The 72089-nt window shown below is 43.0% G+C and overlaps 2 protein-coding genes across 2 annotated transcripts in view; one reads left to right on the plus strand and one right to left on the minus strand.

The window, feature by feature from the left end:
- Positions 1-2813: 2813 nt before the first annotated feature.
- On the plus strand, positions 2814-40990 carry cldn19 (claudin 19). The gene is made up of 5 exons (XM_088309281.1): positions 2814-3505; positions 4696-4860; positions 31774-31858; positions 35231-35377; positions 37851-40990. Exons 1-5 carry the CDS (start codon positions 3283-3285, stop codon positions 37885-37887), a joined length of 657 nt encoding a protein of 218 aa, XP_088165407.1. The 5' UTR covers positions 2814-3282; the 3' UTR covers positions 37888-40990.
- A 28514-nt stretch (positions 40991-69504) lies between these two features.
- Positions 69505-72089, minus strand: part of nucks1a (nuclear casein kinase and cyclin-dependent kinase substrate 1a) — a 44008-nt gene continuing 41423 nt past the window's right edge. Inside the window, exon 10 of the mRNA XM_088309999.1 lies at positions 69505-70721. Coding sequence (XP_088166125.1) covers positions 70474-70721 — 248 coding nt within the window. The 3' untranslated portion in view covers positions 69505-70473. The remainder of the gene's footprint in view (positions 70722-72089) is intronic.

Genomic DNA, 72089 nt, shown 5'->3' on the forward strand with positions numbered 1-72089 from the left:
AAGAGAATTAAATGAAGGAAGAAAGATGGAATAAAACTGGTCGAAAATGTGCAATTAGTTGGTGAGTTGGTGTTTTTTTTTGTATGTGGTAATTTCTCTATCTGTCATTTATCATGCCATTGGGAATCAATATGGAATTTTTGGGTGAAAAATGTCAAATTGTGGAAAAACTGAATTTTTAGATAGATAGATAGATAGATAGATATTTCCACAAATGGCAATACTCCATGCTGTGTACAAGCTGTGTTTAAAAAGAGACATTCTTCTACTTCGCCTCCAGTATTTCAGTCAGAGCATAGAGATACGCCTTAGTGCATGGACATGAAGAGCTGTTTGTGTGTGGGGAGGGGGGGGCGTGCGTGTGTGTGTGGGGGGGGTCGGCGTGTGTGTGTGTGTGTGCGTGCGTGTGCGTGTATGTGTGCATACATACTTGTGTTGAGCTTTCAGTAGTACCATTGTATCTTCAACTCTTGTTAAAAAACAGTGTGGGACACTAACCACTTTGTGTGTGTTTGTGCCTTTTGGATTTGACCATTGTTTCTCAAAAGAGAGTGGGAGAAAGATGTGCACGGCTCTGAGTGGAGTAGACAATAGACACCTATTCTGTTATTGGCACAGCTGTCGTAGATTAAACGGCCAAGACCTGCAACATCATTTGATGTTTGCATCGTGAAGATTGACAATTTCCCATCCCATATTCTAATAGTGAATAGATAGATATATTGTTATACTGCGTGTACTGACTGGCCACAACATTATGGGCTCAAAACATGTCCCAGCAGCATTACACGCAATGAGTTGAACCCCATCACAAATGTCATAGACTAAGCACATTGTAAAGTATTTATTAAACAGAAGCAGCATAACAACCCTGAGCATAATTTAACTAGTATCACTCGGACACACAAGCCCCTCCACCTCGGTAAGATTATGGTTCACGGAGGGGAACTTGAGGATAAAATACAATATATAAAGTAGTTAAGGCTTATCTATTACGATTATTACCCATCCACCCATGATCTGTTCCACTTCTCCTCATGAGGGTGTGCTGTCTTTGGGCAGCAGGCGGGGTACACCCTGAACTGGTGGCCAGCCAATCGCTGGTCACACAAAGAGGAACAACCATCCGCTCTCACACTGACACCTGGGACAATTCAGTGTGTTCAATCAACCAACCATGCATGTTTTTGGAATGTGGGAGGAAACTGGAGTACCCGGAGAAAAACCACAGGGAGAACATGCAAACTCAACACAGGAAGGCAGCTCCCGGAATCGATTCCACGACCTCTGCACTGTGAGGCCATCATGCTAACTAGCCGGCCACTGTGCCGCACTACTATTATTATTTTTATGATTATTATTATTATTTGCACTCTATGGGCTCGGACGCAGTCTTGACAGGTAGACAGTCGTCATAACTGACATAGCTGCTCACTGATTAGATTGTTTCGTGGTCATGCATTATTTTAAAATTATTAATTCTATTTCATGAATACATCCATCCATTATCTGTACCGCTTCTCTTCACAAGGATCGTGGGGGGGTGCTGGAGCCTTCCCAGCTAACGTCGAGGATTAGGCGGGGGACACCCTGAACTGGTTGCCAGCCAATCGCAGGGCGAAAAACCATTCGTGCTCACACTCATACATAGGGCCAATTTAGAGTGTTCCATCGACCTGCCATGCATGTTTTGGGAATGTGGGAGGAAACCGGAGTACCCAGAAGAAACCCACGCAGGCACGGGGTGAACATGCAAACTCCACACAGGAAGGCCGGAGCCGGGATCGAACCCACGACCGCTGTTGTCTCTCACTGTGAGGCCATCGTGCTAACCAGTCGGGCCACCGTGCCGCCCTTCATGAATACAATAAGTTCAGATAACAAATGTGTTTTCATTTGCAGGTATAAGGGGGCAGAAACCATACAATGCAATAAATATTCAATTCTATTTATATAGCGCATTTCTCAACAGCTGGAGCTGGAACAACGCACTTTCCATAATGCGCCATATTAATTAGCAGGTAATTAGACCACAAATTAAAATACATAAACACATTTACAATAGATACCAGAATAATAGGGCAGTCAAGTGCCACCAGTCTTTGCGGGGAAAAATTATGATTATTGTAATTTGTTGAACTTATTTTCAACTTTTCAGCATATTTAATTTTTAATCCTTAATCATTCAATAGATCAACTTTATTTTATTTAATTGCTTTTTCTTTAATCAAAATATACTGAAACACAAGTGCCTTTTAGTCCTCTCCCTAGTGTTGACCAATCAACTCCCTCCAACCCTTTGTGTCTTGTCCAGGTGTTCCTTGTTGTCTCATCACTTTGCATACATTTAGTTCCCTGGTTCCTTTCAATCTTTTCGGTTCAATGGCAATTTCTCTTGTCCTGTGTCTATCGTCCGTTCAACAGCGTGTTTCCGTTTTCATAGTGATAGTTATTTTGTACATTTTAAGTCAAGTCCTTGTGTTTAGTTGATCCCTATCATTTTGTACTTTTGTATTTTGATCATTCCAAGTTCCTTGTTTTCCTGTTTGTTTTCTTTACATTAAATACCCCTTCAATACCCCTGCATTTGGGTCCTCCTCCACCTCAACCTCCTTGCGAAATGTTAATGTTTAATCAAAGTATTGGGACTCAGTTAAGGGAATTTTATTGAAACATTTTCTGCATTATATAAATAAATTTGTATTGTATTGTATTAATGAAGTTGTCATTCCAATTTAGCCCCGCCCCCATCTTCCTCCTCCAACATCTGCCCTCCCTGTAAGCATGACTGTCTCACAACAGACCAACCACAACCCATTTCTTCAATGTAAGACTCATCCGATTGACTTTTTCTGTCTATTTCTATCTTTCATCAACCCCTCACTGAGGCACTTGATCCTGGAGCATACGAAAAGCAGAGCGGGGGACAAAAGCAGTGCACAGCAGAAAGAAAGAGACTTGGACCCATGCGAAGTACAGCATTTCAGACAAGATACTTGATAAACAGCACTATAGATAACTAAACAGACCCAAGTTCTATTTTACCAGCTGGACTCAAGATTATATTGAAGCCCCAACAGAAGAGAAATTATTGTAACTGTTTCAATGTGATTCAACAGGGTTATAACAGCCCCTTGTTTTAACTCAGATACAACAAGAGACAATCAAAAGATATCAAATAGAAAAGAACAACGTGAAAGAGGATTTTCCACTAACTACAGTTTGAAGACAACAGGAGTGGTTGAAACGAGATTAAACCTTGGGAAACGGAGAAACAGAAGGATGGCAAACCTTGGTGTCCAGTTGTTAGGTTATTTCCTCGCCTTGGGTGGCTGGATCGGCATCATCTCCACCACAGCTTTACCTCAATGGAAGCAATCATCATATGTCGGTGATGCAATTATCACCGCTGTGGGTCTGTATGAGGGGCTGTGGATGAGTTGTGCTTCACAGAGCACAGGACAGGTCCAATGCAAGATCTTTGACTCAATGCTTTCTCTTGACAGTGAGTACAGTGTTTGATATTGACTTAAGAACATCCACACTAACATGCAGCTTCCATTTTCATAAATTAAATGCATACAGAATGTGGCAAATATTTAAGTTAACAAATACTGCCATGTACATTGAATAGATTGTGAGATGGTGAAAAAAATCTATCATTTTTATTAAACTGAAATATAAATAAACAAATAAATGCAGTTGATATAGATAGATAGATAGATAGATAGATAGATAGATAGATAAACTTGAAAAAAATACATGCAATTCCTAAATTTAAATGCTATGTGGTAATTTAATTTAAACTTGACTCAGCTTCATTTATACAGCACGGCACAACAATGACTAAGAAAGTGCTGTTTGAAAAAGACAAGACAACAATTAAAATATTAGGAATAATTACAATCCCAAACAACTAAGCAAAATGTTAACTTCTAATTAAAATACATATATATATATATATATATATATATATATATATATATATATATATATAAAATATATGCTATATACTTTTACAGGGCATAAACCACCGTCACACCCACCCCACAAGTCACCACTACTGAATACTCAGTAGAATGTTTTTATTGTCTTTCTGAATGAATATGGTCTGTGTTTAGGCAAACACCAGTGATGATTCACTCCCTTAAATGCAGGCCCACATACATACACTCATAATGACAGACAAACAGGAGCACATGTGCACACACACACATGCACGCACCCCCCCCCCCCCCACACACACACGCACTCATGCACTTTAAACTGGTCAAGAACTTTTCAGCTCTACTAAATGTGCACTGTTGTGAATGAAGCATATCATGAGTCAAAACAGAATTTAATGGTCAATATGTTGCTAATGTTCACCACACAGACACATGAAATACTTATTCACTTTTCGTGGCCGCATGAATGCATGCGTGTGCGGGGGTGGGTGAGTGTGTGTGTGTGTGTGTCTGTAAATTATTTGGAAATATGTTCCCCCACTGAGTTTTGTGTGAGTAGGCCTTTGTGTGATAGACATTCATTTTGAGAATGCAAAACCACCAGTATTTGCCATGCATTGCCTTTCGAATAGTGGTTTACTTGTTGTGGTCCGTTTTCCATGTATTTATCTAAGTGACTTTAAATACACATGTTTTATATTGATGTTTAATATTTTTCATTTTACATTTTAATGCCCCCTCTCTTTAGTCCACATCCAGACATGTCGTGCCCTAATGGTCGTGTCAGTACTGCTTGGCCTAATCGGCATCATCATCAGTGTGGTTGGCATGAAGTGCACAAAGGTGGGAGATAATAACCCTGCAGTCAAGACGCGCATTGCAATGACAGGAGGGACTCTCTTTCTTCTAGCAGGTATGAGTTGTCATTTTTTACATTTTCATAACTTTCAACAACTACATAACTTGATGGGATCAGAAGTCTTTGGGAAAAATAATGGTGGTTATTTCATTATGACATAAAGATAAAAATAAAGATGGCTTTTATTAGTCCTACAATGGCAACATTTTCAGTGTTACAGCAGCAAAGATATAGGTCACACAAAGATGGCGGCGTAATGTATATGTATATATATATATATATATATATATATATATATATATATATATATATACTTATATATATATATATACTTATATATATATATACTTATATATATATATATATACATATATATATATATATATATTAGGGCTGTCAAAATTAAAGCATTAACTCGGGTGATTAATCCCACATTTTTTAACTCACTTAAATATTTTAACTCAATTAACTCAGTTTGATTTACTTCAAAAATAATTTGCATACTTAGCAAATATTGCGCCATATTAGCTGTACATATTTAGCAAGTCTCAGAACAAAACACAGTGTTCAAGTTGCCACTGGTTCTTGCAAACCAACACTGCTGAAGTGTGGCGCTTGTGGGCAGTTTTGAGAAATGTATCGACGAAAAATGCCTGTAACGATGCCTCCATTTAGATTGTATATAAGAATCAAAGAAAGCTATTATAACAGTTTTTGAATGATTCTGATTCTGATTCGAAATGTACCTCATATTTGGTTATTTTGCATCAATTCCAAGATATTATTCAAGTAAATATCTGTTCCAAGCGTCGCAAAAAAATAGTAGTTGAATAATGTAATTAATTGCAATTAATCATGGAATTATTTTGTGCTTAATTAGTTAAAAATATTAATCACTTGACAGCAAACATCCAGAAAAAACCTATGCGAAAATACACAGTATATACGTATACAGTGATCCATCGCTATATCGCACTTCATCTTTCGCGGCTTCGCAGATTTTTTTTTTTTTACAGTGGAATTGTGCTCAATGTGGCAGCCCCTGGGATTTCAAATAAGGATGCTGAGAGTTTCAAACGGGTGTCGATAATTTTTTATCTCTGAACAAGCATGTTCACTGTGTTTCAGCACCGTGAAAACTACAGTACAACAGAAAAACACAAATTGTAATCATAGTTTCACAAATAATTCACGTCAATCATGTATACACAACGCTCCTATCAACTCAATACAAAGGAATAAGATATATATATATATATACAGTAAGTATTCCCACCTACGGACCTCTGTCAAACGGAAATTCCCTCCAAAAAACGTATGCATTAAATTTTCTACTACTATATTACATTAACGATCGATTCCTCCTCCGATATCCGGAACCTGGAAGCCATAGCGAAGCCCGCAACAGTGCAAACGCAAGCAGTTCGCGCTCCATACAACTCCGCCGTGATCGGATCCAAAACGGCGACATGTAAATGACTTCTTTGGCATGAGTTTCATCGTCTGTGGATCATAGCATCCAAACAAAGAAGAACGATAATGACCGTGGAAGAGACCGTAACATGCATCCGATAAAGCGAAGCGGGATACAAAGTAAAAAAACAAGGAATCCATTCTGGCTCAGTACAATTCCGGTAGTTTACTTTCACTCACTCACTCTCTAACTTTACATACCCTCCCTCACCACATAAGATGGCATTGCTCAGCTTTTGAAGCCAGCCGCGGGACGCTTCTAAGTCCTCTATGCCCATCGATAGCGCTATCTAGATAGCCATCTCTCTAATTAGCGGTCCAGTTAGCGGGAAGTTTTTAGCACAACAGTTAAAGCATTCCAGGACATGTTCATTTACCCCATCAAGCCACCAGCAATTTCCTCTGAGCAGGTAAACTGCCGGAATTGTACTAAGCCAGATTCGAGTCCTTGTTTTTTATACTTTGCATTTCACTCTCTTCCACGGTCATTACTGTTCTTCTTCGTTTGGATGCCATGATCTACAGACGTTAAAGTAAATGAATGAATTTGAAATCTCTAGCAATTTCTGTAGAACTCACGCCAAAAAAGTAATTTACATGTCACCGTTTTGAATCCGATCATAGTGGAGCGGTCAAGGTTTTTCCTTTGTATGGAGCTGGAACTGCTTGAGTTTGTGCTACTGTGGGCTTTGCAATGGCTTCTGGGTTCCGGATAACGGAATTGCCTTTTTATATCCATCTATCCATCCATCATCTGTACCGCTTCTCCTCACTAGGGTCGCGGGGGGTGCTGGAGCCTATCCCAGCTATCTTCGGGCAGTAAGCGGGGGACACCCTGAACTGGTTGCCAGCCAATTGCAGGGCACACAGAGACAAACAACCATCTGCGCTCACACTCATACCTAGGGGCAATCGCCCTGCCATGCATGTTTTTAGAATGTGGGAGGAAACCGGAGTACCCGGAGGAAACCCACGCAAGCACGGGGAGAACATGCAAACTCCACACAGGATGGCCGAAGCCGGGATCGAACCCACGCCCGATTGCTGTCTCTCACTGTGAGGCCATCGTGCTAACCAGTCGGCCACTGTGCCACCCTATATATATATATATATATATATATATATATATATATATATATATATATATATATATATATATATATATATATATATATATATATATACACTATATATATATATATATATATATATATATATATATATATATATATATATATATAGTGTGGTGCACTTCACCTGTTAATGGGCCTAGGGCCATGCAGCGCCTTTTGTTTTGTTTTTTCCCAGCCTAGATTTGGCAATGTGATGTTATGAGTACCGTTTATGATTGCGAGACTGTTAGATGGATTCTTGTTGTATGGTACTTGTGGCTCACTCCATGGACACTGCTAAAACATTGTCTGTGCCCAAGCTAGGGACCAAAATGACACGGTGTATCATCTCAACCAATATTAGCTGTGATTGTAACTTTGTTACTGGAGGCATTTAAAGTTGACGAGAGAAGGTTCTTTACATTTTCGTGACTCTGTCTACCCACGCATCGCCATTGCACCGGAAGGTACAAGCACGACAACTGGTGTCAGAAGTGGGATTTTTCACAATATTGAGTGAATAAATTCAGTTTCCTAGTTGACAACTTGAACCTGAGCTACAACTCGTTGCGGCTGTTGTTGCAAGTTGAAAAAAAAGAGATTGTGCCAAAGGAATCAAGACAGGTTGCTTTACCGCAGCCACGCACAACTTCCGGGCCCGCTCCTTCACAATAAAATTTGAAGAGGAGGCACCCGGCGTGACCAAGTAAATTAATAAAAATGACTGAAGAATTACAAGGAGCTAAAGCAGGCCACCCAGAAGGCGGAGACAGCTCCAAAGCGGCTACAAGCTGTGTTGGAAAATTAAAACCAAGAAACAATGATGTTGGCCCCTGTTCTTTCACACATGACAGGACACTGAGCTGCACAACAAACCCCAACACCACTCACTACTGCACAAGGTGGGGAGGATTGTATGTCAATGCAGTCTACCAGAGAAAGGTTTGCTCCTGAGTTAAGCGCACCTTCAATATAACAACTAGGCCAAGGGATCATGCTCCTTTTGCAGCTGAACTGGAAGTGATAAATCAAAATCTCGAAGTTCTGGGCCATCCAGGCGGGCTGCAATTCCCGAATCTGATAGTAGACGCGGAGAGATAAGAGATCCTGAGCATGAAACCCAACACACACATACCTACCAAGATGCAACCAGGCAAAATAATACAGGAGCCTATTTCAACGCATTGCCAGGACACCTAAATTGGCCATATTTGATGGAAATGAGGATCGGGACGCTTTCTTAATGCCATTTGAACGTCAAACTAGTAAATACGGGTGAAACAGGCTCCATGAGTGTTTAAGAGAAGATGCGGTGCGGTACGTCTGCTCACTCCCAGAGCGCACAAGGGAGGATTATGTTCTCCTGGTAGAGCAGCTCACTCAACGTTTTGGAAAAACGGAACCCCCGACCACAATAAGGGGAAACCTTGGAGAACTCAGACAAGGCGGAGAGACATTAGCTGAATTTGTGGAGGAGGTGAGGCCCCTTATCACCCTCGCTTATCTAAGAGTCGATCTCCAGCTGCAGGACCAGCTAGTGACGGATGCTTTCCTCAAGAGCTTACAATCAGAATCAGAAATCCCTTTATTGTCATTGTATTCAAGTGTGCAACGAGATTAGAGAGCTCGCCTCTCCAGTGCAATACAACAATAATTCAGCTAAATATATAATTTAGATAAATAAGAGAATAGTTAGTGCGATGGAAAATAATACTGAATAGGATATATAAAAACACATCACGTCGCTGTTCTGCAAGATAAGGGTGCTCGTGTGTGTGTGTGAGAGCTTAGAATGGAAATGGCTCTTGGAAAGAAACTGTTTCTCAGTCTATTAGTCCTTGATTTGATGCACCTGTAGCGCCTGCCAGAGGGCATCAGGTTGAACAGGTGTGAGTTTGGGTGGGTATTGTCTTTGACGATATTGAGAGCCCTGCTGAGGCACCGGGCGGTGTAGATGTCCGACGGTGAGGGGAGAGGGCAGCCAATAATCCTTTGCGCTGTTTTGACCGTCCTCTGGAACCTCACTCTGTCCGCCTCAGTGCAGCCGCTGTACCAGGTGGAGACACAGTACGTCAGCAGGCTCTCGATGGACAAGTGGTAGAAGGCCAGCAGCAGCTTCCTGTCCAGGTCGAATTTCCTGAGGACTCTCAGGAAGTGCAGACGCTGGTGAACCTTCTTTACCACTGCTGTGGTGTTGTGTGTCCAAGTAAGGTCATCGGAGATCTGTACTCCCAGAAACTTGTACGTGTGGACCCTCTCCACACACACGCCTTCGATACAGAGGGGGAGCGGCACCGTCTTGTTCCTCCTGAAGTCGATGACAATCTCCTTTGTTTTTGCATGCCTTTGCTCAGGTCAGCACGAGCCACCCTGTACAGGGCTTTGTCGCCTGACCTGAAGGCAGCGTCACGGGCCTTGAGGAGAGAGCGGATCTGGCTGGACATCCAGGGCTTTGCATTTGGGAAGGTCCGTATGGTCCTGTTCAGGGACACAGTGTCCATGCAGAACTTGATGTAGTCCAGCACACATTAAGTGTAAACATCAAGGTCCTGATGATCAAAGAGATCCCAGTTGATGTCTTGAAAGCAGTCCTGTAATTCATTCATGGCGTCATCACGCCAGGTTTTCACAGTCTTTGTGGTGGGCCTGAATCTGCGTCTGAGAGGGGTGTACGCAGGTGCGAGCTGCAAGGACAGGTGGTCTGACTGGCCGAGGGGGGCGAGTGGGAAGGCTCTGTATCCGTGCTTGATGTTCGAGTACACATGGTCAAGAGTGTTGTCTCCCCTCGTTGGGCACTTGACATGCTGGTGGAACTCTGGGAGTACAGTCTTTAAACTGGCCTTATTAAAGTCCCCCACTACTATGTGAACGCCATCAGGGTGGGCCCGCTGATGTTTATTGATGACGCACGCGAGTAGCGAGAGTGCCGTGCTCGTGTTAGCGTTGGGAAGGATGTAAATAGCTGTGACGAGCACTACCGTTAGCTCCCTCGGGAGAAAATAAGGCCGGCATTTAACGGACATGTACTCGATGTCGGGGGAAGAGTGCTTCTCAACGATTGTGCTATTGCTGCACCAGTTCTCATGCACGTAAACACAGAGCCCCCCGCCCCTGCTCTTTCCGGTGTCCCTCGTCCGATCCGCGCGATGTAGCGAGCGCCCAGCTAGCTGGATGCTAGCGTCGGGGACGTTGGCGTGCAGCCAGGATTCCGTGATAACGATCACACTGCTGTCTCGCACATAGCGGTTTCCCAGGATTTGTAATCCCAGATCGTCGATTTTATGGACCACGGATCTGGCGTTGGTGAGGTCTATGGATCTGGATCAAGTGGCAGCCCTTGTGAACAAAGTGGAACTTCTACAGCAGGAAGTTGGAAATTATCAGCCTGTAGTCACAGGACCCCAACAGCCCAATCAATCCAAAACCTTTACCATAAGAAAGCAAAACTATCAGAAGTTACAACATAATAGGAGGTTTGGAGAGTTCAGTTCTGGACACAGATCTTCATTTAACAGGCCAACAGATTGGCTCTAAGAAGAGAGGTGAGAGTTTACAAATTCCTATAACCACAAATGGCATGTACGCAAGCTGTGGCGGACACTGGAGGTGTCCTATCACAAAACCAGAGGGGCGAGGAGCCAGTTACAACCTATGGCAGCAGCCACCTTCCGCCACTCAGCAGAGGTACTGTGTCACTCGTTGTGGGCTACTTGCCGTTGTTTGTTTTACTCGTCAGTTCCGCCACTATGTATTGGAAGAAAGTTTCTGATTCAAACTGACCATGGCTGTCTCACCTGGCTTTTCCGGTTCAAGTGCCTTGAATGACAGCAAGCTTGTTGGATAGAAGAGTTAGGCCACTACGACTTCTGCATTGAACATCAAGCTGGTAAACTACATGCTAACGTGGATGCCATGTCAAGGTTTCCAGGAGGAAAAGTGGACGGATGTGATTGTTACCAAACTGGGATCAGCATGTCAGACCTGCCTTGTAAGGGGTGCACGTACTGCCGGAGAATTTACAAACAGTGGGCCAAGTTAAAAAATTATGTTGTGCCACTAGCAGTAAGATGTGTTGAACACCAAAGTGACACAAATGGTCATGGCACTATTTCGACAGATCATCCATCTGGTGAGAGCTCAGAAGTCAATTGGCTCGAGTTCCCTGGGCCGGAGCAACTGGCAACACTTCAGAAAGCAGATGCTGTCCTTGCCACTCTGCACACATGGAAGGAAACTGCTCCACTCCCTGTCAAAGATGAAGTGACGGTTGAGAGCCCTGCACTGAGGAAGTTCTGGCTCTGTTGGCGCCAATTCAAACTTAGAGAAGGAGTCCTCTATTACTCTTGGGAGAGAACTGGGGACCAACACCCAACCTTGCTACTACTAGTCCCCACATCCATGCGAAAAGAAGCCCTATAGTCATGCCATGACTCGCCATACTCTGGTCACCTGGGAGAAGCCAAAATCCTTGAGCGTGTGCATCAAAATTACCAATGGTATGGCATGGGTGGAGATGTTCACCGGTTTGTCAAGAGATACCCGCAGTGCAGTGCATGCAAGACTGTTGGAACAACACAAATTGCAAAGATGAAATGTTACCAAGTTAGCACCTTTGGACTGTTTGCACCTTGACATTCTTGCGCCATTCCCTGTGTCAAACTCTGATAACAAGTACATTCTCGTCATAATTGATCAGTTCACCAGCTGGGTCGAAACATTCCCTGTCCCTGAGCAAGGTGGTGAGGCAACTGCAAGGAAGCTGGTCTATGACTTAATCACCAGATTTTGAGCCCCCCTTGAGTTACACACAGAACAAGGTTGCAATTTTGAGAGTGCACTGTTTCGCAATGTGTGTGAGCTCTTGCATATTACCAAGACCAGGACTACCCCTTACGACCCCTCTTCCAATGAACAGGTAGAACGGTTTAATAGGACTTTGCAGCAAATGCTTCGTTGTTATGTGAACCAAAGCCAGAAGAACTGGGATGAGCAACTACCATTACTTACCGCAGCCTACCGCAGCTCACGACACACAGTGACAGGATTCACACCGACCAGGCTTATGGTTGGCAGAGAGGTTCGCCAACCACAAGACATCCTGTCTGGTAACGCAAGACTTACGGACGAGCCACTGGAAGTATCAGATTTCCTTTACAACCTGGAAGAAGGTTTGAAAGCAGCCCACAGCATGGCGAGAGAGCACCTCCGTTCTGCACAGGAGCGATTTCGGTGCTAGAGAACATTTGTATAGTCTTGGAGACCTAGTGTCTGTGAAGGACAGTATGAAAAAAAAGTGTCGAAGTCGAAAGCTTCCAGCCCTCTGGAAGGGTCCCCTGATTGTTTCTGCCAGTCGAGGTCCGGTGCTGTTTGAGATCCAAAGTCCCAAGCGTAGTACGATAATGCATCACGACCGACTCAACTCCTACGACAGTGAAGTTATACCTGTCTGTATTTCACGACAAAGAAGTAAAATGGTGCAGCAGTGTCAAGACCCTGATGTCCAAGCCAACGCAGAGGACATTCCCTTGGTGCCGGTGTTGCCACTGCCATACGATCCCAGCAGTACAACCACAGGTTCAAGTGAGGAGTCCAAAGGTCCATTTGAGGTATCTCAAGCCAGCAATCCAGAGTGTCAGCCAGGACCAAGACGAGGTGATAAAAACCCATTGACCAAGACTGTTAACACATCCAGTGGTCGCCAAGTTAATAGACCAGAGAGATACATATCTTAGTGGCAAGTTGCATTAAGCTAAAATCATATTGACAGCTCATTGCTTGCACTTCAGACTGTGTGTTATGTTTAATGTCAGTACTTATTTTTTATGTTTTCCCTACATTATCTGTACTGAAGGGACACAGTATTCCTAAACGGGGGGTAGTGTGGTACAGTTAACCTGTTAATGGGCCTAGGGCCATGCAGTGCCATTTTGTATTCTTTGTCGTGTGACTCTGTCTACCCATGCATCGCCATCGCACCAGAAGGTACAAGCACGAAAAGAAAATAAATAAATAAATAAATAAATAAATATATATATACATATATATATATATATATATATAGAGAGAGAGAGAGAGACGATATCAATAAAAAATAAATTAAATGGAGTTGGCAGGGAAGAAATTAAAATGAATGTTGTCATCAGGTCATTGCTTTAGACTGTTTTGTTGTCACAGTGCTGAGCAGAGACATGCACAAGGTGAGGTTGTTCTTGTCTCTGAAGCAGACAAGAACGGCTAAGCCGTAAATGTAAATCCAAAAAAGCAAGCTCTTGTTCGAAGTACATTCATAAAACCACAATTATTTAAAAAAATAAATGCATAAAAAGGGGGATGTGTAAACAACAAAATAGACTCATGCAATTTTAGAGCAGGGGGAAAAAAGCAACACGACAAAAGGTTGATGCAAAATCGGAGTGAACAGCTCTATAAATTAATTAAGGAAAGTGTTCAAAGCCACAGTGGAGAACCAACACTACAGGAAAAATAAGAAAATGAATATTACTTTACAAAACTCAGAACACCAATGTTCACAGAGGAAACAGGACACAAAAAACAGGGAGCCACAGGATGTTCAACAAGCCGAGAATACACAAGTCTAGAGAGCACACAGAGGTGAACAAGTGAATTAATTCTGTGCATGAACCACTTCACTGTCTGCGGTACAACCGCGTACAATCCCAATTCCAATGAAGTTGGAACGTTGGGTTAAACATAAATAAAAACAACAGAATTGCAAATCATGTTCAACCTTTAATTGAATACAATACAGTACAATACAACTTTATTTATATAGCGCATTTCACAACAGGGCAGCATGGTGGTGTGAGATGAGTGTGAGCGCAGATGGTTGTTTGTCTATGTGTGCTCTGCGATTGGCTAGCAACTAGTTCAGGGTGTACCCCGCACTGCCCTAAGATAGCTGAGATAGGCTCCAGCACCCCCCGTCACACTTGTGAGGAGAGGCGGTACAGAAAATGTATGGATGGATATCACAACAGCTGATGCTGTAACAAAGGGCTTTTCCATATGGTGGAGTATAAAGCGTATAAGAGTATATAGCGGGAACTCTTCCCATTAAATCGGCACAAACTGACAAAACCAACAAGAAAAAAAAAATCACTTTTTATAGCGTTAATATTTCCAGAAATCAGTTAAAATTAAGCATACACTACAAAGACAATATATTTAATGTTCAAACTGAGAAACGTTGTTTTTTAGCAAATAATCATTAACTTTTAAGAATTCTATGGCTGCAACATGTTTACCACTCCGTTACATCATCTTTTCTTTTAACAACATTCAATAAACGTTTGGGAACTGAGGACACTCAGAGTTGGAGCTTTCTAGGTGTAATTCTTTCCAATTCCTACTTATAATGGACAGCTTTAACTTTTCAACAGACTGGGGACTCCTCTGTCGTATTTTATGCTTCATAATGCGCCACACATTTTCAGTGGCATATAGGTCTGGACTGCGGGCAGGCAAATCCAATACAATCTTTGACTACAATGTCACACAATTGTAACGTGATGAATGTGGTTTGGCATTTTCTTGCTGAAATAAGCAGGGTGGTCCAAGAAAAAGCCTGAATGTACATTTCAGCATTAATGGTACCTACACAGATGTGGAAGTAACCCATGCCACAGCCCCATACTATCACAGATGCTGGCTTTTGAAATACGCATCCATAACATATCCGTAAATGGTTATTTTCCTCTTTGGCCCGGAAGACACGACATCCACAATTTCTCAAAATAATTTGAAATGTGGACTAGGCTGACCACAGAACACTTTTCCACTTTGCATCAATCCATCTTGGATGAGATCGGGCCCAGAGAAGCCGAAGGGTGTGCTGTGTGGAGGCTCCTGACCGAACCAACGCAAACGTTATATTACCCCTCTGAATTTGTGAAATCTGACTGAACACAAGGAAGATAACATCGAGAGGGAGAAAAATACACCAAGAAACCTGACCTGGAGGCAGTTTAAAATTAAGTAAACTGTCATCGAGCAGTGCTAATATTAGCTGCTAACTCAAATCTACTGGTGCGATGCTAATCGGCTAACGCAAACCAAGGCTGACTACGGAGTCATCTTGCAAGAGCCCCGAGACTTTCGTTGAGAAAACAATGACCAGCTCTAACGCATCAAAGAAGACATTGCGAAAGTGAACAACAAACTAGAAGAAGCGGAAGAGAGGATAGAAAAAACGGAGGTGAGAATGCTAAATGTGGAAGAGGCTGTGATGGGGCTTGTACAGCTGCATGTGAAGATCGTGGACAAGCTGACAGACATGGAGAGTCGCACAAGGAGAGACAATATTAGAATTCATGGTGTGCCTGAGGAGTCTGAACGAGAATCCCCTATAATGAGTGTTTTCGTCGAGACACTCCTGCGCGAGGGGCTACAGTTAAGCCCATCGGATAATATTGCTATTGAGCGGGCACATCGATCGCTGGGCCCCCAACTCCCTAGCGAGGCCTCTCCACGCTCTATCCTCGAGAGGTTTTTGGGCTTCACAGCCAAAGAAAAAATTCTCCGTAAAGCTTGGCAACAAAAAAGCTTTACTTGGAAAGATAAACGCACATCACTTGATGATTATCCTGCGTTTATCTTGAAAAGGAGAAGGGAATACGCAACCATCCGCAAAACTTTGAAGGACAATCGAATTCCATTTTAAATTCTCTTCCCTGCGAGGATGAAGGTGAAATATGTTGACCGAACAAAAACGTACAACACTGCCATGGAAGCAAGTGAAGATCTGTCTAAAAGAGGCTTTCCTGTAACAATCATCAAATCAAGCTAAGACAAATTGACAATACAACTAAGACAACATCTTGGAGGAGAGGGACCAGAGCAACCCGTGCTACAGTTAACCCAACAAGTCGGGGATTCAGAGAGAAGTTGAGAGCCTCCAGGAAACCAACTGCTGAGCCCCCTTTTTTATTCCCCCCCCCACAAAGTCAGAAAACAACAACCATTACTGCCTATTCTAATAGGAATGAATGTTTAACGAATTGTCACTGATGATTTAGTGGTACATCCACCTGAGTTGCGTGCGGGCAGCGTGGGATCGGTTCCCACTCGGTGACGATGTCTAAGTCTCCCCAGTGACTGGCTGGCAACCTGTTCAGGGTGTGGTGGGCCTTTCGCCCCTGCTCAGCTGGGATAAGCTCCACACTTGACTCGTCGAATGGCAAAGGTGGCCGTAAAAAAATCCTGGAAAAGATTTTTTTAACTTATGGAGGAGATAGGGGTAGTAGTAGAATTAGAATTAGAATTAGAAATCCCTTTATTGTCATTGTACTCAAGTGTGCAAGTAGTAGTAGTGGTAGGAGAGAACATAACCTAAAGAAGGAATATACAGTGAACCCCCGGTTATCGCGGTTAATGGGGATCGAGACCACCCGCGAAAACTGAAAATCCGCGAAGTAGCGTCGCACCTTAAAAAAAAACAAACAAAAAAAACACCGTATATATATACTTCGCACCTATATATATATATACATATATATATATATATAAATATATATAGGTGCGAAGTAGCGGCACACCTTCAAAAATGCTTAAAAAAAATATATATATATATATAAATATATATATATAAATATATATATATATATATATATATATATATATATATGGGTAGAGAGAGAGAGAGTGAAATTCATGTTATAACAAAAAAACCAAATTATTATTAAAACTTGTGTTTTTATTCCCCAGCCATTATTTTTGTATTTATTCAATTACTTCTTTTTGTATTTATTTAATTACTTCGACTTTTACCTGCTGGTACGCCGTCCGGTGTGCCCTGTGAATGTTATGATTCTCCAGCAGAGTTGGAGGATTGAACAGGACTCTCCAAACGTAGACACGGGAAAAAAGGTGGTGATACAAAGATAGTGTAGCGACTTTGTAAATGGTTCAAGGGTTCTGTGTTTTCCTCTTTTCTGTGGAGGTTGTGAAGGCAGCAGGGGAGTGAACGTTATGTTGTTGTCGTTGTGTTGCTCTCTCTCTCTGACCGGCGTGGTTGCGGCCAACAGCAGCCGTTTTTGGCTTAATAATAAAAGCGTTCGCTGATGGACAAATTGGCCTGATTTATTATACAACGTTACAATATTTATGATAATCACAATATAGTCAGTGTAATCAGCGCGTCTCGCAGCAGCTGACGGCATGGCGCGAGACTATCGCTGGAGGAACGCCCACACAGCTGAAAAAACAAAAACACACGCGGCATGACAGACACGGATCATGACAGTGAAATGAAAGGTGGCATTCTTCATTTATTTATTTATTTATTCATTCATTCATAACTGACAGCCTCGCGCTCCGCCCGTGCCCGGGGAAGGTGCTCCTCTTCGGCTTACTGTGACGCGAGCATGCCCTCCTCTTCGGCAGCTCCCATTCGGTTAAACTTCGGGGCCGTTTGGCACCGCCCGTGCCCGGGGAAGGTGCTCATCTACGGTTTAACTGCCACGCACGCCGGCCGGAGTTCTGATACGGTCCAAACCGCGCGAAACGTCGCCACCAATCGTGTCCGAGGGAACCTGCTCTTCTTCGTCCACTCTCTTCTTCGTCCACTCTCCTCTTCGGCGCACGCCGGCCGTCTAACCGCTTCAGCGCCCCCTTGTGCCACTCGGCGAAACTACAATGCCCCCGAATATTTTTTAGACCCGCGAAGCACTGAACCCGCGAAAGGTGAACCGCGAAGTAGCGGGGTTTCACTGTACCCACTACTCTCATCCACATAATGTCTACTCGGAAAGATAAACGCACATCACTTGATGATTATCCTGCGTTTATCTTGAAAAGGAGAAGGGAATACGCAACCATCCGCAAAACTTTGAAGGACAATCGAATTCCATTTTAAATTCTCTTCCCTGCGAGGATGAAGGTGAAATATGTTGACCGAACAAAAACGTACAACACTGCCATGGAAGCAAGTGAAGATCTGTCTAAAAGAGGCTTTCCTGTAACAATCATCAAATCAAGCTAAGACAAATTGACAATACAACTAAGACAACATCTTGGAGGAGAGGGACCAGAGCAACCCGTGCTACAGTTAACCCAACAAGTCGGGGATTCAGAGAGAAGTTGAGAGCCTCCAGGAAACCAACTGCTGAGCCCCCTTTTTTATTCCCCCCCCCACAAAGTCAGAAAACAACAACCATTACTGCCTATTCTAATAGGAATGAATGTTTAACGAATTGTCACTGATGATTTAGTGGTACATCCACCTGAGTTGCGTGCGGGCAGCGTGGGATCGGTTCCCACTCGGTGACGATGTCTAAGTCTCCCCAGTGACTGGCTGGCAACCTGTTCAGGGTGTGGTGGGCCTTTCGCCCCTGCTCAGCTGGGATAAGCTCCACACTTGACTCGTCGAATGGCAAAGGTGGCCGTAAAAAAATCCTGGAAAAGATTTTTTTAACTTATGGAGGAGATAGGGGTAGTAGTAGAATTAGAATTAGAATTAGAAATCCCTTTATTGTCATTGTACTCAAGTGTGCAAGTAGTAGTAGTGGTAGGAGAGAACATAACCTAAAGAAGGAATATACAGTGAACCCCCGGTTATCGCGGTTAATGGGGATCGAGACCACCCGCGAAAACTGAAAATCCGCGAAGTAGCGTCGCACCTTAAAAAAAAACAAACAAAAAAAACACCGTATATATATACTTCGCACCTATATATATATATACATATATATATATATATAAATATATATAGGTGCGAAGTAGCGGCACACCTTCAAAAATGCTTAAAAAAAAAATATATATATATATAAATATATATATATAAATATATATATATATATATATATATATATATATATGGGTAGAGAGAGAGAGAGTGAAATTCATGTTATAACAAAAAAACCAAATTATTATTAAAACTTGTGTTTTTATTCCCCAGCCATTATTTTTGTATTTATTCAATTACTTCTTTTTGTATTTATTTAATTACTTCGACTTTTACCTGCTGGTACGCCGTCCGGTGTGCCCTGTGAATGTTATGATTCTCCAGCAGAGTTGGAGGATTGAACAGGACTCTCCAAACGTAGACACGGGAAAAAAGGTGGTGATACAAAGATAGTGTAGCGACTTTGTAAATGGTTCAAGGGTTCTGTGTTTTCCTCTTTTCTGTGGAGGTTGTGAAGGCAGCAGGGGAGTGAACGTTATGTTGTTGTCGTTGTGTTGCTCTCTCTCTCTGACCGGCGTGGTTGCGGCCAACAGCAGCCGTTTTTGGCTTAATAATAAAAGCGTTCGCTGATGGACAAATTGGCCTGATTTATTATACAACGTTACAATATTTATGATAATCACAATATAGTCAGTGTAATCAGCGCGTCTCGCAGCAGCTGACGGCATGGCGCGAGACTATCGCTGGAGGAACGCCCACACAGCTGAAAAAACAAAAACACACGCGGCATGACAGACACGGATCATGACAGTGAAATGAAAGGTGGCATTCTTCATTTATTTATTTATTTATTCATTCATTCATAACTGACAGCCTCGCGCTCCGCCCGTGCCCGGGGAAGGTGCTCCTCTTCGGCTTACTGTGACGCGAGCATGCCCTCCTCTTCGGCAGCTCCCATTCGGTTAAACTTCGGGGCCGTTTGGCACCGCCCGTGCCCGGGGAAGGTGCTCATCTACGGTTTAACTGCCACGCACGCCGGCCGGAGTTCTGATACGGTCCAAACCGCGCGAAACGTCGCCACCAATCGTGTCCGAGGGAACCTGCTCTTCTTCGTCCACTCTCTTCTTCGTCCACTCTCCTCTTCGGCGCACGCCGGCCGTCTAACCGCTTCAGCGCCCCCTTGTGCCACTCGGCGAAACTACAATGCCCCCGAATATTTTTTAGACCCGCGAAGCACTGAACCCGCGAAAGGTGAACCGCGAAGTAGCGGGGTTTCACTGTACCCACTACTCTCATCCACATAATGTCTACTCCCGATTAGACTATATTTTTATGTATAAAAAAGACCTAAAGTTAGTGAAGAGTTGTGATATCGGACCTCATGAAATTTCAGACCATAACCCTGTCACAATTAATGTCCGCCTCACAAGTAAGAAAAAAAATTACCCTTTGTAGAATGAATAATAACATTTTGAATAACCCTGATTACAAATGTAAATTAATGGATGCCATTAAAGAATTCTTTTTGTTTAATGATAATGATGACGTTTCCCCTGGAACTCTGTGGGACACTCTTTAAAGCAGTTATGAGGGGTAAAATTATGAGTTTATCAACTCACCTTAAGAAAAACAACCAGCACAAACTCTGTCTTGAAGAAAAACTGTTAAAACTTCAACAAGAACATTCTGAGAATTTGAAAAGTGAAGTAAAGTCTGAAATGCAAAAATTTAAAAAAGGAATAGACAATATTAGGGCAGCACGGTGGGCGACTGGTTAGCACGATGGCCTCACAGTATGAGACAGCAGCGGTCGTGGGTTCCGGCTCCGGCCTTCCTGTGTGTAGTTTGCATGTTAGAATTAGAATTAGAAATCCCTTTATTGTCATTGTACTCAAGTGTGCAACGAGATTAGAGGGCTCCCCTCTCCAGTGCAATACAACAATAATACAGACAAATATATAAATTAGATAAATAAATAAGAGAGTGCAATGGAATTTAGTACTGAATAGGGTAAATAAAAACACATCACAATGCTGTTCTGCAAGGTAAGGGTGTTCTCGTGTGTGTGTGAGAGTTCAGAATGGAGATGGCTCTCGGAAAGAAACTGTTCCTCAGTCTATTGGTCCTCGATTTGATGCATCTGTAGCGCCTGCCAGAGGGCATCAGGTCGAACAGGTGTGAGTTTGGGTGGGTATTGTCTTTGACGATGTTGAGAGCCCTTCTGAGGCACCGGGCGGTGTAGATGTCCGACAGTGAGGGGAGAGGGCAGCCAATAATCCTTTGCGCTGTTTTGACTATCCTCTGGAGCCTCACTCTGTCCGCCTCAGTGCAGCCGCTGTACCAGGTTGAGACACAGTACGTCAGCAGGCTCTCGATGGACGAGTGGTAGAAGGCTAGCAGCAGCTTCCTGTCCAGGTTGAATTTCCTGAGGACTCTCAGGAAGTGCAGACGCTGGTGGACCTTCTTTACCACTGCTGTGGTGTTGTGAGTCCAAGAAAGGTCGTCGGAGATCTGTACTCCCAGGAACTTGAACGTGTGGACCCTCTCCACACACACGCCTTCGATGCAGAGGGGGGGCGGCACCGTCTTGTTCCTCCTGAAGTCGACGACAATCTCCTTTGTTTTTGCAGTGTTAAGGTGCAGTCTGTTGTCCTTGCACCAAGCTGTCAGTCTCTTTACCTCCTCTCTGTAGGCTGTCTCGTCACCTTCCGAGATCAGACCGACCACTGTCGTGTCGTCAGCAAACTTGACGATGGTGTTGTTGCCGTGGGCCGGGCTGCAGTCGTAGTTGTAGAGGGCGTACAGGAGAGGGCTCAGCACGCATCCTTGAGGGGAACCGGTGCTCAGCATGCGGGTGGAGGACGTGTAGGGGCCGAGCAACACAGTCTGGGGTCTGTTGGTCAGAAAGTCCTTAATCCAGATGCGTGTGAGGGCAGGGAGACCGAGAGTGTCCAGTTTGGCGACGAGGATGTCTGGGATGATCGTGTTGAATGCCGAGCTGTAGTCCACAAAGAGCATCCTTGCATAGCTCTGCTGTTGTTCCAGGTGGCCCAGCACAACATGCAGAGCAGTGTCGATGGCGTCCTCAGTGGATCTGTTAGCCCGGTATGCAAACTGGTAGGGGTCCAGAGTGGGAGATAGGCAGTCCCTGATGTGCTGGAGAACCAGCCTCTCGAAGCACTTCATGATGACTGGTGTGAGAGCAACAGGACGGTAGTCATTCAGGTGGACGGCGGGTGACTTTTTGGGGACAGGAATAATGGTGGAAGTTTTCAAGCAGGAGGGGATGACTGCTTGAGCCAGGGAGCGGTTGAAGATCCTGCAGAAAACATGTGCCAGTTGGTGGGCACATGTTTTGAGGACCTTGCCTGGTATTCCGTCGGGTCCAGTAGCTTTCCTGGGGTTAACCGCCAGGAGCGCGCGCCTCACATCGTGTTCCTCTACGATGAGTGGGGGGGAGTTGGAGCATGAAGTGCGGGGGTGTGACGGTTGGGGCGAGTCAAAGCGAGCGAAGAAGCAGTTAAGCTCCTCTGCCAGCGATGCACTCGGGTCTACAGAGGTCGTGCTGCCGCCATGGAAGTTGGTGATGCTCCGTAGACCCTGCCACACCTCCCGTGGTCTGTTACTGGCAAGGTGGGCCTCCAGCCTCCCCTTGTAGATTGCCTTGGCTAGCTTGATGCCTTTGCTCAGGTCAGCACGGGCCACCCTGTACTGGGCTTTGTCGCCTGACCTGAGGGCAGCGTCACGGGCCTTGAGGAGAGAGCGAACCCTGCTGGACATCCAGGGCTTCGCATTTGGGAAGGTCCGTATAGTCCTGTGTAGGGACACAGTTTCCATGCAGAACTTGATGTAGTCCAGTCCCCGTGCCTGCGTGGGTTTCGTCCGGGTACTCTGGTTTCCTCCCACATTCCAAAAACATGCATGGCAGGTTGATTGGACACTCTAAATTGCCCCTAGGTATGAGTGTGAGCGCGGATGGTTGTTTGTCTCTGTGTGCCCTGCAATTGGCTGGCAACCAGTTCAGGGTGTCCCCCTGCCTACTGCCTGAAGACAGCTGGGATAGGCTCCAGCGCCCCCCACGACCCTAGTGAGGAGAAGAGGTATAGATAATGGATGGATGGATAGACAATGTTAACACATTGGACGTACAGAAAAACATACCTTTTCGAAACAACAATAGTATGAGATAGCTGGAAGATTTATGAAATTGCCGATTCAGGTTGATCCGGCCTGTCTGCTCATTGCATCCTTAGTGCTTTAAGGGTTTGCCGGTCCTCTTAATCAGTTTTCTAATCCTGGGACATCAACTCAAATCACATATGCATTCACCCATGGCGCATCCACCTTTATTACATTGAGATTTGTGCTGGCAGATACTTAATTTAGCCAGCATATGCCAAACCTTATTGCTGTTGTCTGTGGATTTTGCCATTCGGTCTCTGTGACGTAGTTTCTCCTGTTGCTCCAGGATGTAGCTAACAATTACTGCACCTCTGATGTCAAACAGCTCATAGATGAGGTTGTTTGTCTGATATATAATGGAATGATGTCACTTAAGAGTTGTCGAGTCAGGGTTGGTGTCATGAATTCATCAAATCTGTCGTCTACCCTCATCACATTTAATGCAAATCAGTTAGTAAATATATAAAGAACTATTTAATCTAACATTTTGGGAAACCCTTCACCAGTTGCTAGATGTTTCCATTTTTATACATGGACATCAAACATAAAAATTAAAACCTATCCCAAAAAATGTGCTTAAAACATTGATTTTTTGAGTAAACCCTTGTTTATCTCCGTCATAATCCTTGTGTCCAACGAAACTTCAAATTACAGTTTTCCAACTTGCCCGCACATACACACATCTAGAGAGAGAGAGACAAAAAGAGAAAGCGAGTTGGGGGTAGGGAAATCAAAATGGTCTTTATGCTTTGAGTTGATGTTTAGATGCATACATCTGTGGCAATGTGATTTTTTAAAACGAGCGGACAAGGCCACCTGGGGACTTGCACCCCACGGGTTTGGAACAACAAATAAAATTTAAGGCACGTGGTTCCAATACCCACAGGACAAAAAGTGAGAACAAAATAATTTCTTTATTAAAATACAAATTATTAAAAACTAATTAAGGAGTGGTATGAGACCTGCCACAACAAAACACAAACAGGACTGGGTCTTACCACAACAGCGGTCAACAAAAAGTGGGGGATGCAAACCTACACAGCACCCGTGAACTACAAAGCAAAATAAGTGAATAAAGGGACCGCCACCAGGGGACCCTCAGTGCCTGTCAAACATCCAAAAAGAAACAATGAAACACAATGAAAAGCATGCGATTGAGACAGACCTCATACCACGAACAGAATAAACTCACACCACACTAAATCAAAGAAACACAACAAAATAAACTAGCCAAACTAACAAAACAACACATAAAACAATCCAGAGTTGCTGTTAAGTAATTTTCCAGGACCGCTGGAAAATGAAATCAGGACTCTTCAAGCGCAGACACAGGAGGATGAATTTAGCAAGGATATTTATTTAAACAAAAGACAATATATATAATAATACGCAAGACCGAAGAAGTGCAACGAAATCGCTGGTGGAAAAAACTCACACCAGGGGAATAACGACGGGAACGAAAAACGGTTGCAAAAGGCAAGGAGCAAAATGGAACAGAAGGGCAAGGAAATCCAATTAACGAGCGAGCTCAACCGATAAGATCAGTAAACGAAAAGAGAAAAACACTTACAATGAACGCAAACAAAGTACTCGGGATGCAATAGCGAGGTCTCTAGGAATTTGCAACTTTGAACCATGAACATGAGCAAGAGGAGAATCTTCCGACGCTGAGTTGTCAGTGTCGAAGTGCTTAAATAGAGCAATAATCAATGAATCAGGAGATTTCGAATAAATAGGCTCTCCCTTTCCTTTGTTCTGATTGCTCAGGCAATATTGCAGAGTGTGAAGAACAAGCCACAACGACTATTTTCTTGAGACAATCACGACTGGGTCACCAATTGTTGGAATTTTGTCACCAATTAAATGTGAATTACTAGGGAATAAACCTAAATGTACTCAATGGATGTTTGTTTTTATATCCAAGAAGGAAAATTAAGACTCACCACTGATCCAAATTTGTTCCGATAGTCTCTTGAATTCTCTGGAGTTCAGGAAATAGTACAAGTCAGATATTTAGACTACTTTTCTAATCCTCGCAAGGACCCGCATACAAGATGAATGCAGTTAGACACAATTGGCACTCTTAAAATGCAGCCCTCACATTAAATATTCCCTCACCATAGACAGTGTTTTTCTTTCATATGTCATGTTGGTTGAAATCGGTCTTCCGCTCTCCCTCTGTCTCACGGGTCAGTCCAAGGCCTCCACCAGGTTCCATGGCTTATCCCATGGCCCAAGATTCCCGTCTTCTGGCATCCTGCAATCTTATCTTTGGTGCGGGTGTGTAAACTAAGAAATATATGAATTATGACATGTGAGAATAATATAAAACCAGTAAACACAATCACTTGTCATTACTTAGCTTTTTGTAGTATTTTTGTATTATAATTTTACAGTGCAGTTCTGGTCTCCGAATGGAGGCGTGGGTTTAAATCCCACTCCTGACACCATGTCGTGTTCTTCAACGGAACAAAGTAGACGGGGCACAACTGCGGGCTTGTCGGTGGCTTTATTTGTCTCTGCTTACACATCACCCCCAGCAATAGTGCCTCCCCAATATATATCATCAACGTAATCAGGATCAGCTGCAGACCGTAATCAAGGATCATCTGCAGACCGGATGAACCTGTCTCATGCACAGCACCGTCAGTCCCAAACAATACAATACACCACATGAGTCTGCTCTTTTTAGAAAGTGTGGTACCATTCCTGAGGGCACCTGTGTCACTGTTAAAACAAAGAGGGGACTCTGAAATCATTTACAGTTCATTACAAAGTTCGAAACAGAAAACTACTGTATGATAGTGAACATCAAGATGTTTAGAAGTATGTAGCAAAACACACTTTTACAGTAATACATGACATTCGCCAGAGAGGTGTAAGCAGCATATATATTAACTTTAGCCAAACTGCAGTGAATCAGCTCTTTTCAGATGTAGGGAAATCCTTCAACATAGCAATAAATTTAAGTTTGTCAAAATTGTGATCTTAATTAGTCCCAGCAATCAAAATCAACAGATATTTAAACTAGAATTTTGTAAAATGACGATGAATGAATCTTTTTCCATCCTGATTGCAAAACATTAGAAGTGTTAGTGTCACCCGAGACCATTAAAGAGGGCACCCAGTCATTATGTGAAATGTATAAACAAAGTTGTATTGTTTTGTACTTAGTTTATCACAAAGTTTAAAACAGAATTAGTGTATATGGTGAAAATTGGTGTTTAAAAGTATCGAGTAAAGTCACGAGGAAAGGAGCTTTTGAAATTTAAAATCTGCCAATTGGGAAAGGTTTTACTCCTGCCTTCAAATAATTATTTAGAACTAAAACATTTTACCCAAACATTCTCTCAATATTTTTCTCAGAAAGAAATGTTTAAATAATGATCCCATTTAGGTTAAATCAGCCATTCTTGAAAGAAACAATGAAAGTCATTGCGTTAAGCACTCATCAGCAGTGTGAAAACAAGACATGTGGTGCAAAGCATTTTGGTAGTCCTTCAGCCTCAGATGGCTGGTGAGAGAGATGTTATGAGAGGTGGGCTATGTTTCTTACTTGCCATAACATTTTAATAATAAGACAAGTCTTCGACATCGTGGACAGCTGCCCTTTTATTCAGCTTTCTCCCGCACATACATACTGGTCTGTTGTCAACTGACTGTCTCAAACCATCAACAAAACGAGTGTTCACTCAACGTATTTCTGTAAAGTTACTGCTGCTCTACTTTATAGTTTTGGAATTTGCCAGCACAGGGTCCTAACATGCTCTGTGAAATGCCCCAAGCTGGTTAGATGGGTTGCTCAAGAAAGTAACACGTGTGTTGTTATAAGGATCTCCGTCCATACACAACGCGCTCTGAATTATAGGGGAACCCTGTCAATCTGGGAGAAGATTTGGGACTTTAAAGTGCTCATTATGGCCATGAAAAAAACGGTTCTCATATCATGTGAGACTTTAGTTACATCATCACTCGTGAGGCGCCTTATAAGTTCCCATGGTAATATCATCATTCGTGAGGCATACTATTAAAAATAAAAATATGGTGCGAAAATATCCATCCATCCATTATCTGTACCGCGTCTCCTCACTAGGGTCGCGGGGGGTGCTGGAGCCTATCCCAGCTGTCTTTGGGCAGTAGGCGGGGGATACCCTAAGCTGGTTACCAGCCAATCGCAGGGCACACATAGATGAACAACCATCCCCGCTCACAGTCATACCTAGGGGCAATTTAGAGTGTCCAATCAACCTGCCATGCATGTTTTTGGAATGTGGGAGGAAACCAGAGTACCCGGAAAAAACCCACGCAGGCACAGGGAGAACATGCAAATTCCACACAGGAAGACCTCTGCAATGCGAGGCCATCGTGCTAACCAGTCATCCACCATGCCGCCCGGTGCTAAAATATATGGCACTCAAATATATAAACCAGCATGGTGCTCAAGTGTGGAGTAAATCAAGTCTCTTGTTGTAATAGGTTCCTTAGATAGAGGAGATAGTGTAAGCGTGTCCATGCTTCTCCAAACAAGGGAAACACATGGCAAGATGGACTGGCAATGGAAGCTACTGCGTTTACTGCCTAGGGATTATTATGGCTCATAAGAACATTGACAGGTGGTGTAATGTCACTCCTTTTTCCTGTCTGGGGATTATTGTGCCTCATTAAACAGTGAAGTGATGACATGGGGTCAATAGTGATCAGTCAGCGTTCGGCGCAGCAAAGCAGTAAGGGAGGGGGTGGGATGGAGTCACAGAGGGTGGGTTCAAGGATGATCTGATGAAGGCCCCCCCTCAGGAGACCTCTCTTTCACTGAGGTGCTCCCCAAGTTAGAGCAGGAATGCTTTAGTGGGTTGGCGGTTCAAGGGCTCCCATACGACGGAGGGCAGCCTTTCTGTGTCGTGTGCGGGCTCTCAACATCCCTGACCTCAGGAATTAGTTTTCTGATGACCTGCACATTTAATGATGACTAAGGCGGATAGAACCATCATGACGTTTAAAAGTGCCGCAAGCGGTCCAGCATGAGCCACAGCGGTACCATCTGCTCTCTTGAAACCTCTTTGTTGCCAGACTTTACCATTAAGAGGACTTACCCCGTGGGCATATGCCGAGTCAGTATAAGCATTGAGGATCTTACCCCGTGCTAGGCTACATGCGGTCGTCAATGCCATGAGTTCAGTTAATTGGGCCGAGCAGCGCTGAGGAATCTTTTCTACTTTTAGTCTGGAGAACGATTCCTTGGGATGCAGTTGTATCACAGCAATTCCAGCATGCATACCTGTGACATCTCTAAAACATGATCCATCAACAAAATACCGTATTTTCACGACCAAAATACGCGCCGTATCAAAGGGTGCAGCACCAGTTGAGGGTGCTATTTCTGTATTTAATACTTAGACTGGGCACGCCGCACTACGAGGCGCGTGTTAGCATGCTAGCTCGCGCAGGCTGATGGCTGACAGTAGCAGCTCTTCAGCTCAGACCAGTCACAGATGTCATGGCAACACATCTAATTGAGTACGTCAGGGGAGGGTTGTCACTGGTCACCGCACTCCTTAGAGTCATGGTTTCAATTCAAAACCATAAATATCTCTGAACAGCATACAAGCAAATAATGAAACAAAGAAATACAATTAACACAAAACATGCATCTCTCATGCCATTCCTATCACCAAAAGAAATAAAAATTACACAAAACAGTACTGAGGCATTCTGGGAGATTATCAGACTGAGGCATTCTGGGATCTTATCAGCCTTATCAGGTTAGAGAGATGTTTTTTTGCAGTCTGTTGTCTAAATCTGTGATGTTTCTTGCTTGCAATAACATGAATGATAAGACAGACTACGACATTGTGGACAGCTGCCCTTTTGTCCAGCTTTCCCTTGCACCATCTCTTTAGATCAAATTCACATAATGTATTTTTGACAGTCATTTCGAAGCATAGATATATCAGACATTGGCCAGCAGGGTGTGCTAACATGCACTCTGCAATCCCACAAAGGTATCCAGGTCAACGGCCGAGATGCTCCGTCCTTACAATAGGCGTGTCGCACTACAAGGCGCCGCGTTTGTTTTGGGGAAGATCTGGGACTTTTAAGTGTGCCCGATGGTCCTGAAAATACGGTAAGTGAGATGTGCAATGATGGATTGGTTATGAAGGTCTTCACGTGGTTTTAGAAACTCTTCTGTAGAGTTTAAACTCTGGTAGGGTGTGTCCGAGTCAGGGACAATCAAGCGTGTAGCCTGGTTAACTGTGTTGCAGCATTGAATAGTCAATTCGGGTGCTTGAGTTCATAAAAACCGTGTACTGGTAAGTATAGCATGCATTTGGTGTGAAATGAATAAGACAACAAAATGGCAGCTTTTTGGAATGCAAATACAGCTGTGGCCAAGCCCTGGTAGCAAGGTGGGAGTCCTGCTTCGGCATTCTCCAATTTGGAACTGTAATGTGCTTACAGCTACTACCCTGTGGGAGTATACTGCATCAGCACTGCGCATGCAAACCGCAACGTACAAAAGGGATGGTTGGGAATAGTTAGCGTTACCGAGTGCAGGTGCGCTTTGTAGGTAATTTTTTAAGAAGCATAGGTGGGCGTCATCATTCCACTGCAAAGCAGCAGAATTATTCGTCTACCCTGCAACAAGAATCATAGCTCACAGAAAGGCCGCTTTTATTACATAATCACAATAAAGTCTCTGCTATATCCGCCATCCCCAGAAAAGATAACATTTGGCCCACTGTTTGTGGCCGAGGTATTTTAGCGATAGCTTCCAAATGAGCAACGACTATCTTTTTTTTACTGCCACATAGCCTCCTACCCATACAGTTTACTTCCTCTAGGCAGAACTTTAGTTCGTCCCTGCTGACTTTGTATCCCCCCTTCTCCACCACTTGGGAGTGATGGAGTTGCGCTCACAACCTCCATGTGTTGGGTTTACAATGAGGATGTCATCCATGTATTGAATGATGGTGCTGCTCATATTGTTTGCTTGTATTGTTTGCCTTCTTAGGTAAATGCTAATAAATACTGTGAATGTGGGCGCAAATCATGAACAAGACGATAATCAGGTGACTGTGGTTTTGGGTACGGGTAAATAGGAGTGTTGCAGGGTCTCTGCGTCTCAATCAGGACCCCTGCAGCCATCAGGCCTTCAATAGTAGGTTTAATTCCTTTGCCTGCCTGATGTTTTAGAGATTAGATTGGATTTCAGTTTGAGAACTGGTTGTGCTGATCTTACAAAACGTACATCTGTTTTGTGTTGTGACCATAAATAGTATAAGAGGTGAGCACATGCATTTTAGTATTTTCTGAGTTAAAGGAACCTGCCGTTGACCTCGGTTTAAAATTCTGCATCTGCCTGTTGGGTGCTTTCGAAGGGGCTAACCTGCTGCACAACTTGTGCATCTTTTAGGCCCAATTTACGTGTGTGGTGTTTGAAGGAGTCTTGACCGTTCCTCGTACCCAGCATATAGACCCAACTTAACACACATCTTACGTGTGTGTTGCTTGAAGGCGTTTTTTAATCAGTCCTTACAACTGGCACCTACAATGTAACGTGCGTGCGCTCTGTGAAGCGCTTCCAAAAGGATTTGCCCAGACCTTGAACTCTCATGGTTGCAAAGCATGTGTCTCTGTCCTTGGTGCTGATCAGCAAGCTTTTTTTGTTTTTTGTTCGAACTTATCTCTTTATGCTTTTTACATGCGTTGTATTCTTTAAAAGCACCAAACCAGACACCACAGTTCCCTCTTGGTAATTCTGGTCTGATAGTCCACTGTTAGTGAGGTAAGCGCGTATAGGTGTGTGCGTGCGTAGGTGCGTGTAGGTGTGTGCGGGGGTGTGCGTGTGTGTGTGTGTGGGGGGGTGCGTGTGTGTGTGTGTGAGAGAGGATGCGCTGACCTATCTGTACCTCGTAGGACACTTCCTTTGTACACCTTTACATACTAAAACTGCATGCTGGGTCATATAAAAGTTATTGAACAAGTATAGTGGTTTTCTATAAATGTCCATGGTTTGTTATTCCTTTCACAACACATTGGAATCTTCCATAATTTTCCTTGGCAGAAAGTGCCTTCCCTCTTTTCGGTCATAGACAAAAACTTTGATTTGCATAATAATATGGACAATATCACCTTAAGTAATTTCCTTTAATTAGGCTCTTCTGGGAAACTTTATATAATTAGTAGACCTATATCACCTTCACTGATCCAACCAAACAAGAAACAGCACATACAAAAATACCCCAGAGAAACTCAACCTTAAATATTTATTTATCTTAAACCATCATCCATCCAGCCATTATCTGAATCGCTTCTCCTCCTCACAAGGGTCGCAGGGGTGCTGGAGCCTATCCCATCTGTCTTTGGGCAGTAGGCGGGGTACACCCTGAACTGGTTGCCAGCCAATCACAGGGCGTTATCTTAAACCATTCATTCATAATACTTCTGAACACATTCTAAAACAGTTAGGCATAGATTTTCTATTATTGTTCAGCAAGATTCGCAGAACTCAAAAAATGCCATGGTTGGGTGGATCTCGCTAAATCCTTTCTTTTCTCACAGGTCTGTGTACATTGGTTTCTGTTTCCTGGTATGCAACACAGGTGTCTTATCAGTTCTTCAACCCAAATACACCAGCTAACGCCAGGTATGTTTCAAAGATTGTGCCTACCCCCTTTACTTCAAAGTCCATCCTTTTTCAAGGTGTTTGAGTGGCCTAATACTGATTTTACACATAATGAAGCAAGTGGTTCTTAATCTTTTTGGAGGCACTGAAATATATATATATATATATATATATATATATATACACATACATACATACACACATATATATATATATATATATATACACATACATACATACACACATATATATATATATATATATATATACACATATACATACATACACACATATTTCTTCGCACCCTTGTGGCACATAGACAATGTATGGGTTTGTCGACGGCGTTCTGCTGCCTGCATAGTGCAGTATTAAAAGTCTTTTACAGACAGACTGACGGAGAGACGGGTAGCACACACGCGCGCACACCCCCACGCACACGCACCCCCACACACTTACACACACAGAAATGAAACTTCTCATATAGTTGTTGATGATTAAAAAGAATTCTTCTATTCAACTTCCGCTTATCCTGGGTTGGATTGTGGGGGGAGCTGAAGCGGACAAGCCCTGACTTCAGGTTCAGAATGAGCAATAACAGGCAACTGAAAAGATTATTAATTTGCCCTTAATGAGTAACCGCTTTAGAATTAAGACAAATTATAACCCACTCTACTTTTGGAGTATGTCCCTTCCGAAATGATCTGGAAGACTCGGAAAACACTCAGGTATTTTTAGCAGCTTTTGTTAAACGCACTCGGACTCATTTATTTTATTTACCGAAAGGCGGAGTCATTATTTTGATACCTTTATGGCAATTACCGATGTATTGAGTGTAGTTGTCATTTCATTTAAAGACAGTAAATGGATGAAATAAATGGTTCATAAATGACAAAATGAATTTAATTTTATAGTTTTAATGACTGAGAACATTACAATAATTCATTCAAATAATCATCAATCTACATAGGATGTGACACAATTGATTAACGATCAGGAAAACACAATTATTGTTGAAAATTATTATAATTGCACAATTGTTGATTTAAATTAAGACAAAACGAATATAATTGACTGCATGGGGAAAAGCGTAGATAACACAATAGTAACTCAAAAGGCCAAAATGGAGAATCCCATCAACAAAAATCATAAAAAAATCTGAATCTGTCTGGCATTTTTTAAGATGAACCCATCAAATTAATGTTGGATTTACAATAAATTGAAATTGTTCAGTGAATACGGTTGTAAAAATTACAATTCTGATTAAAATAAAATCCAAACATCCATTATCTGATTTGCTTATCCTCACGAGGGTTGTGGATGTGCTGGAGCCTATCCCAGATGTCTTCGTGCAGTAGGCAGGGTATACCCTGAACATGTTGCCAGCCAATGACAGGGCAAACAGAGATAAACAACAATCTGTGCTCACAATCATACCTTGGGACAATCTAGGCTTAGGTATATCAGAGGGCATGTTAGCACATCCTGCTGGACAAAGTCTGATACATCTATGCTTCGAATTGACTGTGACAAATACATTATGTGAATACATTTTTTCGGTCATGGTGCAGGAGAAAGCTGGACAAAAGGGCAGCTGTCCACGATGTCGTAGTCTGTCTTATCGTTCATGTTATTGCAAGCAAGGAACATCACAGGCTTAGACAAGAATAAATAAATAAAAATACACTGCCCAAAGCACACCACTCACATCTCTCTAACCAGCCATCTGACTGGCTGAGGCTGAGGCTCCCACAATGCATCAGTACTGTTTTTGTGTTATTTTAATTTCTTTTGGGGATATGAATGGCATGAGCGATGCATGTTTTGTGTTAATTTTATTTTTTTGTTTCATTGTTTGCTTGTATGCTGTTCAGAGATATTTTTGGTTTTGATTTGAAACCGTGACTCTAAGGAGTGTGGTGACCAGTGAAATCCCTCCCCTGACGTTGTCAACTAGATGTATTGCCATGACGTCTCTTGATTTGAGGAGCCTACTGGCAGCAATCCCTTATTCACATCAGTGTTGGCATGCGCGAGCTGGCATGCGCGAGCTGGCATGCGCGAGCTGGCATGCGCGAGCTGGCATGCGCGAGCTGGCATGCGCGAGCTGGCATGCGCGAGCTGGCATGCGCGAGCTGGCATGCGCGAGCTGGCATGCGCGAGCTGGCATGCGCGAGCTGGCATGCGCGAGCTGGCATGCGCCGCGTAGTGCGCCCACTATAAGTATTAAATACAAAAATAGCACCCTCAACTGGTGCTGCGCCCTTTGATACAGCGCATCTTTTGGCCGTAAAAATACGGTAATATGAAATAGAAGGCAACGTTCACAAATACACACACACACAGACATGTTATCAATTGTGGTTTGTTAAAGATGTATCAGTAGCAAATGCAACAGTGTCAAGCAATCATCATGAAAGGTAAATTTGCAGATTAATTTTCACATTTATACTGTCTTTGAAATGTAGTCTGCCGACTATTGGGAGGTTACTGGAACATTTACAGCTCACCGGTGCGATTTGAGTGGTTGTGCTCCCCAAACATGCGCCCTGGATGGACGGCAAATGCCAGCAACTGATGAGAACTGTTGTTGCGAGTCAGCATGTCCACCATTAGTGTTAAAGATGTGCTCTCAAATGTGTTCTTCCTTTGTTACGTATATGTTTATGATGTAATACTTTGTTAAATGTATGCTTATGATGTAACGTTCCTTTAATTCTTTGTCGCCTCATAAAGTCTTCACTTCTCCCACACTGTCAGACGAGACAGGTTGTGTGTAGTTATTCCTCTGTCAACACAGAAATTCTGGTTTGCTGATCCTGAGAATAGTTGGATCTGACTGATGTGTAGTTTGCTAAATATTTTCCAAAATCTGTCATGTTTTGTCAACAAATAAGGGGTGCAGGAAGGGCTGATGGACGTCACATTCCACCAACTTCAAACACATCCATCCGTCCATTATCTGGACCACTTCTCCTCACTAGGTTTGCTGGAGCCTATCCCAGCTATTTTTGGGCGGTAGGCAGGGGACACCCTGAACTGTTTGCCAGCCAATCGCAGGGGACACATAGACAACCAACCATCCGCGCTCACACTCATTCCTAGGGGCAATTTAGCGTGTCCAATCAACCTGCCACGCATGTTTTTAGAATGTGGGAGGAAACCGGAGTACCCAGAGGCACGCAGGCAAGGGGAGAACATGCAAACTCCACACAGGAAGGCCGGAGCCATTTATTATTGTGGTTGTTTTAATGAATGTTATGGAAAAGCACATTATATTAAGTGAATTGTTTCTCACTGTGTATATGTACTTTTATTACAAATAATTACCAGAGCTGGGCCCTCACTAAGTTTTGGTTTGTTTTATAAATGTTTGTATCTCTCCTTCCCGTGCAGGTTTGAGTTCGGCTCAGCACTCTTTGTGGGTTGGGCAGCGGCTAGCTTGACTGTACTAGGGGGCTCCTTGCTGTGTTGTTCCTGCTCCAAAGATGACATGCAGGGCCAGCAGTATTACCGCCAGTCACAGCCATCCACGGCCAGGGAGTATGTGTAAAACCCAACCAACTCCTAATCAAAACAAAGAGTTTAACTGGAGAATTTTACAGACAGTAATTCACTTTTCCCTGAATAATCACATGACAACTATCACCACTAAAATTGAATGTGAATGTGAAAACTATGTCAACAAATTTTCAGAATTTCATTCTGAGCTTAACATTATATAAGTAAATTACAGTACATGAAAAACTCATGTATAATTTTGAGGTGAACTAATGATTGTAAATCACAACATCATGGTTAACAGAATCAATGCAGAAGTAGGACTTGGTTTAAATATAGGGATGGACCTTAACAAAATGATAGATAAAATTGAAATAACAAAAAAAGCAGACATTTACCCACATAATACTAAATCAATGTTTTGACCCAAAATAAATACATAGATCTTTTGACAGGTACTACGCAACTGTCAAAAGGTTAAATTATGTGAAGGGTCAACTCTGTGCATATTGAGTGACATTATGACCATTCCAAATATTATGACTGTAGACCATGCAGGTAAATGTGATTCTGGATTAGCAACGGAGAGTCATTTCAGATTTAAAATGGAGCCAGCTTGGGAAATACTATGAATTTTAAGGTTTAAAAATTTTTGGGTCATCAATTTTATAACTATCATTTTTATGCTGTACAATACACAATAATAAATAAAAAATGAATAATAAAGTGATATTGCAGTCACAAGACAAGAGGTAATGTCCTTTTTAAATAACTGCCGAGTCTATAATCAAAAGCAATTACCATACAGTCAAAATAAAATTGGCTGCCAGGATGGCCGAGTGGTCTAAGGCGCCGCGTTCAGGACCCAGTCTCCCCAGGAGGCCTGGGTTCGAATCTCAAATTTCCCCATTGTGGGACTAATAAAGGCAATATTATTATTATTATTATTAAAATAGTATCCTGTAGTCTGAATCTTGATATTTAACATTCATTTATGATAGCGATATAAGCAAATATTCACTGGCTAATGATTGTTAATTCAAACAATATTATTCAAGCACATATTTTTGTCCCTTTAGCAATTGATTATTATAGAGTAATCTGTACTACTCGTTGAATACACTGAGCATTGAGCCAGACCCTCTTCACAGATTTCCGTCTGTCATATGGATGACACATAAAAGATGACAAAAAAATCATTGCACCCACCAGTCTGTCTGTGTGTTTGCTCTACATAAATATATTCTGCCGTTCTCCAGTATTGCCCTACAAAATGTTGTATTACATTATATGCTGAAGCAATTAAAGTATAATGGTATTGTAATTTATCACCGCTTGCACGTCAAGGGAAGAGGGGAATATGAGGGCAGATCGACCATGAACAGGGAAACAAAAATCTAAAAGGCAAAACTGTCAAGAGAGTGGGAGACATGCACATGACAGTGACAGAGCTGGAGAAGAAACAAAGGCTTGGAACGAGATGGGTGGCTGACACAGTGGGAATTGTCAGACATAATGAGATGAAACAAGAAATAGGAAAGCATGAGACAAGACTCAAGAAGAGTTAGAAATAGAAAAATGAAAACCACTTTCTTTTAAATGACAAAAAACTGTTAAAATATAAGAACATGAAAGGTCCCAACTGTAACAGTATTTTGAAGGACAAAGTCAATATGTTATATATACTTATGTTATAGTTACAAATGATTTTAGATTGTTGGATGAAAGTGGAATACCTGGAGACCTTCTTGCTGTGTCACAGCTTATAAAATGATAGCAAGGGACAGCATGTTTACTGTATATATGTCAGCTAACTGACAAATTGTGAAATAGGTGCAAAATTAACATTAGTAAGCGATTGTGCAAGCTGCAACAATTTTGAATGCTTTTGGAGATTGGGTGAGCCAATGATGAACAGCAGCAAGGAGAGTGATGGTCCATGGTCATCACTGCTCTGTAAAAGCCACTTGCAAGAATGATTCAACTCTAATGTTCTTGTTGTTTTGGCCTGCAAGATATGAAACTAGAACATTACATTTCTAAGTGTCTTTATTATCTATCTATCTATCCATCCATCCATCTATATACGTGTGTATGTATATATGTATCTATTTACAAAGTCTGAAACATGTTTAAGATCTATTTCTCATGATTTCAGGAGATTTCTTCCTATTCTTTATGTAAGCCTGAAAACTAAAGCGAAAACTACTAAATGCAGATGTTACAGTAAAAGGCACAAGATATTCATTCACTAGCTGCAATTTATAGGTCACCACAGTTGTTAGAGCACTACCACTTTAAATGTTTCAACCTTTCAACCTCAAAATTCAGGAGTTATTTTTCTCTATCAAAAATCAGAACAACATATTGTAGAATGTATCTGATGCAATATATGACGATTACAGATTTTTAAAATCAGCTTTACTTACTACATTCCGGTTAATCAGACAGTTTTATAGATTGTACAAATTTCTGTCTTTTAATACTATTCTTCTCTTACTTCTCTCTAATTCAGGGCAGAGTTGTTGAGTGAAACTAGTTTCCCTGACTGATCTGCTTTTTATCAAGGATTTTCCGACTGTCCAACCACTGTTTCCTCTTTTTCCTGTTGCCTTTGACTCACATACGGTATTTCTGACAGAAATATATATAGATATGTCTTTACAACTTTATTAATCTCCGTTGTAAATTGTTTCCTGTCAGTTTCATTCTATCTAACTCAATTGACCAGCTCCACCTCTTGTTAAACATTGCTCTGAAACATGACCTGTGATTTGTCATATTGAATGAATATGAACTCTACTTTATTGTTGCTACTAAATACACACACACACACACACCCCCACACACACAAGCTTTCCGTCATGGAATGTATACTAAATGCTAACTATAACCTACCACAGCAAAGGAAGCAAGTACAGTGGAACCGCCAAAGGTTGAACGCAATGCAATCCATTCCAGGGGGCAAGGCGGCCTCTACTTTTTCATTCGGAAATAATGGGAATGGTAATGAACAGGGTCAACCTGACATTATTGACAACATTTTGTTGTACAGACAAATGATGCAACATTCTAACTCCCAGACAAGTGTAACAGCACGACTAAGGTATCCATTAACTTTATTTACTATCCTACATTTTACTCTGCTGTCTGCAGCCAGAGCAGCACTGCAAAAGAGAATAAGTACTTAATTGCCTTACCTAGTTAAAAGGGAAGTCAACCCACACATTTTCTTCACAATAATATATTCTATGCAGCCCCAATAGTCGAAACACTGCATTTTTTATGGATATTGTGTTCGTGGAATTTGTTAAGTAGTAAAATCCACTAGTTTCTGTCCATCTCAGGGTGTGGCCATTTTGTCACTTGCTGTGTGATGTCATTTTCAGTCGACAGCAAGTGATAACATTGCTGCCAGCTGACATAGCTAAAAATTTGTGGCAGTATTCATCAGAATTAGACTAGTGGAGGCAGACATTATTGCAAAGAATTTTGGGGGATTGACTTTTCCTTTAAATAAAGGTTGGTAACTCTTTGCAATAAGTACACACCAATAAGCATTAGCTCAGCATTTGTAAATTTTTAAGTCATCATTTATGAAGCATGTTTATGACATGAATAATCATTTGCATATAGTTTGTGAATACCTTATGAATATGACATCGTTCAAAGTGTTTTTGTCATTTAGATAAATTATATCGACAGAACAAAGGTAATGCTGAGATTCACATCACATTAAAAATTGCAAAATTATTCAGGGTGCAACTGCATGCTGTATACCATAAATAGACATCAGAAAAAGAAAGTATCAGGTGGTACCTTGCAAAATAATGATGGGTAACACTTTATATTAAGGTATTTACAAACTATATTCTAAACTATACTTAGCTAATGCCTATTGATGTGTACTTATCATAAAGTGTTACCTCAAGGTTAAATACATTACCAACAAATGAGGACGGGCATTGCATTGTAAGTATGATGTCAAAGTATTTTTTTAACACTGAGGCCCCCAATTAGGTATTAACATTATTACACCACTGTAAAAATATAAGTGATTATTTACGTTGTACCGTTTGGAGTATATGTTGCAGAAAAGCCATAGAAAAAGTCCATCATCCAAAAAAGATGAGTCCTTTAATGTTCTGACCAGCAGACTTGCAATATGATGAGGTTGCACATGATTGTGCTTCGGACACTTAAATTCTGTGTGTGTAAAAGGAGACACTTTTTTCACATTTGAAAGCAATCCAAAAGTGGTGGATCTTTACCACCTCTTGGTTGCAGAAACTCGGTGTGAGGCTGTGATATAAATTAGCTCTACTCTCATGTCACAATCTAGCGAAATTCAGAACGGCATGCTCATAGACACATTTTTAAAAACATATACTTTGTTGTGTAATTTCACATTTAATGGGCGGGCAGGCCCTAAAGATACCCAGCTATTGTACACAAGCAATTTTATCTTTTTCCCTGTATTGTGTCAGGGGAATATCTTTATGAGAACTTGGTCATTGTCAGGGTTGTGAGGTGAAGGACCCAAAAGCAGGGACGAAGGCACAGTTCAGCTGATGAGTTTTTATTGTCAAAGATAGCAAGTTTGTTGGCAGGAGGGAATGAGTCTTGGTGAGAAGTCGCAGGGAACAGGTAGAGCTGAGTCCAACCGGGTTGGCAAGCTTAGGAGAGCAGTGGGCTGGAGCTAGCGAAGAAAGAGCTAGGTTTAGCATGAACTTGTCATGTCATGTCATGTCATTATCCACACCACTTATCCTGTACAGGGTTGGGGAGGGTGGTGGAGCCTATCCCAGCTGACTACGGGCGAAATGCACACTACACTCTGAACTGGTCGCCAGCCAGTCACAGGGTAGACATAGACACCGTCACTGAGTGGGAACTGAACCCACGCTGCCCGAACACAACTCAGGCGAGTGTACCACTACACCGTCAGTGACTAGCATGAACTTGTCAAAGGTTATTATGATTTGTCTGACAAAACTAACTCGGTGTCAAGCGCAGACGTTCTAGTGGTGCAGGGGGGTTTACAGTCAGCTGAAGAAGATACCTGCTGATTATGTGCATCTGCTTCACATCTTCAGCATACCTGCAAACTCACACGCATGCATCCCCACAAGACACACAGGGTACAGAGACCACAGGCCTGACAGGTCATATTCCAAATCATAACACATTGTAGCCATTCTCCCTCAGCAGTTCCACTGTACTAGAAATATGCTTCCACCACTGAGTAGCTTTTGAGGAGTAAACATATTTATGAAATATTTTATGAGAATAAAATGATTTTTACATTCATTTCACTTTTTGAAGAATTCAAAGTGTATTAAATTGGTTTAGAAGATTGACCAATTGTGATTAAAATACATTGTGGAAGGTAATTTATGGCATAAAAATAAGTGACACATTTTTGGTTTTACTCAGGACTCTTCCATTGTCATTTCCTTGGATTTACACTGTACATGTGATATAACACCCAATCATACTAGTTGAATTTCAAGCATATTTGATCATGCCTCTGTATGTGGTTGTTTGCTTGTCTCCAGATGGAATGGAATGTTCAGATATGAATCTTTTACTTTGTTTCAGTGTGCTAACAAACAATAAACAATAGAGTAACAGTTGTGTACTCAAGATCACCAATCCTGCCTCATTGCCTCCTGTACCAATTTGCTGAGAGAGAGTAAAATATTTATGTATAACCTAATTAGGATACCTACCTAATTCTTTCAAAATAAAGAAAGTGGATTTGCTCGGTCCATGAATCACTTGTTTTGTCAAATACCACTTCCTGACATTCATTGTGTTCCCACACATATTCCTTTTTTCAGGTTGATTGAACACTCTAAATTGTCCCTAGGTAAGAGTGAGAGTGCATACGGTTGTTTTTCATTGTTTGCTATGTGATTGAGTGGCAGCCAGTAATATATATATATATATATATATATATATATATATATATATATATATATATATATATATATATATATATACAGTGAACCCCCGCTACTTCGCGGTTCACCTTTCGCGGGTTCAGTGCTTCGCGGGTCTAAAAAATATATGGGAGCATTGTAGTTTCGGCGAGCGGCACAAGGGGGCGCTGAAGCGGTTAGACGGCGGGCGTGCGCCGAAGAGGAGAGTGGACGAAGAAGAGAGTGGACGAAGAAGAACAGGTTCCCCCGGACACGATTGGTGGCGACGGACACGATCGGGGGCGACATTTTGCTTCGTTCGGGACCATGCGTGAGCTCCGAAGGAGACCGGCCGGCGTGTGTGGCTGTCAAGCCGAAGAGAAACAACTTCCGCCCGGGCACTCGCGCGGCGACATTTTGCTTCGTTCGGGACCGTGCGTGAGCTCCGAAGGAGACCGGCCGGCATGTGTGGCTGTCAAGCCGAAGAGAAACAACTTCCGCCCGGGCACCGGCGGAGCGCGAGGCTGTCAGTTATGAATGAATAAATGAAGAATGCCACCTTTCATTTCACTGTCATGATCCGTGCCTGTCATGCCGCGTGTGTTTTTGTTTTTTCAGCTGTGTGGGCGTTCCTCCAGCGATCGTCTCGCGCCATGTCGTCAGCTGCTGCAAGACGCGCTGATTACACTGACTATATTGTGATAATAAATATCTTTGTATCACCACCTTTTTTCCCGGGTCTGCGTTTGGAGAGTCCTGTTCAATCCTCCAGTTCTGCTGGAGGATCATAACATTCACAGGGCACACCGGACGGCGTACCAGCAGGTAAAAGTCGAAGTAATTAAATAAATACAAAAAGAAGTAATTGAATAAATACAAAAATAATGGCTGGGGAATAAAAAAATAAGTTTTAATAATAATTTGTTTTTTTGTTATAACATGAATTTCACTCTCTCTCTCTCTACCAGTATATATATATATATATTTATTTTTATTTATTTTTTTAAGCATTTTTGAAAGTGTGCCGCTACTTTGCACCTATATATATATATATATATATATATATATATATATATATATATATAGGTGCGAAGTATATATATACACAGTGTTTTTTTTTGTTTTTTTTTTAAGGTGCGACGCTACTTCGCGGATTTTCAGTTTTCGCGGATGGTCTCGGTCCCCATTAACCGCGATAACCGGGGGTTCACTGTATACATATATATATACATACATGCAGAGAGAGAAAGAGACAGAGAGAGAGAGAGACAAGAAGACATAAATTATCCAATGTTACGGTTTTATACTCTGACAGCTGCAGGTATGAATAAGCAGCGCGATCGCTCCTTTACACAGCATCAGTGTGTAAAACTCTGCTGACTAAAAGGCACACTTTAAAGTCCTAAATCTTCCCCAAAATAAACAGGGCGCCTTGTAATGCGACACGCCTATTATATGGACTTAGCAACTCTCTCAACCATCGAGCCTTTTCTCCTTGGGGTATGTCAGAGTACATGTTAGCACACCCTGCTGGCCAAAGTCTGAGACATCTATGCTTCAAATTGGCTGGGACAAATACATTATGTGAATACGCTTTTTGGGTGATGGTGCAAGAGAAAGCTGGACAAAAAGGGCAGCTATCCACGATGTCGTAGTCTGTCTTATCATTCATGTTCTTGCAAGCAAGAAACAACACCGGTTTAGACAACAGACTGCAAAAATATAAAAAAAATAAATAAAAACAAACTGCCCAAAGCACACCACTCACATCTCTCTAAACAGCCATGTGAATGGCTGAGGCTGAGGCTCCCAGAATGCATCAGTAATGTTTTTGTGTTATTTTTATTTCTTGTGGGGATATGAACGGCATGAGAGATACATGTTTTGTGTTAATTTTATTTCTTTGTTTCATTGTTTGCTTATATACTGAGATATTTTTGGTTTTGATTTAAAACTGTGACTCTAAGAAGTGTGGTGACCTTGATGAATATGAAAATGGACATCATTCATGGCTTTGGGGTTAAATTTGATAAGGTGGAGAGACGGATGGCGGAAGTGAATGACTCTTTTGACGCAATGCAAAAGAGTTTGACGGACATTCAACAAGACATCACCGCAAATGCTAAAAGGCTAGCGGAGGCTGAGGGCCGCATTGGAGATGCCGAGGATGGCCTGCAGCGCATTAAATCAGAGCTGGCTAACTATGAAACGCATTGCTTATTTGGAAACCAAGACGTAAGATTTCGAGAACCGTGGCCGAAGTCAGAATATATGACTGCTGCCTGAAAATGCTGAAAAGAGCGAACCAATGACAGACTACATCCAGCATATGTTGCCGGTTTGGCTGAGGCTCTAAGCCGCCAAGTCTTTCACGTTGGAAAGGGCACATCGCACGCTGGTGAAAGCAAGGCTGGATTGGAGCAGAAATGTGATTATCCGCTTTTTGTGATTTCAGCGAGACTGTCATCAAGACTTCTAAACAATGCATGCTCTCCCACCGTGGTCATAAGATCTTCTTTGCTCAAGATTTGTCAGCAGAAACAATGAAGACGCGCAGCCCATTCAACGTTGTGCAGAAAAAGTTCATTGAGATTAGTTGAGGATTCTTCATAATGGCAAGGTAGTCCTTTTTGCCAAAGGAAGCAGAGTAATTCCTAGTCAACTTAACCCTCCCATTCAGCAGAGTACAGCAGTGCTCGGTACTTTCTACTTTGCAAACGAAGGGAACACCCGCAGCGGTGGAGTTTGTGTTTTTATCTGTGATGCCTGGTATACTGAAAAAAAAATTTGTCCACGGGCAACACAACTTTCCTGAATTTTAATTTTCCTTTTCAGTGGCCCAGCCTCTTTTACTTGATTTAATGTACATACAGTGCTCTGAAAAAGTATTTGGCCCCTTGCTGATTTCTGTATTATTTGCATATTTATCACTCACAGTGGTTTCATTTCATCACACCAATATTAATATCACACTAACATGCTTGGACTACATTATTTCTCACATCCAATCTGACACCTTAATAGAACTTGAGAATGAAGGTGAGTCAACTATTGAAATTGAATGCTCTAATATGAAAGTTGATTTCCTTTACTTCTTCTGACTTGTGGGTAAGCGAGAAAGCGATGTCTTAACGCATGTGATGTCCCATCCCAGACCATCAACTGTGGTACCGGATTCCATATTACAACCAACACTCACATTCCTACAACACAATGAATCAGAACCTCATTCCAAAACAAATACAAACATAACCACACAGTCAGTTGCAGATTGGAGAAAAATGTATGATCAACTAGATGAAAGACAATGCGAAACAGTAACTACTCATGTGTCATCATCACAGTCAACTGCTGAGAGGATGGTACCCCTAACGGACCTTGCCTATTTGCAACATTGTGAGTTACATAGGGGGCCAAATAGTCAATGAAAATTTCAGACATAAGCAACGAAAAAATGAGTAAATAGACAAGGGAGTTAGAGAGGGTTTTGCGGATGCAGAATTAGTTTGAGGTGTGTTAAGAATTGTCAGGAGTACAGAAAGGAGGTGGTGAAAGAGCAATTTTACAGTTACACTATGAAACATTGTCCATCCATCCTCTATCTGTACCGCTTGTCCTGGAGTGTTGAAATGTAACTTTATTGTTTAGCTGAGAGGGCCAGTATCCACACAACATCATTGCCTCTGATTTTTTCTCACTAATTTAGTAAGCAGAAATAGAACCATATGTATGCAGACATTCATGAGCGCATGGATGGAAGGCACAGGATCTTGCAAGAGGAATAGAATATCATTCGCAAATAGTGCTATTTTATGTTGATTTCATTTTCCCCTGTTAGTCCATGTATTTGTGGATCTTGCCTTATGGCTTCTACCAGAGGCTCAATACTAAGAGCAACCAGGACAGGGGATAGTGCTCCTTGTCTTGTCTCTCTTTGGAGCTTAAAGAATTTTGAGCAATATCCATTCACTCTCACTCTGGACATTGGGTACTGATAGAATAGTGTGATCCATTTGATAAATTTGTCACCAAAACTCATGCCTCGCAGCTTCTGCATCAGATACACCCAGTCCACTCTGTCTAAGGCTTTCTCTGCATGTTGGCTAAGAAGCAAAGACGTTTGCTTTTAGACAGGGCTAATGATTGTAGATTTAGCGCTGTCCTGATATTATTGGTAACTTGGCGTCCATTTATAAATCCATTCGTATCTGGTTTAGCAAGTTTTTTAACACATTTCTGTATTCTGCTTGCCAAAATGCTGTCAATAATTTAAAATCTACACAGAGATGACTTAAAGGTCGATATCCTTCACAAAGAGTGGCATCCATTCCTTCCTTTTTTAACACTGTAGTTATGGCCTCAGACCAGGTTCTTGGTCCATCTTCTGTATCCAGTCTATAATAAAATGTTCTGCACAATATTGGAGAGAGTTCAAGTATGAACATCATATAATACGCCCCACTTAGGCCGTTGACGCCTGGGGATTTGTTCTTCTTTAAATTGGCTATAGTTTATTTTATCTCTATTTCAGTTGTTGGCCTAAGTAATTCATGGTATCTATTATTTGTGTTTTAATTTATGTTCCATTTTAACGCTAATTTATATTACACTAAATGGAAAGCGCTGTGTTACAGCTCCAGCTGTTGTGAAATGCGTGATGTAAATAAAGTTGTATGTGACTCTTTGTTAATTTGGTCAACTGGAGTGGTGTAAAAAAATGTATGTAATTTAAATTTTATTGTCTATATTTTGGCATTCATTATGGCTTGTATAATATTTTCCAAATGCATCAGCAATCTCGTCTGGTTGTGATACTATTTATTTGATTAAAGGATTATTACTCATTGTCGCGGGTTCCTTTTCGACCTCCTCCAAAACAAATGGCGTAGCCAGAATATGTGCAACAGTGATGTTTATTGTGCAGCCCTTCCAAAGTGCAACACAGTGAAAAGTCCCCCAAAAGTCCAAAAACCCAAAAAGTGACAATATAGTAATTTACAAAAATAAGGGTGTCTATCTATATATTTACAAAACCACTGAATGGAGGCCAACCACAACTACCATATCAGCTACGTTGCAAAATGCGTCACTGTCTCGCTCTCCAGTACTACATGCACTGCAGCACCTCTCATTTTCTCTCTTTCCAAACAACTTACTATATATACGATTCGCCCCTCCCCTTGGGCATCAGCTGACAAAATTGTCGCGCGAAACAAACATATTTAAGAAACGCGGAAGCTCCCCCGCTGTTTGGTCTTCCTCTATGTCGTGGCTGTTATCTGCCGCGTCTCGTGACTGGTGAGTGTTCAATTGAACATGCGCGCGTGTATGTGTCCATGTATGCTTCCATTCATAATAAAACTACCAAGTGTGCACCCTCGGTCGCTCTATTAAAACTGTGACTGACGTGGTATTGAAGTGGTGCCAGGTGGGTGCGTATGTATTACATGGGATGGGATTGAATGCACCAGTATGGGAATGTGCGGTGCATGCGTGTGCGCAATTGTGTCTCCGGGACCATGCTGTGCTGTGCTGTCCTTATTGACGGAGCTGCTCCGTCACATCATCCCCCTCCTCCCGGAGATTGACGATGTGCGGCAATCTTGACAGGTAGTCTGCCACCACATTTGTTTTGCCCGCCTGATGCCGGATGGTAAACTTGAAGGGTTGCAGTGAAAGATACCACCTGGTAAGGCGACTGTTGTTGTCTCTCATGCTGTTGATCCATGTGAGGGCTCTGTGGTCAGTTTCCAGGTCAAACTCACGTCCAATCAGGTAGTAGCGCAAGCTCTCCAAGGCCCACTTTATGGCCAAACCCTCTTTCTCCACTGTGGAATACCTGGTTTCCCGTGGCTGAAGTTTGCGGCCCAGGTAGAGGATCGGATGTTCTTGTCCTGGTTCCCCTTGGGCCAAAACGGCACCAAGGCCGATAGCAGATGCATCCACCTTCACGAAGAATCTTTTCTCAAAATCAGGACTCTTGAGAACGGGAGCTGAACACAGGTGCTTTTTCAGCTTGTCGAAGGCTGCTTCACAGTCCTCAGACCATTCGACAGGATTCTTTTTGTCCTTACATGTTAGGTCGGTGAGTGGAGCGGCAATTGTTGCGAACTGTGGTATGAATCTCCTGTACCAGGCAACAAGTCCAAGGAAGGACCGAACTTCCTTCTTGGTTCGGGGTCCGGGACAGTTCTGGATAGCATCCACTTTATCCATTTGAGGACGCACCTCTCCTCGTCCCAACTGGTACCCCAAGTATCTTGTCTCCTCCCGGGCCCATTCACACTTTGAGGGATTCAGTGTTAATCCCCCCTCTTGGAGTTTCCCCAGCACCACAGACAAGTGTTGGAGATGTCAATCACCACATCATCAAGGTACGCCGCACTGAACTTGTCACATCCTCGGAGCACGTTGTCCATCAGTCTTTGGAAGGTCGCGGGTGCTCCATGCAGTCCAAATGGCATGACCGTGAACTGGAACAGTCCAGCTGGCGTTTGAAACGCGGTGTAAGGACGACTTGACTCCTCCAGAGGAACTTGCCAGTATCCTTTGCACAGGTCGAGTGTGGTAATAAATTTAGCTGCTCCAATCTTCTCGAGCAAGTCCTCAATTCTGGGCATTGGATAAGCGTCAAACTGGGAGATCGCATTGAGCTTCCGGAAGTCAATGCAGATGCGGTGGGAACCATCTTTCTTGGGGATGATAACCACCGGACTGCACCACTCCGACTTGGAAGGCTCAATGACTCCAAGCTTCAGCATTTCCTCTAGCTCCTTGGCCAGTCTCTCCACCAAGTGTTGTGGAACTCGGTAGGGGCGCTGACGAGTTGGTTGTCCTTCTTTCAGACGAATGAAGTGTTCTACCACCGTCGTCTTCCCTGGGCTGGCGGAAAAAAGAGAAGGCACCGTTTTGAAAATTAAGCACATCTCTGTGACTTGCTTGGGTTTCAGATGTGCCAGTGCAGGCGCATCTGTCGTCGTCGAGGACTCCAGCTCTACCTCTTCATCGCCATTGTCGTCCTCCTCCACCTTCCGCACGAGTAGGACCTCCTTTGGAGCCTGGTTTGAACGCTCCTTCCACTCTTTGAGGAGGTTCACATGGTAAGTCTGTTTATTTTTTTTCTTCTCCGGATGGAAAATCTCATAGGTCACTGGACCCATCTTCCGGGTGACCTCATATGGCCCCTGCCACTTTACTAAAAGCTTGTTGTTGCTTGTGGGGAGAAGCAGCAATACCTTTTGGCCGGGTTTAAACTCCCGGTGGCGAGCTTGCTGGTCATACCAGGTCTTCTGGCTTTTCTGGGCCTCCCGCAGGTTGACCTCTGCCTCCTCCTGGTACCTGGCCAGTCTCTCCCTCATTTCCAGCACAAATTTCACCACCCCCCGATCACTTGACGTGGTGGAAGGTGCCTCCCAGGCCTTTCGGAGCAAGTCCAATGGCCCCTGAACCTCCCAACCATACAAGAGTTCAAAGGGAGAGAAACCTGTTGACGCCTGAGGAACTTCGCGATAGGCAAACAGCAAAAATGGTAGCCACCGGTCCCAGTCTTTTCCAGTATCATCCACAAATTTCTGGAGCATCTTCTTTCAGGTCTGATTGAACCTTTCCACTAGTCCATCAGTCTGTGGGTGGTATGGAGTGGTTTTGATGGCGGAGATGCCCAGTTGTTTGTTGAACAGTTGCATTAACCTTGAAGTGAAATTGGTTCCCTGGTCTGTTAGAATCTCATCTGGTATGCCAACTCTGGAAAAGAGTTGCACCAAGGCACGAAGTACTGCCGGAGCAGTGATTGTGCGCAATGGAAATGCCTCTGGGAAACATGTGGCGTAGTCACACACTACGAGGATGTATTCATGTCCACCACTGCTTTTTGTCAAAGGACCCACAATGTCCATAGCAATCCTGCGGAATGGAGTTTAGATTATCGGGAGCGGCTGCAAAAATGCTCGATTACACCTGCGGATAGAGCAGGTTTTTTGGCATGTGGGGCATGTGGCGCAATAATGTTGTATGTCTGTGTACATGGATGGCCAGTAAAAACGTGAACTGATTCGCAAATATGTTTTATTGCGACCGAGGTGTCCTGACCATGGAAGTGTGTGTGCTAGGTGCATGATAAGTGACCTACAGCTAGTAGGGACAACCAGGCGTTTGTGATCTTTATCAGTAGCATACAAGACCCCATTCTCGAGCCCAAATTGCTCCTTCCCGACACAACCTCTCATTGTCCCCTCAGTCACTTTATCAAACAGGGGTTTTAATGACTCATCCGCCCTCTGAAGTACCGACATGTTTTTTGGAATTGACTATATTGGATTTTCTAAAGAGTCTTCTAGTTGAGGCTCTGCCGACATTAACTTTTTCTCAAAGCGGCGCTGACGCCGTGACTTCCTGGGCTCCTTTGTCCCACCGTCCAACAGACTATTGTCAAAGTCTGGGAGCGGTTGAACACCGGGATACTTGTTACCGGGCCTTTGAGTATCACTATTACCCGGATCACTCCTAAGGTCGGGGCTGGATGGGACACCCGCTTTGACCTGTGCTCGTGTAAGTACTGGACCTGATAAATTTACATAGTCTTTTTGCTCACAAACAGTTTTTAGTGGTTGTTTTTCTTGCAGCAAGTCCAGGAGAACTGGCAAGTCCAATCCCAAAATGGCTGCTACTGGCAGTTTCTCAACCACCCCAACAGTCAACATATATGGCTGCTCATCAATGGTTACACTGAGCTCAGCTGTGGGATAAGGGTGCTTATCCTCATGTACACATAGAATGTCTTCCTGCTTCCCATAGTTCACACAGGTTATCGGCACAATATCCTGTCTAATTAACGAAATGAAGCTACCACTGTCTAATAATGCATTCACTTGTTGGTCCATAATAGTCACTGTCTTAATACGCTGTAGTCTCTTTTGTTTGGTTCCCCCCTCGGGGCGGGGAACATAGCAGGCACCAGCCAATTTAGTTTTTCGAACAGGGCACACTGAAGCCTTGTGGCCTGGTTGCTGACAGTAGAAACAAAGAAAGTCCTTACCGATTCCAGGTGGGTGCGCGGCTGAGTTGGAGCTACCTGGTAACCTCTGGCTGGGCTCTCTCCAGGTTGGTCTATGCTGAGGTTGGGGATTAGCTGGTCGGTGTGTGTTGCCGGGTCGTGTAGGAGGTCCTCCTCTGCGTGCGTTGAGGTACTGCAGGGCCAGCTTGGCAGCGTGGAGTCCCTCGGTTGGCTCATGCTCCTTCACCCAGGTCCTCACCTCTGCTGGGAGAACACGAAGTAGCTGCTCCAGGATGATCGCCTCGCCGACTTCCTCCTTGCTTCGCTGCTCTGGTCGAATCCAGCGTCGGTAGAGCCCCTTCAGGCGGTGGTAGGTCTCTGTGGGGTTTTCACCAGGGGGTACTGTTGTGGATCTGAACTGCTGCCGATAAGTCTCTGGCGAGATATCAAACTTTGTCAGCAGTGCTGCTTTTAGGGTGTGGTAGCAGTGGGCCCTTTCTTCATCCATTGCAGTATAGGCCTCCAGTGCCTTCCCAGACAACAATGGAACGAGTCGGCACGCCCACTCACTCTCAGGCCATTTCCAGGTCCTGGCCATGCGCTCGAAACGCAGTAGATAATTTTCAATGTCCTCCCCCATTTGATATTGGGGTATTTTGGGATCTGAGTAACACCTAAAGTCTGGCCTTGACTGCTCAGGTTGGCTGCTAACACCTGGCAGCTGAAACAAAGATGAATCTTGTGGTGCCATCTGCTGCAACTGACGAGGTGCAGGTGTTGGCAGAGGTAGCCTGGGACTGCTGGCAGTATCTGTGCTTGATGTTGCACCACGTTGTGGAGGTGGAGTGAGTGCTTGTTGAGGGTTGTAGTCGCCATGAGAAAGAGAAGCTCTCAGGCCCTTCATTTCTGCCAACAGGATCTCTTCTCTCCTATTTTGTGCTGCCAAAAAGACTCTCATCATCGCCATCAGTTCCTCTCCTGGTTGTGGAACCGCTGGGGCAACTGGGGCAGCTGCAGATTGCTTTACTCTTCATCCATCTCTGATGAAGACGACCCAGGTGATTGGGATTGCGGGGATGACAGTCTTGTGCGCTGTCTTGGAAGGAGGGTTGTTTTTTTCCGGCCAGCCATCCCACTTCTGACACCATATGTCGCGGGTTCCTTTTCGACCTCCTCCAAAACAAATGGCGTAGCCAGAATATGTGCAACAGTGATGTTTATTGTGCAGCCCTTCCAAAGTGCAACACAGTGAAAAGTCCCCCAAAAGTCCAAAAACCCAAAAAGTGACAATATAGTAATTTACAAAAATAAGGGTGTCTATCTATATATTTACAAAACCACTGAATGGAGTTCAACCACAACTACCATATCAGCTACGTTGCAAAATGCGTCACTGTCTCGCTCTCCAGTACTACCTGCACTGCAGCACCTCTCATTTTCTCTCTTTCCAAACAACTTACTATATATACGATTCGCCCCTCCCCTTGGGCATCAGCTGACATAATTGTCGCGCGAAACAAACATATTTAAGAAACGCGGAAGCTCCCCCGCTATTTGGTCTTCCTCTATGTCGTGGCTGTTATCTGCCGCGTCTCGTGACTGATGAGTGTTCAATTGAACATGCGCGCGTGTATGTGTCCATGTATGCTTCCATTCATAATAAAACTACCAAGTGTGCACCCTCGGTCGCTCTATTAAAACTGTGACTGACGTGGTATTGAAGTGGTGCCAGGTGGGTGCGTATGTATTACACGGGATGGGATTGAATGCATCAGTATGGGAATGTGCGGTGCATGCGTGTGCGCAATTGTGTCTCCGGGACCATGCTGTGCTGTGCTGTCCTTATTGACGGAGCTGCTCCGTCACACTCATTTTCGTTACGACACGATTCGATTGAGCCTTACGCAACTGAAAAACAAGGAGTCTACTTGCTCTGCTGCCCATTTCATAATACTTTCTGTTTGTAAATCTAAGTGCCCCTTCTACTTTATAAGAAAGTACATATCTAATTCCTGTTTGGCTTCCCGAAGTAGTGTAAATGTGTTTGTGTCCTGTTAAAGAAATTAGGTTTGTCATGTTATCATGTTTCAAAACTATACTTACACGCCAGTTGAAGGTCACAAAAACATGGACCTCTTAAGCAGGAAATCGTTAGTTCACTGGTAACAGAAGTGTCTATGCTGGCAGTTCAACAGAAAGCCACAAAAACAGGTGCACGTCTTGAAAAGTGTAAGACAGGAAACCGTCAAGCTTGCACTTAACAGAAGTATAAACCAAAGCTGTCATGTAAGCTGAAATCGTTAGAACAACAGGAATCGTGTGGACGGGTGTGATAAAGTCAAAGTGTTCATGTTTTCCATTCTGTATGAGTTAGCATATTCAAATTGCTTTGCTGTGCTTCAATAAAAAAAACACACAGGAGCAGCAGGAAGGCTTTTAGCTTTTCTCTGGGCCTTCTCACTGAGAGGTCCGGCAGACTGCTGCTCGCGAGTGACAAAGACAATCTTGGCTGGTTGATTCATTTGTGCAGGCTTGTCTAGTTGTGTTACAGAAACTTCTTTGACATGTCCCTATTTTGTTCATGCTCTTTTCGTAGTTTACTAATTTTTGATTCAAGCTCATGTTGTTTATTTAACCTCTGTTTGTTTAGCCTCAAAGTTAGGGCATTTATTTTCCCTGTCATGACCACTTTTGCACCTTCCCACAGTACAGAGGGATATACAATATCATTTTCATTAAATGATAGGTATTCCATCAAATCCTTGTGCATTTCTTCCCATATCGCCTGGTCCATCAATAATGACACATTCAGTCGCTAATATTTAAAGTGATTATCTGGACCCAAGCATAATGCAATTGTAACAGGATCGTGGTCTGAAATGGCGATTGGTTAAATTTTACTATCCTTGACTCTAGAGAGGTTTTTTCTTGATAAGCCGAACATGTCTAGTCTAGAATAGATTCCATGCACCTGAGGCTTAAACGTATATTCTCTTTCTCTTGGGTGTTGAAACCTCCAAATGTGCATTAACCCCAGTTCCTCCACAGCATTGCCTGCAGTGTTACACGATGAGCTGTGCACTTGATCCATCCATTCATGCTTCCATTTTAAATGCTCCTTCTCTGTTAAATGTATTTCTTGCAGCAGTGCAATAGAGCACCCTAGTTCCTTAATCTGGTTAGATAATTCCTTCCTCTTGATAGGACTGTTTATCCCATTTACATTGTATCTCACAAATTTCACGATTGCCATCTTTTTGGCAGTTATGTAGATTTTCTATTCAAGTTTATTTTTTTCCCTCCGCAAAAGATTATCAGTGACTTTAAGACCATATGTATTTGCCTCTCTCATAACCATTGTATGCCCAAAATAACTGTGAAGGTAAAACAGACAAAATAAATGAAAACATTCAATACTAGAACAAAAACTTCCAAATTACCAACCAGTTCCAACAGGCCCAATTCGCCATTAAAAAAGGGCAGAGATATATGACGAAGTATCTCTGGGAAATACAGGCAAAGTGCCAGTGCGACCGTTGTTGTAAAGAGGCCACTGAGTGTTTTCCACTTATAGGGTAGACTGAACTTGAATTTAAACCAGTCTATAGATTTTGAATATTGATTTTAAACTTGGGCGTCATGGTGGCCCGACTGGTTAGCATGATGGCCTCACAGTGAGGGACAGCATCAGTCGTGGGTTCAATCCCTGCTCCAGCCATCCTGTGTGGAGTTTGCATGTTCTTCCCGTGCCTGCGTGGGTTTTGTCCGGGTACTCCGGTTTCCTCCCACATTCCAAAAACATGCATGGCAGGTCAATTGAACACTCTAAATTGCCCCTAGGTGTGTGCCCTGCGATTGGCTGGCAACCAGTTCAGGCTGTCCCCCGCCTACTGCCCGAAGATAGCTGGAATAGGCTCCGGCACCCACCGCGACCCTAGTGAGGAGAAGTGGTAAATAATGAATGGATGGATTTTAAACTTGCCAACAAATATTGATTACATCCTTAAAACTGTCACTCACTCAAAAAAAAGTTAAACACTCCTCGAAAAAACCATACTGATTGACTGGCTGCAAGATTGTGTTTGATTGTTGTAACACACTGAAGTTATAAAAACCCAAATGTCATTTTGATATTGTCTGAATGTTACCCTTTACATTCATTGGCTTGACTTCTTGAAGAGGGCCTGGTAACCCATGAGAGAGAGCGATGTTTCATCTCTGCGCGACCCCGCCTGCGACCATCCATCGCCCCTCATCTCCCTCTCCATCTTCTCACGCTTGACCACTCTGACATCAATTCCAAACTCCTTAAATATCAAGGCTGCCTCTGTCAGCGTTGAAAATGTCTTCTCCCCTGAATTTTATCCTGAGTTAATCAGGGTAGGGGTATTTTTCGCCCGAATTCCTTTGATTTTCAGTTCTTTGACAACAAAACGGACCGGAGCCCTTTTCCTTTATAGACTAGGGGAGTAGTCATGATTGAAGTACGGGCTTCTTCTGAAACAGCGTTTTTTTTTTTTCACGGCAGTCGTAGAACACCTTCTTTTGTTGTAAAGTCAAGGAAACTCACAATTATAGACCTGGGATGAGCCCTAGGGTCAGGGGATTTTGGCACGGGTGCTCTATGTGCTCGTTCGATTTTCAACTCAGAACCTACTTGATCTTGCAGAGTCCCATGGATCAGGTCCTTCACAAAGATCAAGAACAATATTTCGGCTTTCACGGCCCTCGGACACTTGATAGATCCTCAGATTGTTACGTCTGAGCCTGTTCTGGAGATCTTCGTATCTTGCCGTCAGCTCCCAGTCACAGCACAAGGACCTGAGAGCCCTCTAGTGTCTGATCCCCTTATTTTCTGCCGCTCCGATTCTCTCTTCAGCCTCGCACAACCTGCCTCCATTGACATTTCTCGTATCTCTAAACAGGTTCTGGTTTGGCTGTGTCCATCCTGATTTTCGCGTCTTATATTTTTTAAGCTCACTCAGTATGTCGGCGAGCTCCAGACACTCCGGGGAGCAACTGTTAGCTATAGCCCGATTAGCTGGGTTAACAGATCTTCTTTTCTCCATTTCAGCTCGAGTAGTTTCGCGTCTACTCGAGTTTTTACTCTGTTTACCTGTGTTGTTCAACTTGCGTGAGTAAGGGGTATTGGGCCAAATTGAAAGGCAAACCTCTAGATGGGAGCTTTGCGTTTAGCGTGTTGTTTCTGTCATGACGTTACCGGAATTCTTTAATGGTGGTTTTAAAATTTAACTGTTTTGTATGGGAGGGTCATAACTTGTTTTGGAGTGTTTTTATCGATTAATTTATTTATTTTAAAAGTCTGTTGCATTATCACCAAACCCCAAAAAAACTATTTGCCTGACGTGGTTACAGTACATCAATGCAAACGCATAGAAATTCCTACTTAGCGACGCATTTGATGTGGTGATATTGACTTGAGCTCTGTGCGCCTGGAAGATGAAGTGGAGCCAAATACCACACCGTGTGGTCTTTGCAGGGATTGTTCGTCAAATCACACTGGTTGTTCGCAAAATGGGAAAAAGAAATAATAATAATTAATACTGAATCTATTCAGTGAATGGAAAAAAAGTGCAAACGTGATCGTCATTTCCCGTTTACGAACGAGTCAGCGAGTGAACCTGCTGTACTGCAATTCTCATTTGGCCATGGTTGGGTGGCTCACTGCCTTTTCACACCTTCCTCCTGGGGCTAATGAACGTTAACAAAACAATAGCTCGTCTTTTACTCTGAACAGCGTCCTTGAGTGTCCTGAAAGGCGCTTCCAAATCTAATTTATTATTATTATCCCCGGACACCTCCCTTACTGGTGAGTTAGTCAAATGACCAGCTATGACAGTGCTGGATAGGTGAAAAAAAGGATACTCCTAGTGTTAAGGGCTCGTGCACAATAATGGCTGTCAATTATAACGCTCACGTTTCCACGTGATGTTGCATAACTTCCAACAGTCCTTCTAAAATAGAGGAGCTTCTCCCATCTTTCTTCTCCATTTTGTTTGAGTACGAAGCCCCGGTGGGCAGTCTAGTCTAAAGATAAAGATGGCCTTTATTAGTCCCACAAAGGAGAAATTTGCTGTTTTCCAGCAGCAAAGATTACTCAGAGTATAACATTAGCAGCAAACATTCAGAAAAAGCAGACCAATGTGAATATACACAGGATATACGTATATACACAAATCCCCATGTATATACACACTTACATCCCTCAACATATACAAGTGTAATGAAACACTCCTAATGTCTGTCCATAGTGCAGAGAGAAGTCTGTCCATGGTGCAGAGGGGAAATAAATAAAAATGCTGCAATGATAAAAAAATACTGCAATGGTAAAAACACTGCAAGGATAAAAAGTACTGCAATTATAAAAATACTGCAATGGTAAAAAATACAGTATTGGTCAATATAAGTACACCATTGAATAAAAGTACAGTAGTAGTGTGTATTGAGTATTGTATCATAGGACTGCACAATTGCACTACTGCCCGCCCGTTTGTAGAGTCGACCCAATGTTCTTGTTAAACAGTCTGACAGCAGCTGGCAAGCAGGAGCGGCGAAATCTCTCCTACGCTCTACGAGGGTGTAACTGTCTATCACTGCAGGAGCTATGGTGTGCTGCAAGAGTGTTGTGAGGGGGGTGAGCTGGGTTGTCCGGCATTGATGACAGTTTCGCCATCATCCTCCTGCCCCCCACAGAGTCCAGGGAGCAGCCCAGGACAGATCTGGCCCTCCTCACCAGTTTGTCCAGCCTCTTTTTGTCCCGTCCCGAGATGCCGCCTGTCCAGGAGGCCACTCCATAGAAGATGACCGATGCAACCACAGACTCATCGAAGTTCCTGAGGAGTTTCCCCTGGACCCCAAAGGGGTCAGGTCAGCCTCCTGAGTCGGAAGAGTCTGCTCTGACCCTTCCTATAGAGAGCATCTCTGTTGTCGCTCCAGTCCAGTTTATTGTTCAGATGAACACCCAGGTACTTGTATGTTGAAACTTGCCCAGATGGACGTGGACCAATCTCTCCAGGGTCTTCATCAGATGAGACGTCAGCGCCACTGATCTGAAGCTGTTGAGCTCCTTCGGATGAGGGGGTCTTTGGCGTCAGAACCAGGCAGGATGTTTTCCACAGCTGGGGGACTCTGCCCAGCTTCAGGCTCAGGTTGAACATGTGCTGAACGATTCCACACAGCTGGTCTGCGCAGGATTTGAGGAGCTGGGAGCTATTCCTATACGGACTTACTGCTTTCCTCGCCTTCATCTTCCTCAGCTGGTTCTTCACCTGACATGTAACAAGTAGCAGGAAGAAGTGGTGATTGACTTCACCCTTTTTGATACATGCGTGTATCAAACCCTTCATATGGTTTCTTTTAATCTTTTTCTGGTATTATCTGTTTCTTGGAAGTGGATGTCGCCGGTCCTATTTCCAAGTCTGGGTCAAGTAGGATGTCTTCCTATCTTCCCCATCTCATGTTGGTTGCTCTGGTGCTCTCAAGGGTTGCCATAGAAAGGTATTGATGAACTTGGTTTTACAGGATGACTGATTTCTTGTCCCTGGGCCAGGTCTTTCAAAGCGCCCAAATATTTGTCTAGAACTGCCAGCTCTAACTCTTCTTGGGGAAAGTTTTTCTCCAAGTTGGTCAAAATATACTTCCACAAGGTCATCAAGCCAGCTGCTTTCTTGGTGACAGTTACAATGGCATCATCTTCTCCGCAGCACATTTCAGCAATCAGTCTTGTAATCAAACATCTAGGTTGGAGCTGTGCAGCATTTCTAATGGCTTGCTTCAAGTCCTGCTAAATTCTTTTGGTCTTTTGCTCTCTACGGCCACTCTTTTGTTTTTTTGTCATCAATATTCTTACAGAGGCGAGTGTTTAGAAGTCTTGCATACTTTTGATAGTGCGCAACATGATCCCAAACATAGTTACACAGTCCAAATAACCAAGTTTTGCTGATAGCCTTCCGAAAGTCCCAGGTCTTGTGTCACTAGGAAACCTAAGTAATCGACTTGGAACCCAGCAAGTTCTCATTTCTTCAGGTTAAGTTTAAGTCCTGCTCCGGTTGCTCGTTCAAACACTGCTTGTTACAAGTCAAAATGTTCCTCCTCATTGTCACTGGTGATGAACACATCGTCGATGTAAACTTTGACTTTAAGCCTTCCAAAACCAGCAAGACAGCTGACTGGCGATGAACACATTGTTGATATAAACTGAAACTTCTAAGCCTTCCAAAACAGCAAGACGTCTGATTGGAGAATTCTTGTATCCCCTGAGATAGTCTCTGCCACACATAAGATTTTCCTTTGTGTGTAAATGCTTTTTTCCCTTGTATTTCTTCACTCTTAATGTTCTTAAGGATGCTTGGGGATTGATGAGGCTCGCTCAATTCGCTACCGTCCAGCGGTTAAGGGCTTTAAAATTGATCACTGGCCTCCAGCCTCCTCCCACCAATTCAGAATTCTTCACAGCCTGAATAGGGTCAATGTCAGCTGACATTTTAGGCACATTTTGCACCATCTTGTCTTGAACGGTAAAGAACGCCGTCTTTTAGGACAAGCCGCTTCCACTCTCCCAATAACAGGCAGTCTTCAGGAAGTTCCTGTTTTGCAGTTGGTGGAATTTTTTCTCCAGACTCAATTTGGTTGATCAATTCTTGAACGTTTGTGTCTGGGAATTGTTTTTCCTTTAAGTCCGCTGGTGTAAACCGGCGAATGACATGCAAACCACCGAATTGCTCCACATTTTCGTAGCTCTGGGGGACAGATGGTGGATTATGAGTAACGGACTGAACCCGAGGGGTGCTTTGTTGTGTCATTCTCCCTGGACTGATGAACAGAGTGCTTTTCACAAATGGCTTGAATTGTGTTCTAGTTGGCGATGTTTGGCCGGTTTGTCACAGTTAAGCGTCTTTGTGTGAATCGCTGTATCCTCTCAAACTCTTTTTGGGATATCCTGTCATCGGGTTGTGCATTGTGAGGGTGTCTAGACAGCCCGTCTGCATCCTGATTTTGTTTTTGTGCCCTCTATTGCGGTTGGAAAATCTAATGTGGACATAGCTGCTAACCATCTGTAACTCGTGGCATTAAGTTTTGCAGCGGTAAGGTTGTATGTCAGAGGATTGCAGTAAGTCATCACAAGGAATGGGCTGCTGTAGAGAAAGCCTTGACATTTTTCGGTGATTGCCCATTTTAGAGCGAGAAATTCTAATTTGTGTGCAGGATACCTAGGTTCACATTTGGACAATCCACAGCTCGCATATAAATAAAATTGTACTGTATTGTATTGTATTGTTTTGTAATGTATAGGCAATCACACGCATTTGACCGTGTTGTGCTTGATAGAGAGCGGCTCCTAAACCTGAAGTACCGTTCGCTCCTAAACCTGAAGTACCGTTCGCACAAAGGGCGCAACACCTGTTGAGAGTGCTATTTCTGTCTTTGAAGCACACACTGGGCGCGCCGCCTTACAAGGCACTAGCGCAGCTGCTTTTAGCATAGCAATAGCTCGGCTGCTCGTGCTGACTCAGCCCCATGGCAATTCACTTTGCCTCAATACCATAAGCAATCGCCACACTTCAAAGACAGTTGCCATGATAACATTGACAATCGCTATCATTAACAATGACTCTAGCCACATTTCAAAGACAGTTGCCATGATACCATTGACAATCGCTATCATTAACAATGACTCGAACCAATAATAGGTATCATGGCAATAGTCTACAAGACTACGTCAGGGGAGGGACTTCACTGGTCACCACACTCCTTAGAGTCACGGTTTCAAAAAAAAAAAAATACTCAGCATACAAGCAAACAATGAAACAAAGAAATAAGATTAACACAAAACATGTATCTCTCATGCCATCAATATACCAAAAAGAAATAAAAATAACACAAAATGATATAGCAATGGCTTCTTGGGAGCCATTAGAGCAATGCCTTCTGGGAGCCACTCAGACTCAGCCAAATCACATGGCTGTTTAGAGAGATTTGCATGGCTGTTTAGAGAGATGTGCTGTTATGCTTTGGGCTTTTTGTCTGTTGTCTAAACCTGGGACGTTTCTTGCTTGCAATAACATAAATGATAAAACAGACTACAACATTGTGGACAGCTGCCCTTTTGTCCAGCTTTCTCCCACACCATCACCCAAACACCATAGTCACATAATGTATAGTCATGGTCACTTTGAAGCATAGATGACTCACACTTTGTCCAGCAGGGTGTGCTAACATGCACTCTGAACAGCCCAATGAGTAAAAGGGTTGATGGTCGCGAGTGATACTTTGTCCATATGATGAGCGCAGTCGCCTTACAAGGCGCTGTGTTAGTTTAGGGGAAGATTTGGGACTTTTAAGTGCGCCTTATGACTGCGAAAATACGGTACTTGTGTCTGTGTGCAGAGAATGGGATCTTTGGGGTCAGTATCTGTGTCAATTTTTCCATGATCGTGTCAAATGATTTATGACAATCTATGGTCCCTCTGGTTCTTTGGGATTGTAATACAGTGAACCCTCGGTTATCGCGGTTAATGGGGACCGAGACCACCCGCGAAAACTGAAAATCCGCGAAGTAGCGGCGCACCTTAAAAAATGCTTAAAAAAAAAATATATATATATATATATATATATATTTATATATATATATATATATATATATATATATACATACATATACGGGTTGAGAGAGAGAGAGTGAAATTCATGTTACAACAAAAAAAAAAAAATTATTATTAAAACTTATTATTTTTTTATTCCCCAGCCATTATTTTTGTATTTATTCAATTATTTCTTTTTGTATTTATTTAATTACTTCGACTTTTACCTGCTGGTACGCCGTCCGGTGTGCCCTGTGAAATGAAAGGTGGCATTCTTCATTTATTTATTTATTCATTTATTCATTCAGAACTGACAGCCTCGCGCTCCGCTCATGCCCGGGCGGAAGGTGTTCCTCTTCGGCTTAACTGCCACGCACGCCGGCCGGTCTCCTCCGGAGCTCTCGCATGGTCCCGAACAGAGCGAAATGTCGCCCCGCTAGTGCCCGGGCGGAAGTTGTTCCTCTTCGGCTTAACTGCCACGCATGCCGGCCGGTCTCCTCCGCAGCTCTCGCACGGTCCCGAACAGAGCGAAATGTCGCCCCGCTAGTGCCCGGGCGGAAGTTGTTCCTCTTCGGCTTAACTGCCACGCACGCCAGCCGGTCTCCTCCGGAGCTCTCGCACGGTCCCGAACAGAGCGAAATGTCGCCCCGCTAGTGCCCGGGCGGAAGTTGTTCCTCTACGGCTTAACTGCCACGCACGCTGGCCGGAGCTCTGGTACGGTCCGAACCGCGCGAAACGTCGCCCCAAATCGTGCCCGGGGGAACGTGCTCTTCTTCGTCCACTCTCCTCTTCGCCCACGCTCTTCTTCGTCCACTCTCCTCTTCGCCCACGCTCTTCTTCGGCGCACGCCGGCCGTCTAACCGCTCCAGCGCCCCGTCGTGCCGCTCGGCGAAACTACAATGCCCCCGAATATTTTTTAGACCCGCGACGCACTGAACCCGCGAAAGGTGAACCGCGAAGTAGCGAGGGTTCACTGTATTTGACTCTATCCACTTTAGTGTGTGTCTTTTTTCGCAAGTGGTAAATAGGTTGAATGGTTTCATATTTTTGGAATAGTCCTTTATGAATCTATGGTAGTAAGCGCAAAATTCCAAGAATGATCTGAGTTCCGTCAAATTATTTGGTTTTGGCCAGGTTTGGAGTGAGTAAAATTTATCAGGGTCAATTTCAATTCCTTTTTGAGAGATTATATGGCCAAGGTACTTTACTGAACTTTGAAAAGAACTGCACTTTTCTGGCAAGTTTGAGGTCATAATCTTTCAAACGAGAAAGACCTCTCATGAGATGCTCTTCATGTTCCTCTAACGTTAAGGAGAACACAATTAAGTGTTCCAGCAATACAAGTGCTTGTTTCAGATTGAGTTCCCCTATCTAGCGCTCCATTAGTCTCTGGAACGTGCTGGGCGCGTTCATTATCCCCTGAGGCATTGGATTGAATTTGAAAAACTCCAAGAGGTAAGACGAATGCCGTTTTATGCTTCTGGGACCCCGCCATTTCAATTTCGTATACAGTAATCCATCATTTATCGCGGAAGATACGCTCAAAGAATAACCTGCGATAGGTGAAATCCGCAAAGTGGTCAGCTTTATTTTATTTTTTTTATTATTTTACAATGCATTTGATATAATGCATTATTGTGGATTGTTTGTGCATGTAGAAGGGAAGTTGTGGTCCTGCAGTGCAACCAAGTGGCATTGCTGCGTTCGTTTTAAGCACGTTTTTTCTTCTTCTTTTTTTTGTTATTCAACTTCCGGGTTGCTTCACTTTGAGACGCGTCCTCATTGTGAGAGAGGAGCGGTAAAAAAAGGCATCCATATTAACACACACTAGGTATAGAGGATTCATTTAATTGTTTTGGGAAAGAATTGACATTGTAATTTTTCATTATTTTACATTGTCCGTAGCTCAGAATCTCGATGTGTATCCCAAGCTAAGGCAAAATAGCTGACTGTCGGAACTGTTAACTAGCGCCCTTGGAGAGCGGAATGAGGTACGGTAGTGTATAAAATGTTAAATATATTAAAAATGTAAATTATTAGTTGGATGGCAAATTGAAATGGTGTCATTTAATTAATTTGTGTTTCTTCATTCCTTTGTATTGAGTTGATAGGAGCTGTAAGAGCCAGTTCTTATTGTGCTATATTTTATTTTATGTTAGACATAAAACACATTCACGTAACATTCACGTTTAGTGCTAATAGGTATACTATGGGATTTAGAATTTACTGTGTTGTAAATAATGATGTAGTTAATTTGATTATTCTGATTTGTGATTGAGGTGGCACGGTGACCAAATGGTTAGCACGATGGCCTCACAGTGAGAGACAGCATCGGGCGTGGGTTCAATCCCGGCTCCGGCCATCCTGTGTGGAGTTTGCATGTTCTCCCTGTGCTTGCGTGGGTTTCCCCCGGGTACTCCGGTTTCCTCCCACATTACAAAAACATGCATGGCAGGCCGATTGAACACTCTAAATTGCCCCTAGGTATGAGTGTGAGCACTGATGGTTGTTCGTCTCTGTGTTCCCTGCAATTGGCTGGCAACCAATTCAGGGTGTCCCCCGCCTACTGCTCGAAGATAGCTGGGATAGGCTCCAGCACCCCCCGTGACCCTAGTGAGGAGAAGCGGTACAGAAGATGATGGATGGATGGATGATTTGTGATTGACTGTGCATGCGCGTGTGGCAAGATCCCCCCTGTGCATACAGAGGAAGAGTAGATGATGTGCCGGTAGTCGCAGAAGCAAAACAGCTTTTGAGCGTTTCCGTAGCGTTCTCATCGTTCAAGTAGATCAGGTGTGTCCATTGCGTCGATCGCAATCGACCAATAGTTCGCAAAGGGGGTGTCGGTCGATCCCATGCAGAGCAGCCACTTATAGACCTGTTGCTTGTCTCACCGCTTATGCACATACAGGAGCGCTAACTAGCAAAATTAGCAGTTTCCATTTTGCTCCGTCTACTCTAAAACGAATAATAAAGTATGAAAACAATATGGGAACATGTAAGCTAAGTATTTCCACACAGAGTGAGAGGAGGAGTTTTTGTTTTGCGGTGCGCTTCGTGGCGAGGCGTCTCGGGCCGGCTGGAGAGCAGCAGGTGATGCGCGAAGGCGTGCAGTCGCAGTTTCCCCGGTGCTGGAGAATGACCCGCGGGATGGAGGAGATGTCCACCACCACAACCACCAGCCGCAGCACGGGCAAATATTAAGTCCAAGTACCCGTCCAACGTGCCTAATGTTCATTGGGAGGCGTGCACTAGGCCCGCTATCAGCAGCGCCTATCCTTGACTCATTCCATTCAGCGCAAGTATGTAAAGTAAGGACAGAAAATGTGCACTAGTTGTATTGTGCAATATGGTTTAATGCAGTTATGCATCAGTATATACCGTACCTATAAAGAATTCTAATTCTATTTTAGATAAATACATAAATTAAGTACCGTATTTTTAGGGTCATTTACGCTGCATCAAAGGGCGCAACACCAGTTGAGGGTGCTATTTCCGTATTTAATGCATATACTAGGCACTAGCTCGGCTGCTCGCGCTAGCTGATGCCAGCTCACCAGGTCTCAATCCCATAAGGGATCGTTGCCAGAGGTATCACCGCTAGCTCAGCTGCTCGCGCTAGCTCAGCTGCTCGCGCTAGCTGATGCCAGCTCACCAGGTCTCAATCCCCTCAGGGATCGTTGCCAGAAGTATCAACCCGTTTCAATGACAAATGTCATGAAACTATTAGGAATCACTGCCAATAACAATGACGCTAACCAACAAAAGGTGTCTTGGCAATAGTCTACTAGACAACGTCAGGGGAGGGACTTCACTGGTCACCACACTCCTGAGAGTCACGGTTTTAAATCAAAACCAAAAAAAACCTCAGCATACAAGCAAACAATGAAACAAAGAAATAAGATTAACACAAAACATGTATCTCTCATGCCATCTCTATACCCAAAAGAAATGAAAATAACAAAAAGATTATAGCAATGGCTTCTTGGGAGCCACTCAGCCTTAGCCAATTACAGCAATGGCTTCTTGGGAGCCACTCAGACTCAGCCAATCACATGGCTGTTTAGAGAGATGTGCATGGCTGTTTGGGCTTTTTGCAGTCTGTTGTCTAAAACTGGGACGTTTCTTGCTTGCAATAACATAAATAAGACAGACTACAACATTGTGGACAGCTGCCCTTTTGTCCAGCTTTCTCCTACACCATCACCCAAACACCAGAGTCACATAATGTATAAGTCACGGTCAATTTGAAGCATAAATTACTCAGACTCTGTCCAGTAGGGTGTGCTAACATGCACTCCGAACAGCCCAATGAGTAAAAGGGTTGATGGTCGCGAGTGATGCTTAGTCCATATAATGGGCGCGTCGCTTTACAAGGCGCTTTGTTTGTTTTGGGGAAGATTAGGGACTTTAAAGAGCGCCCTATGGCCCGGGAAATACGGTAAGTAGATCACCTGGACTTTGTTATTTTATACGTAGCTCGCATGTTGAAAAAGAGTGGGCACCCCTGAAGTAGATGTTATCCATTCGTTGTACTGAACGACATTGCTCACTGTACAGGATTGTGAAACTTTTAATACAAGAAGACAAAAGAGTTCCTTTGGGTCCGTGTGAGTACTTGAATGAAAGTGAAAGCTATGGATAAAATGATGTGCCGCTACAGATGAATCAGAACTAACTTCGACTGTGCAAACTGATTAACGAAGCTTACGAGAAAAGTGAATTCCTGCCGTTATAGGAGCGTTGTGTATACATGATTGATATGTGAATTATTTGTGAAACTACTATTACATTATATTTTACAGTTGTTTTGTAGTTCTCACGGTGGAGAATGCTGAACATGCTTGTTCAGAGATAAAAGATTATTGACAGCCGTTTGAAACTCTCTGCGTCCTCGAAATTCAAAATCCAAGGGGGCGCTACACAGAGCAATATCACTGTAAAAAAAATCTGCGAAGCCGCGATAGGTGAAGCGCGATATAGCGAGGGATTACTGTAAACCGAAATTTTCAGACCAATAATGCGATTGCGATTCGATTTGCATTTTTTGTATTTTACATATTAAGATGAATTAAAATGCTACATGACTCAGAGACGGGGATGTCATGTGGGGGCTAAACGCCAGCCAAGGAGTAGACGATATCACCCCGTCGTCCCGTTCGTTATTATGTGGAATGTTAGATCCCTACCCAATAAGATGGAGGAGCTAACGCCGCTAACCCAGCACGAGAGGAACTTCCGGGAGGCTAGCTTGCTGATGTTCACGGAGCCGCGGCTAACAGAGCTAACGCCGGACGCCGTTTTGGAATTGGACGGCTTCCAAATCCTATGTGCGGACAGGACACCGGAGAGCGGTAAGAGGAAAGGGGGAGGGCTGGCTGTGTTTGTTAATGATAGATGGTGTAACCCTGGGCACATAACTGTTAAGGATCAACTTTGCAGTCGGGACATTGAGCTGATAGCTGTTAGCATGCGACGTTCTATTTACCGCGAGAGTTCAGTCATGTGATCGCGGTGGCGGCGTACGTCCCACCCTCTGCTAACAGTGAGACAGCCTGTGACATACTGACTGGAGCTGTGAGCAGGCTACAAGCACAGCACCCAAATGCCCTGATCCTCATCTCTGGTGAATTCAATCATGGCTCTCCTCCGTCCTCTCTGCCTTCATTCACACAATGTCACCTGCCACACCAGAGACAATTAAATATTGGACCTTTTCTATGCCAACACCAAGGAGGCGTACATATTACTGTCCCTCGCCCCGCAGGTCAAAGCTGATCACAACTTGGTGGCTCTCCTGCCTGTGTACAAACCTCTCGTCCGCAAGCAGCCAGCTGTGACACACTGTTCAGAGATGGTCTGGAGAGGCCGAAGAGGCCTTAAAGGACTGTTTGAAAACAACTGCGTTGGAAGTATTCAGTGAAACCCACGAGGAGGACATTAATGGTCTAACGGACACTATTACAGACTATATTAATTTCTGCAGGACAGAAAGATGTTTCTCCAGCAATAAACCCTAAACATTTGGTTCAACTGAGACAGGTGTCTGCGATTTATGCTTTAGTCTATCTGAATCCTTATTTTTTTTCTCACTTTTAGCGATGCAAGGTGGCACTGCAGGTCGGCAATTTGTTCTTTCAGGTCTTGGATTTCAGACTGGGGATCAAAATCAGGTGATGACACACGTTCTGGGCTTTGTGACTGAACACCTTGATAGTGTGCATACACTTTTAGTTTTGAGGGGTTTAAATGTGGCTTTATTCGTGACAGTTTAGTGTTCCGTCTTCTCTCTGCAGTTTGGAGCAGGAGTAGCGGTCCTGAAAAGGTGAGTGGGTCTTGTCATTTTTGTTCCAATTGAAGTTCTGCAATCAAGTAATTGCCTCAGCATCCTCATATAAATTATTTTAAAAGTTGTCCAATTCTCCAACAGAAATACCTCCTCTCATGTGTGTCAATTTCAATATCACGTGGAGTTGTTGAAGATGTGATGATGGTTCCTCGCCATGCTTTTGCTCCGTGTTTAAGTACTTGGCTAAGAGGTCATCTTCATCTTTAACAGTAACAAAGGCAGATTCAAGGATCTCTCAGTATGTGGCAGGAGGTGACTTAGCAGGTAGGTGCTTTACCAATTCAACTGCTGGTGAAGAAAGGCTTTCAAGGAGTCGTCTGGACTTGTATGAACCAGGCTGCTTTGTGTCTTTAAGAAGCAGATTAACACTTGAGCGCCAACTCTCAAAAATCAACCTCGTTGTTTGGATGGGGACAACGTCCAGAAAAGAGTCTTAGTCTAAAAGTGGTGCCCACCTGTGCACCTAATCTTCAGTTTGCAATAGGTGCTCCACGATTACTTTCTGAAGCTCTGGTGGATTAACATCCAAGGTTTTCAAAGAAGGAATCTTTGCGTTTTTGGAACTTGTGGTAGAGGAGGACTCTCAACAGGCAGTTTTATTGGTTGCTGTGGGAGGACAGTAATTTGTGAGATTACTCTGTGACTAGTAAAGGATTTTATACGATTGGCTACAAGTTACATGTATTCAGTTTAATGCAATAAAGATATTTGCTGATTGTGCACGGATTCAATGTGCAGTGGAAGGTCAAGGCAGGCTGTGTGAAGTGCATGGGTGGCAGATGTTTTGTGCAGGACGCACGTCTGAGAACTGGGGGTGCAGACGCGGAAAGTTCCAGACATCAAGTACATCCAGGTGCTGTGCTGTGGTGTGAGATGGTCAGACGTCGACCGTGAGAGCGGAATAACAGATCCAGTTGAGCGTACAAACAACTGCCTGGGCGCGCACCCATGGGAAGAGCCGGCCCGCGATCCTGCGGGGTGAAGATATCCAATAAGAGAAAGCTAAAGTTAGTTGACACATAGCAAATAGGAGAGAAGTAGGAAGTCTTTGCTTTGTTTTGTTGAAATGTATAAATGATCCTGGGCAACACTAGGGGTCTTGTTCTTCTGTGGGGTACAGAGGCGCGTGGAACTGTGCTGAGAGGGTTTTTGTACTAGATATATCCTGTTTGGAATAAATCTGCTCCCGTGTGGAATTGCCGGCTTCCTGGTCATTTCTCTCTCAAAACGAGCGAGCACAATTGTTGGATGAATGTAGGTCGTGTTTGATTAATGGAGTCAGATAACTAATTCGAACATTTTGGTAAACCTTTGGTACATTCATAGTTGGGATTCCAACAATATTTGGTGACCCCGACGTGATTTGAGAGGGAAGACTTCGAGAGGCCACTGGGTTTGGAACCTACAACACTAGCCATTGTCGTCCTGAAAAGGTTGTGTGAATCATGATTTCGAGATTGGTATGGGTCCTCTAAGTAATCTTGGTCATCATTAACTTCAGAAGAGGCAGCTTTACTGACAGAAGTAAGCTCCAATAAGAGCACATCAATTTGTATATTTACCTTAAAATTGTCCTTTTTGTTATAATTCACCTTATGTTGATTTAAGCCTTAAATCATACATATATATACATATATATATATATATACATATATATATATATATACATATATACATATATATATACATATATATATACATATATATATATATACATATATATACGTATATATACATATATATACGTATATATACATATATATACGTATATATATATATATATACATATATATATATATATATATATTTATATATATATATGTATATATATATATGTATGTATATATATATATATATGTATGTATATATATATATATACGTATGTATATATATATATATACATACGTATACATATATATAGTAGCTCGCATGCTGAAAAAGTGTGAGCACCCCTGCTCAAGGACCTTTCCATATATTACAAGTTACGGCTGCAGCCTTTTTGTGTGGAGTTTGCATGGTAGACTGAAATGCAACATATGCAATAATTGGGTCTTCATTTGAATATACGTGAGACCAGTTTTGATTTTGAAGGTCCATCTCAAAAGTAGCAATGGAACATTGTGTTTTTAGTCTAATATCTGATATACAGTGGTGCGCAGTCCGTCCTTTGGGCGGAACGGTCCAGCCAGCGCGGATGCCCATTTTTGTATTAGGAACATTTGCGAAGAAGAAAGGAGGAGACCAATAGGGAGACAAATAAGACCATAATAACCAACTTGTCAGAATGGATTGGACAGGTCAGATTTTCTTTAAAATCAAGATACATTTTATTTTGTTTAAAAAACAAACATTACAAAAAAGATCATATAGAACTAATACAATGAACAAAATGATAAATCACAAATTTGAGGATGAAAAAAAAAAAGCATTTCTTTAAAAAAAATAAAATAAAACAACAACAAAAGATCCGAAAAATAACATTTAGGTGTTGCCTGACTGGTACAAATGATTAAATGGCTAGAGTGAGAATGCAGGTTTTGTGCATGATTAGAAATCCTTAAGCAGAAGAAACCATAAATGGAAGCAAACAGGAAAAAAATTGGACCTTCTCTGAAGAACACATCAAGTGTTTTTGAATGTCTTATACAGCTGACACAGCAGACCTATCACAGTGATCCAATAAGTACATTCTACCAAATGAATACTTTCCAAAATTGAAAGCTTCATTTTGTCTTTATTCTCTTGGTCTGATCACACCCACAAAGCAAAAAAATAAAAACAATAACTTAAACCCAGCCAAACATGTAGTAATGGTAAAACGAAAAAAAAAAAAAACTTTTGAGTCAAAAGTAAAATGACTGTCTGTAAATCATTCACTGCAAATGCTGAATTGTTGAAAATTTAGTGCCTTACAGATACTAATGGAAAAGAACAAGAATTGCATTTTATGGGGGGGGGGGGGGGGAATCAGTGATACATTTGTTTACACAAGACGGATTCTCTGAATGAACCACAAACAAATATCAGTAGACTTGCTTCAGAAGCATCACAGAATTTTCTCGTAGGCGAAGATGGAGAAGTCAGGTGTCAAGGTCAAAAGAATAGGTGAAGGAGAGGGTGTTATCAAATGATCATTATGTGTAGGCTGTGATCCATGTTCAAGGTAAGTGGAGAGAGGAAAAAAAAGACAAGCACATTAGTCCAAACCATGTAGCCAGGCCACCAAGGGGACGAAAAACAAAATTTAACATGGACACTTTACGGGGAATTTTCTAGTCTTCCCCAGAGGGAGCTTCCTCCTCTGAGCCACCTTCCTCCTCTTCATCCTCTTCCTCCTCCTCCCCTGCACCCTTCTTTGTCATCTTGGGAACAGGGGTGGTATCTTTCTTTTCAGGTTCACCCTCTTCCTCCTCCAAGGGACTCTCTGGATCATCATCTTCCTCTTCTTTGGGTGAACTCTTTTCCAGAGCCTTGGTGCTGGTTTGGCCTTTCCCCTTACCTTTCAGGGGGCTGGGGTTTACTACGAAGGCAGAGGGGAGAACAATCCAAATTATTTGTCTGAGCATTGTTTGTACAATTACTGCATAGCTCATAGTTTTTGGAACTCTTTTCACATGACTTGGGTCAATGAATAATAACAATGATAATAATAATAATAATAATACATTTGTCCTTTCAAAACAAACAGTTTTGGATCTGCACAAGTTTTGGCATCGTTTCCACACTGATGGAATGTGTTGGACCCTGAATCAAATACTTTTGTCAGAGGTCACTCACTGGATGAATTCTAAAACATAGTTGGAGCACCGCATTGTGGACCAACCACATGCAACAATGATGTCACAATCAATTGCCGCGCCACACTTTCCATTTGATGTTGACATGAGAAGCCTGTGCTACTGAAGCTACTGTTGTGTAGTCATTATTTGAATTTTTTTCCTCTGAAATAAATTGCATTTTTGGGGACCTAATCATTCATGAAAATTCAACAAACTTTGTGCTTTAATCAGGACTGGTGAAAAAGTCGTCATAAACGAACACAAAATGAACAATTGACTTTGGCCTACAAAAATAATGTGAGAAATATGTCTATCCCGAAACGTACAGAAAAGTAAATTCCAGCCATAGTGTAAAATGAATCGGAATGGAGCAATAAATCTTAAAAGTCCAATTTTGGCCCATTTTTGCACATTTAGAGGGGTCATTTTTCTTGCACCTTTATTCTACAACAGGGGGTCTTCAACCCTGTTCCGCAAGGTCCGCTGTCCTGCCTGATTTCCATTTCTCCCTGCTGCAACAGATCAAACAATTAGATAAACAGCAAATTCTGCAGTAGCTGCATAATGATCTTGATCATTTGAATCAGGCGTGTTGCAGTAGGGAGAGATGGAAAACAAGCTGGACAGTCGACCTAACCTCTCTTTGAGAGGGTTTATCCCAATGACATCAGACTTGGGCTGTGCCATCTGAAGACCTGTGAAAAAAATCTTAATTTTTTTTTCATTTATTTATTTTTTCAAGGGCTGGCACCAAATTTTGTGTTTCATATTTCCTTCAGCACAAAAGATGCTTAACTTATGCTTAACACCCATGTACTTGCACCAAAATAAGCCGAACTTCACGGACGTTGTCGTGGCCTGAAGTCATCTATATCAGGCATCACCAAATGGCGGACCGCGGTCCGGATTCGGACCGAACCCATGATCAATCTATGATGATTTTTTTTCCAGGGCGCATTTGCAAATGTTGACGCTGCAATTCTAGTTAATACGGAAAAGGCGTCACTGATTTGAGCCAATCAAATCTTTTGTTTACAATCCACTGCCAATTGCGCAGCAGACCGGAAGAGAGTGCTGCTGACAGTATGCCTTGTTAAAAAGTTAGCAAG

The sequence above is a fragment of the Idiotropiscis lumnitzeri genome, chromosome 11, assembly GCF_059441095.1.
Source record: "Idiotropiscis lumnitzeri isolate Australia: NSW breed Sydney's pygmy pipehorse chromosome 11, RoL_Ilum_1.0, whole genome shotgun sequence".
NCBI classification, from domain to species: Eukaryota; Metazoa; Chordata; class Actinopteri; order Syngnathiformes; family Syngnathidae; genus Idiotropiscis; species Idiotropiscis lumnitzeri.

Coding starts and splice junctions, on each gene's coding strand:
- cldn19 (XM_088309281.1), top strand. CDS start 3,283: ATGGCAAACCTTGGTGTCCAGTTGTTAGGTTATTTCCTCGCCTTGGGT. Junction 3,506..4,695: donor CTCAATGCTTTCTCTTGACA/GTGAGTACAGTG, acceptor CCCTCTCTTTAG/TCCACATCCAGACATGTCGT. Junction 35,378..37,850: donor CAGCCATCCACGGCCAGGGA/GTATGTGTAAAA, acceptor TCTCTAATTCAG/GGCAGAGTTGTTGAGTGAAA.